The 68,598-nt window shown below is 54.6% G+C and overlaps 3 protein-coding genes across 5 annotated transcripts in view; all 3 read left to right on the forward strand.

Annotated features, from left to right (window-relative positions):
- Positions 1–23,605: 23,605 nt before the first annotated feature.
- Positions 23,606–49,772, forward strand: SCN4A (sodium voltage-gated channel alpha subunit 4). Its single transcript, XM_039235960.1, has 24 exons — positions 23,606–23,878; positions 23,965–24,083; positions 24,221–24,310; positions 24,595–24,723; positions 25,197–25,288; positions 27,116–27,430; positions 28,250–28,313; positions 28,556–28,697; positions 29,490–29,699; positions 30,314–30,467; positions 32,306–32,544; positions 34,276–34,449; positions 35,210–35,566; positions 40,134–40,622; positions 42,247–42,379; positions 42,851–43,005; positions 43,531–43,704; positions 43,829–43,951; positions 45,262–45,540; positions 45,813–45,866; positions 46,136–46,273; positions 46,776–46,880; positions 47,505–47,775; positions 48,547–49,772. The coding sequence occupies exons 1-24, from the start codon at positions 23,606–23,608 to the stop codon at positions 49,770–49,772; spliced, it is 5,505 nt and encodes a 1,834-aa protein (XP_039091891.1).
- A 2,591-nt stretch (positions 49,773–52,363) lies between these two features.
- On the forward strand, positions 52,364–59,508 carry CD79B (CD79b molecule). 3 transcript variants are annotated; one of them, XM_039235890.1, is made up of 8 exons: positions 52,364–52,572; positions 52,725–52,850; positions 56,186–56,301; positions 56,963–57,010; positions 57,833–58,135; positions 58,366–58,484; positions 58,756–58,797; positions 58,909–59,508. In XM_039235890.1, the coding sequence occupies exons 3-8, from the start codon at positions 56,235–56,237 to the stop codon at positions 59,005–59,007; spliced, it is 678 nt and encodes a 225-aa protein (XP_039091821.1). In that variant the 5' UTR covers positions 52,364–52,572; positions 52,725–52,850; positions 56,186–56,234; the 3' UTR covers positions 59,008–59,508. The 3 variants fall into 3 exon arrangements, with proteins under 3 accessions (XP_039091821.1, XP_039091820.1, XP_039091822.1); XM_039235889.1 differs by lacking the exon at positions 52,725–52,850; XM_039235891.1 differs by lacking the exon at positions 52,725–52,850 and having other exon boundaries at positions 56,966–57,010.
- Positions 59,509–67,982: 8,474 nt separating this feature from the next.
- LOC120234210 (somatotropin) overlaps positions 67,983–68,598 on the forward strand; it is a 1,714-nt gene continuing 1,098 nt past the window's right edge. The window contains exons 1-2 of the mRNA XM_039235974.1: positions 67,983–68,027; positions 68,275–68,435. Coding sequence (XP_039091905.1) covers positions 68,015–68,027; positions 68,275–68,435 — 174 coding nt within the window. The 5' untranslated portion in view covers positions 67,983–68,014. The remainder of the gene's footprint in view (positions 68,028–68,274; positions 68,436–68,598) is intronic.

Here is a 68,598-nt window from a genome sequence, read left to right on the forward strand (position 1 = left end):
GACCAGCCCCAGGGGAGTGGGATGGACACAGAGGTGCATCTTTCCATCTGCACCCTCACTGCAGTTAGAGGGGCGAAACCAATCCTTGTGCTTACCATCAGCAAACCTTGACCAAGAAGGTGCCTGTGTGTGCAAGGCGCCCTTCTGGACACTGGAGATACAGTAGTATATTCTTGCTGGTTTCAGCATTGCTGGGAAGTGGAAAATGAAAGCAAAAATGCAAGACTATGTATGGGGCACCTGGGTGGGTCAACTAGTTAAGTGTTTGACTTAATTTCAGCTCAGGTTATGATCTCTTTGTTCGTGGGATCTGCACTGACAGTGTAGAGGCGGCTTAGGATTCTCTCTCTCCTTCTCTCTCTCTGCCCCTCACCACTTGCTCTCTCTCTCTCTTTTCTCTCTCAAAATAAATTAATAAACTTAAAAAAGATACAAGACTGTGCAAAGTCCCCTGTGGGTGAGACATATAAGAAGAGGTCATGGGGCACCTGGGTGGTTCAGTTGGTTAAGCATCTGACTTCGGCTCAGGTCATGATCTCACGGCATGTGGATTTGAGCCCCACATGTGGCTCTGTGCTGAAAGCTCAGAGCCTAGAGCGTGATTCGGATTCTGTGTCTCCCTCTCTCTCTGCCCCTCCCCCCCCCTCTCTCTCTTTCAAAAATAAATAAACATTAAAGAAATTTAAAAAAAAAAGAAGGGTTCATAAAAAGAGATGAACTGATCACCGAAGGAAAGGATTCTGAAGTGAAGCCCTTCAGCCAAGCAGTGTGAGAGAGGGCAGCCCAGGTTGGGGACACAGCCTGAGCCAAGGCACAGGTGTAGAAATAGACAGGGCCTGAAATGATCTGGTGGTCACACTCTCTGGCTGTGGTGGAGGAGCGAGGCAGAGAGAAATTCCAGCAGCCCAGGCAGACACAGGTCATCCTCACAGGCTGTCATGGAATCCAGGCTGAGCCATGTAGCTAAGGGAGAGCCCTCAGTGAGTTTTGAGCAGGAGAGAAATAGGGCAGTGACATGTGTACCAACATGTTTTAGGAAGATTCGTCTTGTTCGTCACATCTTTGATAATGTCCTCCAGACTCAGGAAGAACCAATGTCTGATGGGGATGTATCTTCCCAATGGTATACAATTGGTTCCTGCACTCACCTTCAGTGTTTCCATCTGGGGACATTTTCTGGCCACAAGTGAGGCAGGTCAGAAGTCATCCCAGAGGCAGTCCTGAAGCATCAAGGGATAGCAGTTGATGGTAAATACCCCAGCCTGCTGGCCTCAGTGGGACAATTCTGGGGGATCCTCCACAAAGTTTTCCAATAGTCCCTATGGCTTTATGTCCCCGGTGTCCCAGTGATAACCTGGTCACCAACAGACACACACTTCACTGGCTTTTTTTTCCCTTTCTCTGTCATTTCTCCACTCCCTTACAGTGCTTCCTGGATTCCCCTTCCAAATAAACTACTTGCTCCCAAATCCTTGTCTCAGGCTCTGCTTTTGGGGAAATCCAAACTAAGACACTAGACTCCCACTTTCTCCGTGTCTGCCCCCAGTCTGCTGAAAACTCTGGAAAAAGCAATTCTAGTTGCTCTGTGATAAAATTTGCGTTCAGTGAAGTCAAATGCCATGGAAGAAAAGAGACATGGAAGAAAAGAGACATGGAAGAAAACTCATCTGGGAGTATGACAGTCAATGGATTAAACTAAGGCAAAGCTGGAGGCAGGGAGGCCAGCAGAAGGCCATCATCCCCAGTCCTCTGAAAGAAGCACAGAGCAGGCTCGCGGTGGCCGTGAAAAACAGTCAGGAATTGGTGATTTCAGATAGAAAATCACATGTTAATCACACACGAAACTTGTATTTTGGTTTTTTAAATTTTTTTAATGTTTATTTATTTTTGAGAGACAGAGACAGAGCATGAGAGGGGGAGGGACAGAGAGAGAGAGAGAGGGAGAGAGACACAGAATCTGAAGCAGGCTCCAGGCTCTGAGCCATCAGCACAGAACCCAATGCAGAGTTCTAACTCACGAGCCATGAGATCATGACCTGAGCTGAAGTCGGACACCTGACCGACTGAGCCACCCAGGTGCCCCTTGAAACTGGTATTTTGGAAGACAGGGCTGAGATAAAGCTATCTGGCTTCTGTATTCAAGCAGAGTTCTTTGTCAAAGGAAACGGAAACATTTGCCAGTTGAAGAATGGAAAAACCACACACGCTTATCTGCCAGAGCTATTTTGCTTATAGATGATCTAACATTAGTCCAACAGTGGAGAAGGTGACTTTCCATACTTACCCTGCCTACTACTATCTTCTTTGAGGCATTGAATGCTCCACCTATTTCCTTTTCATTTTGTCTCGGCGAAGACTCTTGTTTGCATCCTTGGCTTTTTGTTTTATGGGTTTTTTTGGGCAGTTTTTTGGTGACACACCGAAATATATACCAAAGTCCTTCCTGTTGCCTTGGTAAATCTGTAGCTAGGAATAAGCCAAACATGGAAAAATGTGTTCATCACAGTGCTATTTAAAAAAAATTTTTTTTATAGTTTATTTTTGAGACAGAGACAGAGCATGAGCAGGGAGGGGCAGAGAGAGAGGGAGACACAGAATCTGAAACAGGCTCCAGGCTCTCAGCTGTCAGCACAGATCCTGATGCGGGTCTCGAACCCACTAACCGTGAGATCGTGACCTCAGCCGAAGTCGGACTCTTAACCGACTGAGGCATCCAGGTGCCCCTCACAGTGTTATTTTTAGTAGTTGAAGATTGAACACATCCAGCATCCTCTAAAGGGAATGGCTATGTAAATGAAGGCAATTCAATCAGAGGAAGAGTGTGTAGTCATTAAAAAAAAAAAAAAATGAGAAATGTGCTCCCTCCTTTTCTCCTCAGATGGAATTGCAGAGAAAAGGGAACTTTTAAGAATTTGAGTAGGGGGGCTGTGTGCCTGGGTGGCTCAGTCAGTTAAGCATCTGACTTCGGCTCAGGTCATGATCTCACAGTTTGTGGGTTTGAGCCCCGCATCAGGCTCTGTGCTTTCAGTGCAGAGCCTGCTTGGGATTCTTTCTCTCTCCCTCTCTCTGTCCCTCCCCCGCTTGCACATGCTCACCCTCTCTGTCTCAAAAATAAATAAGCTTTAAAAAAAAAAAAAAGAATTTGGGTGGAAATGTCAGTATTTCTTTTTGGTACAGATGAGGAAGTGCTAAGCAGAGACAGACAACCCAGCAACAGACCCTTTCCTTGGGTCCCCTTCCTAATGAGGCATGAATTGGAAGGAGCTAGTTACATGACTACTGTGGGGAGAGGCCTCAAAAATACCACAGGAAAGAAATCCCATTTTTCTGCTTAGAGGCTCTGTGCTGTTTCTCCAAATCATAGCTTTCCTTGTGAGATGTGTGTGTGTGGGTGTGGGTGTGTGTGTGTGTGTGCGCGCGCGCGCGTGCTTGACAGTCCCCGGTGGCACTTTGGAGACTTCTAAACATGTAGATGGCAGCAGTGGGATACATTGTGATGGGGACTTGCTTTCAAGGTCAAGGTCCCACCTCACAGGAATAGAGCTGTGGAGTGGAGTCCAGAGTCCTCCCCTCCTCGACTCCCTGGAATTAGGGTGTCTCCAACCACAGGGGAGCCCCTGCCCCTGATTCAGGGAGGGAACTGACTGCTCAGGCAGGGGTGAGGGGCCGGGGGCAGTGGCCAGGACAGGGTATGACAAGGCCAGTGCCTGTGGGTCATGGTGGGATTTTCTCGTTTTTTATTTATTTACTTATTTATTTTATTTATTTACTGAGAAAGAGAGAGGGAGAGCATGAGCAGGGGAGGGGAAGAGAGAGAGAGAATCTCAAGCAGGCTTTGTGCCATCAGCATGGAACCCAACATGGGGCTCAATCCTAAGGCCCTGGGATCGTGACCTGAGCCAAAATCAAGAGTCAGAGGCTCAACCAACTGAGCCACCCCAGTGCCCCAGAGTGGGATTTTTCTGAATGGTGCTTCTAAGAATTCTTTTGTCTGTGGGCACCTGGTACTCAGCCTGAACTAGCCTAAAGAAAAGGGACGCTTTTTGGCTCATGTGATGGGGCAGACAGGGACAGAGCCACTCTGTAGCTTGATCCAGGGGTCAAGAAGTGTCTTCAGGTCCCTCTCTCATGTCCCTTCCCCCTGCCCGCCCCCCCCCCCCCAACATCGTGTGTGCTGTTCTCATTTGTTCATCCTACAGACAGGCACTTCCACTCGGTGGGAAATACTCCTAGGCACCTTCAGACTTCCTCCCATTACCTAGACAAACTTAGAGAATCCAAGGAGAGAGAGTTCATCTTTCTTTTGTATCAATACATATAACTGCCCAGAAGGACTATGATTGGCCCGACTTGTGCCACGTATCCAGCTTTAGGACCAACCACTGTGGCCAGATCTGGGTGACATGGCCCTCTCCATGGCCGGGCTGGGGTGGCCGTCCTGCGATCAGCAGCCACACCAGAATGACCTATTTGGAGTAGGGAAGAGGCAGTCCCCCAAAAGAAGGACTGCTGTTATCAAGAGAGGGAGGCATTCATTTCCCTTGGGCTGTGGGGAAAAGTCATATTTCACATACAGCTTTGGTTTTCCAATCAGCCTTATTCCTAGTCCAAATGACACCTTGTGCAAATCAGAAAAATTAGCCCTGTCCTCTAGACAGTTTGCTACCATCTGCTGGACAATTATCATCTTTTAAATACATGAATCTATAATGATTGCAAACGTGATTGGTGTCCAGAATTGTACAGTCTACAACCCATACAACTGAATACAGCAGTCCTCGCCCTCATATATTACAATTCCCTTCAATTACTTCAATCTCTCATTAAAGACGTTCATACCGGGGCGCCTGGGTGGCTCAGTTGGTTAAGCGTCTGACTTCGGCTCAGGTCATGATCTCACAGTTCATGGGTTCAGGCCCCTCATCGGGCTCTGTGCTGACAGCTAGCTCAGAGCCTGGAGCCTGTTTCAGATTCTGTGTCTCCCTCTCTCTCTGACCCTCCCCTGCTCACGCTGTCTTTCTCTCTCTCTCTCTCAGAAATAAATAAAAAATATTAAAAAAAAAACGTTCATACCCCATAGAGCTCTAGGCAGAGCCCAAAAGGGAGGAGCCATATATGGGAATGACAGCTGCCTGCCCACCACCTCTCCTCCAGTGCGCACGGACAGTGCTACCAAGGGGACAGTAGCCAGCAGCAAAGCAAGCTGGAGCCAGAGCAGGGCCATGAGTGATGTCAGGGACCCCGAGGAACTGTTCTGGGGAACAGTTCTGGGAGGAACAGTTCTGGGAAGGATGGGACAAAACATTTGCTTTTCCTTGGAGTGCTAGAAGAGGGTCCTTATAAAGAAAAGGCAGGGGTGAGCAGACACCTGGATTACATTAGCAATGAAACTACACAGAAAATGTGTGTCAGAAGGGTCAATGAGCAAAACAGGATAAGAACCACGCACAGAGAACACCAACGCTTACACCTGTGGGTTTGGAAGCCACACCTCTGAGGGTGTGAAGTGACTCACCTGGGGTGAGACGCGGGCAGTCCAGGCTCAGCAGGAGCTTCCCAGGCCACAGCCAGGCCTGGCCCGCAGGGAGGGGCCCCACAAGGCTGCGGCTGTGTCCACGGAGAGGCAGAGGCGCTGGGAGGAGAGACGCCATCCGACCTCCAGGACTGAGGGGGACCACTCCTCAGGCCTCCCTGTGCCCCTCACAAAGGCCACACTCTCTCCTAGGCTCGGCTCAGCTGGCGAGCTGGCTACCAGAAAAGATGGTGTCAGGGACGGTTGTGGGAGACTGAGTTGCGGGAAGTAACGTGGAGGCGGGGGGCGGGGGGGGGGTGTCTTTGGAGTTCTCATGTCCGCCTGGGGCAGGCGCTGAGCTGTGAAGTGGGCCATTTCACAACAGCTCCACTAGAGGTCACTGCAGACCCAGAAAGAAGGGGGGAGGGGGACTGAACCAATCTCCTCCTGTCCCCCCACCCCTCCTCCCATCCCCAAGCTCTGAAGGATGAATGCCTAGCCAGTGATGGCGGGAGGGGGCAATGGTGGTGGAGAAATGACCCTTGAGATTGTTGTGTTGTCCAGCCAAGGGCTCTGTGTGTGTGTAGGTGTGTGTGTGTGTGTAAAGGATATGTGTGTGTTTGGGTGTGGGGGATATGTGGTTGTACAGATAGGCATACACTTGATGAAAATCTCGTGACCATAGGTGCACACAGGTGGCCCTGTGAACAGGAGTGTGGACATAGACTCAGACAACAGTACAGATGTAAGTGACACGCATGGAAATGCGCGAATGCATGAGCATGACTGTCGGTATGGGTGTGTGTACACACAGACGGACGCTTGATTAAAGTTTGTGCCCAGGATATGTGGCATTTGTGTTCAGCTGGCTATAGGTGTACAAGTATAGGCACGAACCTGATGTGAGTGTGAGAGTGTCTGCGTGAGCAGCAAGCACGTGTGGGTCGGTGTAACACACAGTGGAAGAGTTTGTGTGGATGTATTAAGGGTGATTTACATGTATGGCTGAGCATGTGTGAGTGTGGCATTTGTGGGGGGGCACGTTCGCAAGTGTGTACGGGGGCGAGTGTGCATGTGCCGCCTGGGCTCCTGGGAGTGAGTGTGAAAGGATACTGGTGCATAGAACGAGCCCCGTAAGCTCGTCCAGGGTGGGAGAGGGCCTGCGTGAGTAAGCTCATACGCGTGCCCCGCTGCGTGTACGCGTGTGCGCATGCGCGTGTGCGAGTGCACACGTGTGAGCGGCGAGTGTGCGGCCGTCCCAGGCTGAGCCTGAGCACACCCGGTGAGGGAAGCGCGGCCCAGGCTCCCACCTGAAGATTGGCCCAGTCCTCAGGTTTCACTCATGACCCTGTGACATCAGCGGCAGCAGCTGTCCCCGCCGCCCGGCCCCCCAGCCAAGTCCCCCAGAGTCCCAGCCCCAGCCCGAGGTGGGCACCGCACTCCAGGCTCAGCTGCAAGCGCTCCGCTCCTGTCCGGCAGTGAGTACCGCACCCCGCCCCAGCCGGCACCCCAAGGGCAGGCCACCCCGAGGAGAGGGCACCCTGGCCCTGTGCCCAGCCTGGCCTTAAGGAAGTCACCACTTCGCTCCGGGCACCGCTGTCCTGCCCACACCGGGCCCTGCTCTGCCCCGGCCTCTGCCTTGACCCTCCGTCCCCCCAACTTGCCTCTCGCAGCCGTCCTCTGCCCTCTGTGCCCCCGGCTGGCTGTCTATGCCTTGAGCAAGGGTCCTTGCCCTGGTCACAAATGGCCCAGTGGCGAAGGCCCGGCTCCGGCCGAGCACAGGGTGACCCCGGCTGAGTTTCTTCAGGAGGGGAGAGCAGAGGAGCCAAAACAGCCGGTTCACGTCACGGCGGCGGCGGCTCCGCCTGTTCACAGCAGCGGCTCGCTCGGGGCTCCGCCGCCGCCGTTCACAGTGGCTTGGAAGGCAGGGCTGTGGGGGGAGGAGAGCGGCGGGAGGCCGGGTGGGGGGGGGTGGCGGCTCCTTTGCTCTGCTGAAACAGGAATCTTCGAGATGCCAGCAGAGGACACATCTCAGGCTGTCCCGCCCAGGCTCTGCCCACCGCCCCGGCCTCTCCGGGCTCCCTCCCTAGACAAGCGAGGAAGGCAGAAAGGCTTCCATGAGGCCACGGCCCTGAGGGGACTCTGGGGGGTTCGGGAGGGGACTCAGGGGCCACGACCAGTGCCAGGGCAGAGCACAGACACCCCCCCTTCCTGCCGGTAGAGCCAGGAACTGGGGACACTGGGAGGAGGGTGGGCAGTGGCCAGTGGAAGAGGCGGGAAGGTCTGAGCAGAGGTAGAAGGTGTTTTGGAGGAGTGTGGTGTTGCTTATCAGAGGGACACATTTGTTCAAAAGATGGTGAGGTCCCCATCCAGAGGGCCCTGAGGGTGAGGTACTTGAGGCTTCCCAAGAAGGCCCTGGTGTGGCACAGAGAGCCTGAGCCCCTTCCCACTCCACCCAGTTAAACACTGTGTCTCGCTGCCCCTCCCCCTGCTTGGGCACAGGGCTAGGTCTTGGTGAGGCCTCATGATGCCCCAGGGTGGGGGGGTGGCCCTCCAGGTGGATACTAAACATGTCCCCCTCCCACCCATACCACTGGCAGCGGGGGCCTGGATGGAAATAAATTCCCCCAGAGCCTGGGAGGGTTAGAAACTACAGGAGCCTTGAAGGCCATTTAGTTTAGCCTCTCTGGATGAATCAGCTTGAAGAAAGTTAGCTAGAGAAGTTTGGGGCCTGTCTGGTTAGCCTGGAGAGGGGAAGGGGCTGACAGAGAGGTGGGGAAGAGCCAGTGGTGGGCATTATTGTCCCTCACCTATGACCAAGGCTGTGACTGCCCCCCAGGGCCCTGAGGTGAGCTAAGCAGATCCCTAGTGGTGGCAGTGACCAGACACAAGTGGGGCAGGGCTGGAGTTGGGCGTAGAGAACATTGGTTCTCCCAGGACCCTCCAGATTCTTCTGGAGCCATCCCCAGTTCCCTGCCCATGGCCTACAGCCTCACTCTGTGTGGCAGTGATGTGGACAGTTGTGGTTATCACATTAGTATTTGGAGCCACATCACATGCGTGGGCGATGCAGGGACCCAGACATAAAACCCAATGGCCCACTTCCATCTGCACCTCAGGCTTCTCTCAGGGGATCGGCTGGGATTTTTAGTGTGGTTTGGGGAAGATAATTCCTGTGCTAGCCTGGCTCTGCTTGTCATATCTGGTTGGGAATCTGCCTGGGGTCGGGGCTCGGGACTCAGGGTCACCTTCCTAGCCGTAGGCTGGCCTCGGTGTCAAGGGCCGCCTGGCTGGCTTCCCTCACCTGGGCCTCCGGGCCCCAACCGCAGGCCCAGGCCAAGGGGGAGCCCTGAGTTTGACCATGAAAGCATAAAACCCCTGGCCAGACGATGGGGATGGTCCTGACAAAGTCCCTGCCTTCAGAGACAACTCTGGCCACCAGAAGAGAGAAAAGTGTAGATATTGGCAGGGAAGGGAGGGGGTGGCCCAGCTGGGGGTGGAGTTCAGAAAAGTGTCCGGGGGACCAGGCATAGCCAGAGAGGAGAAAGGGATTAGATCTTACAGAGAGGGGTAGAAAGGCTCTCTCCAGGTGCCAGGAGAGAGAAGATGCATTGAGTGTAGATGAGAGCAGGTAGGGAGAAGGGAGTGGGTGGAGGAGGTGGGTGTCAACAACCAAGGTACAGGTTATACAAACCTTCAGTTCCTTGACTCCTCTTGCAGGGAAGGTTCAGGCTCAGAGGATCCTCACTTAGCGGAGGCACACAGCTAGTGAGTGGCTGAGTGGCGCTGATGGCTGGGGCAGGGCTGGGTAGGGGGCCGGCCTTGCCCCTGAGACCAGGGGGCGGGGCAGGGGGGTTTCCAGTGAGCAGCACTAGGGCTAGGGCAAGTGGCGGGCCTCCTGCAGGGTCCCCAGCTCTGTAGTGGCAGAGAGAGACAGGCGATAGCTTCTAGTGGCTTCTGGAGGGTGTGTTTATGGGGCTGGGGGAATCCCAGGTTCCCTCCGCCTCCATCACCCCTGCCCCAGGCCTTTCATGTGCTCTGGCCCCCATTCTGCCTCATCAGCAACAGCTATTTTTATTCCCTGCAGTTTTCAGTCAACAGCCATCGTTGGGGGGGGGGGGGATGGGGTGGCAGGAAGAACAGGAGCTTGAGGAGCAGAGGGGGAGGGGGATGGCAGAGGAGCCGCTGGACCCCTTGAAGGGCAGGCTGCCCCTTCCTCTCAGGTCTTGCTTCCCTCTGCCAGGAGCCCTAGCATGAATGGAAAGTGCAAATCCACAATGGTCACCAGAAACCACCCCGTTTTTTAACTGGTTTGTGAAACCAGGTGCCCCTGCCCCCCGCCCCCTGCCCCATCCCCACCAGATAGGTGCTAGAAGGTCATGGTCCAGTTTAGACTTGGGTGGTGATATAGCTTAGTGCTTAAGAGGCAAGGGCTCTTTCGAGAGCCCCAGGGGCCAGGTTTCCAGTCTACTGCACAAATAACCTCTGGCAAGTTACTTATGTTCTCCTTGCCTCAGTTTCCTCATCTGTCCAATGGAGTGATAATAGTAGGGACCGTGGTGAGAATTAAATGAGCTCATGAATGTGAGGTGCCCAGAACAATGCTTGGCAAGCAGTCAGCTCTCCGTAAGTGTTAACTAGTAGTTAATTATCACGGCTGTTACCAGGCTGTGACTCTGAAATCAACGTGCCATCTTGGGGGTGGGGGTGGGGGGGTGGGTAACAGAAGGAGGGGAGGAGCCACAAAAGGTGGAGAAGGTGGGTCTGCCTGGCAGGCAGCAGGACGACCCTATCCAGCTCTGGGCACATAGCTGGGAGGGGTTACATATATTTTTTTCCTAACTGTCTCCCCCAGGTGAGGGAGATCTGTTATAAAATGGACGGCAAGACCCCCTTCCAAGAGGGTTTGCAGTTTATAGATGTGGCCGTGAGGACTGTGAAACCAAAGGCAAGGCAGAATCCCTTTGGCTTACGTTTTAGTAAGATCTGCATGTGACTCTGGCCTTTTTTGAGGCCTGTAAAGTTCTAGATTGGCCCAATTTGGGAGAAGGAACTTTTACCAGGGTAGCTGGTGGGGAAGCAGCCCCGGAGCAGTTTCTGGGGGAGAGCGAAGTTCTCGGAGGTAGTGGCAGGGCCATGCTGGCTGAAGGGGCAGGAACAGTCCACCATCCTTTCTTGTGGGCTTCCGGTTACAGGCCGGGCTTCCATAGGCAGCAAGCAAGGGGGCCATTCTTTCTGATGCTGGTGACCATGATCCCCAGCCCCCAGGGCCTAGAAGGGGGACTGAGTGGGGAGGGCTCAAAGTTCACTGTACGCAGATGGTTAGGGGTTGATAGAGGGAACGGGGAGCCAGGTCGGCTCTGATCAGTTTTGTTTTTTTTTTAATTTTTCAGTGTTTATTTTTGAGAGGGAGACTGAGTGCGAGTGGGGGAGGGGCAGAGAGAGAAGGAGACACAGAACCTGAAACAGGCTCTAGGCTCTCAGCTGTCAGCACAGAGTCCCACGCGGGGCTCGAACCCACGAACCGTGAGATCATGACCTGAGCCGAAGTCGGAGGCTTAACCAACTAATCCACCCAGGCGCCCCTGGCTCTGATTGGTTTTGAACAATCTTCTTGGTGTCTCGGTGGACCCACGGCAGGAAAAAAGCCTGTCAGCCACTATCTGGGAAGGGCGAGGGTGTGGGGCAGAGAGAGAAGAGAACAGAGGCAGGCACCTCCCGGGGTAGACTGTAGGTAGGAACAGGCAGGGCAGGGGAGGCAGCCCTGTGTGCAGGGGGTAGATCTGCCCAAAGGTGGGTGAGGTGGGCCCAGATGATCACAGGAGAGGGTGTGCATGCACAGATTTTAAGGATGCCATCCGTAGAGCCCCGGCGTCCTTAGAAAGAGAGCCGAGCTAGCAGAGGGCAGGAAGCCCCAGGCCAGGCTGGAACTAATCAGCCTCCCCACCCTTTGGAGCAGCTGGGAAATGACTCATGGAAGCAGTGTGTGTGTGTGTGTACAAATGGTGCAGAGGGAGTTAGGGGGTATATGAGGGTCGACTGGTGCAAAAGAAACCCATATCTCGAGGAAGTCTCTTTACCAAGCTGTTGACCTATAGTCCCCATTGCCATAATTCTTTTTTTTTTATAAAATTTTTTTAATGTTTTATTTATTTCTAGGAGAGAGAGAGAGAGAGAGAGACAGTGTGAGCAGGGGAGGGTCAGAGAGAGAGGGAGTCACAGAATCTGAAACAGGCTCCAGGCTCTGAGCTGGCAATCAGCACAGAGCCCGACGTGGGGCTCGAACCCACGAACCGCGAGATCATGACCTAAGCGAAAGTCGGACGCTTAACCGACTAAGCCACCCAGGCGCCCCCCCATCGCCATAATTCTTGACATGAGGCCTGAGTCTAGCCCTGCCAGATGCCCCCCCAGCTGGTGCGTTTTAGGGGCTTGGTCCAAGGACCCCAGCCTGTCCTTTGAAGAAGACAGGCAGGTGAGCGTCAGGCCAGCCCAGTTCCCCTGGGTACTAGCTGGCCCATGGATTTGCATCAGAGAGCTGCATTCAAATCCTGCCTCTGTCACTGCTAGCTGGGACAGTGCCTGGCACTCAGGAAGCACTCACTGAGCATACCCATGACTGCTTTTCCTCAAGTATTCTTAAGCCTCCACCTCACCGGCCTATGCATGTTAGCACACCTGGTGAAGGGCTGAGATTTAGGGTCCAAAGGACCCAACCTCCTTCACTCCTCATAGACTCTTCCCCAAGCTGACTGAGGTTGGAATTCTACATCTTAAGATGAATTCCTTTGATTTAAGGCTCAGTCTTGCGAGGGAAGCCCACTCTTGGCTCTTTGCTTCTAGGGAGAATAGGCGTCCGGGGCCGCCGAAAGATGAGCTGGGAGGGGGTTAGAAGGAAGGGGGCAGAGTTCACAAAACCAAAACATAGTCCATATGAGGATCTATTTCCCATTTGTAGGTTTTTATTTCTTGGGCCCCAAGCCAACCAGAAACAGTGTGGGTGAAGGGAAAGAGTCAGGTTTGAGAGAAAGAGGAGGCAGGTTACGGAAAACGAACCAATGTTTGTTTGTTTGTTTGTTTGTTTGTTTAATTCTTTTAATGTTTTTATTTATTTTGGGAGAGACAGAGAGAGAGAGCATGAGCAGGGGAGGGGCAGAGAGAGAGGGAGATACAAAATCTAAAGCAAGCTCCAGGCTCTAAGCTGTCAGCCCTGAGCCTAACGCAGGGCTCAAACACACAAACCACAAGATCATGACCTGAGCTGAAGTCGTTTGCTTAACCAACTGAGCCACCTAGGCACCCCGAACCAATGTTTTTTGAGAGCCGCTGGGGACTGGCAGAGAATGGATCTGATTGTGGGGGGAAAGGCTGCTGACATATCTTAAACATGAAAAACAACTTAGCATATGATAAGTACAAAATAAATGTGGCCACCACTCTCTTTCTTACCTCTTGCTGAGGGCACATTATAAGGCTGGTTGAATCAGGTGCCAAAAGGAGGAGGCATGTGTTGATCCAGTGAGCCCCACATGGAAGGAGCAGTCATCATTAGCCCACCCCTTGCCTAGGAACACCCCTCATGTGACCCTGATTGTTTCCGGAACTCTCGGGGCTCCTGACTGTCTGGAGGCTTCCGCTCCTGGCTCCAGGCCTCCCTCCAAGACCTCTTGGAACAGCTTTCCTCTCCAGAGTGTTAATCAGGAGGGGAGGGCACCTGGGGTGACTTCCTCCAGGCCCCTGGTCTGCCAACACCTCAGCCCTAAGTGCTGGCAGAGAAACAACATAGCTACCCCTTTCCTTTCCCCACCCCCAGCTGAGAAAAAGCTGTGACTTGAGATTTATAACTAGGGGCCATGGGGACCTATTTTGTGTTCTTGGAGCTGGGCCACAATAGGAATGAAGGAATTTGGGAAGGAGTCCACCCAGATGCCCGGTGCTGCCTTTGGTCAGGATAGAAAAAGTTCAACCTCTTTCAATCTCCCAGAAAGTTCTGAGTCTGAGCCCCCACTGCAGGTGAAGCTTAAGAAAGGGCCTCCACTGGCCACATGCATCTCTGAAATAGTCTTGCTTCCAATCCCCAGAGAAACAAACAGCCTGACCCTGGACTGCAGCTTTGCAGCAGATGAAAAGCATGGTTGGTTGGCAAGAGGCATGGTGACTGGGGCCTGAGCAAGGCCAGCAAGCCACCTGCCATCTCCACTACCACAGGGATGCACTCTAGAGAGAATGGGGAAAGCTGTGAGGGGCAGGTCACGTCTGTTCTCAGGCTGGTATGGCGAGTTTCTCACAGTGGCTTTCACATCTCAGGGTGGTACAGCATGGCTGATGCTTGTTGGAGGATTTCAGGCCAAGACAGTGCAATTAGGTGGGTTTCTGGATGTTTGAAGGACCCTCTTTGAAAGCATAGGTATCCTAGGAGAGAAGATTCTAGAAGCATATGGGGGGGGGGATGGTGGTGGTAGTGTCTATCTTGAGCTGTGTTTGGCCAATAATTTGGGACAGTCAGGATCATAGATACCTAGCTGTGAGTATGTTGAACTGAGAGAAAAGAAATGAAGATCTGATAGGCTTTCACAAAAGACTAGAGGTGAAGAAGTGTAATGAACAAGGGCAACTTGTAGGATGTAAAGTCCTACACTTGGATTTATTTTAACCTTGCATCCTGAAACCATAATTAGTTTCAGCTGGTTTTTTAAATTCTTTTGGATTCTGTACATAGACAACCATGTCATCTCTGAACAAAGACAGTTTTATTTCTTCACTTCCAATCAGCATACCTTTTATTTCCTTTTCTTGTCTTATTGCATTAGCTATGACTTCCAATATATTTTGGAAAGGCATGGTGAGAGGCAACACCCTTCTTATTCCTGATCTTAATGGAGTGTTTCTAGTTTCTGATCATTAAGTACTATGTTAGCTGTAAGGTTTTATTTTTTATGTTTATTTATTTTTGAGAAAGAGAGACAGAGAGAAAGAGAGAGAGCATGAGCAGGGGAGGGACAGAGAGAGAGGGAGACACAGAATCTGAAGCAGGCTCCGGGCTCTAAGCTGTCAGCACAGAGCCCAATGTGAGGCTTGAACTCACAAACTGTAAGATCATGACTTGACCTGAAGTCAGATGCTTAACTGACTGAGCCCCTCAGGCGCCTCAGCTGTAGCTTTTTTGGTAATTGTTCTTTTTTTTTTAATTGTTTATTGTCAGGTTGGTTTCTATGTAACACCCAGTGCTCATCCCCACAAGTGCCTTCCTCTATGTTCTTTATCAGGTTGAGGAAACTCTCCACTATTGCTGAGTTGTTCCATTTTTGTTTTTTTGTTTTTTAAATCATGAATGGGTGTTGGAGTTTGTCAAATTTTTTTCCTATATCTCTTGATATAATTATATGATTTTTCTTCCTTAACCTATTGATGTGATAGATTACATTAACTGCTTTTCTTTTCTTTTTCTTTATGTTTATTTATTTTTGAGAGGAGGGGAGGACAGAGGCTCTGAAGCAGGCTCTGCACTGATAGCAGCGAGCCTGGTGTGGGGCTCAAACTCACGAACTGCGAAATCATGACCTTTACCAAAGTCAGATGCTCAACCGACCAAGCGACCCAGGCGCCCCGACTGATTTTCTAATGTTGAACTTGCTTGCATACTTGGATAAATCCCACTTGGTTGTAGTGTATGCTTCTTTTTATACACTGTTGGATTTGACTTGCTAATATTTTGTTTGGGGTACACCTGGATTTAAAAGAGAAAAACCCGGGGCGCCTAGGTGGCTCAGTCAGTTGGGCCTCCAACTTTGGCTCAGGTCATGATCTCACATTCATGGGTTCAAGCCCTGCATTGGGCTCTGTGCTGACAGCTGAGAGCCTGGAGCCTGCTTTGGATTCTGTGTCTCTCTGTCTCTCTGCCCCTCTCCATCTCGTGCTCTGTCTCTGTCTCAAAAAATAAATAAAACATTAAAAAAATTTTTAAAGAGAAAAACCAATTGCCCAATTTATTGGATGGGGGAAGATCCACTCTGACTACAGCTGATGAGGAAAAGATCAGGAGTGATTGTAAATTCCACCTTGTAAGGAGGCTGCTAAAGAAGTGAATGCCATCTTGGGATGAATGAATATAAAGGGTGTCTAGGCCCGGGAGAAAAGGCCCCTATCTCTCTGTGCTCAGACTATATCTGGAATTGAGTGTTTCACTTTGGCAGCCCCACAGAGAAAGACAATGCTGGGCTGGACCTGCTCCAGAGAAGAGCCGCCTCACCCTCCAGCGTCCTGACTCTCGGCTCCCTGCCTATGGACAGCTGGCCCCAGCCTGGCTCCCGGCTCCTGACCCTTCTTCCCCCACCCTCATCCCTGTCTGCTCACCATCTCCAGGCCCCCAAGATGGCCTGACTTTACTCACCACTTCCGCCCAAACTTCCGTTTCAATGCAGGTTCCGTTGGGGCTTCTCACTTACTAAATGGGCTCTAGCCCTGGAGCTCAGGGACCTGGGTTTTATTCTTGGCATGGCCTCTCATTTATCACTCTCTAAAATTATCTTATTTGCTTCCCTATTTATTATCTGCCTCCTCCCTCCGGAATGCAAGCTCGATGAGGACAGGGAGTTTGCCACTGTTATATTCTGGCTCCTAGAACAGAGCCTGGTGCAGAGCAGATGCTCAAGAAATGTTTGGTGAACAAACAAATTGCATGACCTGGTGTGTGTGGACGGGGGGAGCTGCTTCTCTCTGGGCCTTACGTTCCCCATCTGTAAAATGAGGGAGTTGGATTCCTTGATCTCTTGGGTCCTTGCAACTCCAAGATTCTCAAATTCAGTGGGAAGAGGTTGTGTAGAGCCCCCTGCAGGCCCTCAGCTGCCACATCTCAGGAACAGACTGGGGTGGAGACCAGAGTCTAATCTCTGGCAGGTGGAAGGAAGGTTCAAGCTGTTATGTTGGACCCCTTTACTCCAGGTTGTAGCTGGAAGCGCCACGTGGAGATGTGCCAGCATGACACCCAGCCCATGCTACGGGACTTTGTTGTGCTTGTCCCTGCCAGGAAGTCACCGTGCACACATCCCTGGAAACCTTTCATTCCTCCATTGGTGTCCACTGCAAACAACACAACTTGTCACGTCTATTCTAGACGTATTGAAAGGGTGGACACACTGTCCCTGTGAGGGGTTCTCCAAGGTTGCAGGCTGAAGTCCAGACTCCCAGGCCTGCTGTAGCGAGCCAGCCGCCAAACCCACCTTCCCCAAACCCCTGAATAGATTCTGTGTCCCCACAAAGACTGACACAAATGCATCTCCCTGTGTCCTGCTTCTGTCTTGGCCCTGGCTGCTCCGTCTCCCTGGAGTACCATTCCCATCCAGTCCTCTGTGTTTACAACATAAGCATCCTTTGGGGCCCAGCTGAAAAGCCACACATATTCTTCCCTGACCTGGAAGTAGCCATTCATTCACTTGAACTTCCACAGCACAATGACCTCCCTTCTTTAGGGTAAGCATTGTTTTCTCCTCATGTCATAGTTACGTGTACCCATGTCCCCTTTCTCCTAGCTACCAGGTCTCAGAAAGCAAGATACCCAACTGGTGCATCTTCAAGTCCTGTTCAGGGCTAGCCTAGCTTCTAGCTGATTAACAGTATGGATAGGTGGATGGATGGATAAATAAATGGACAAATGGGTGAAATATATCAGAATCCATCTTATCCCTGGAAAGGTCTGTATCCAAGTTTTCATCCATTCATTCTTTCAGCAAACATGTATTAGTGGCTACTCTGTGCCCAGTCCTGGGACTGGGCATGGTGACCTAGACAGATAGTCCTTGTCCCCTTGGCATTTCAGTCTAGACAAATAAATTAGGCAAGCCACTTGTTTAAGTTATCACCAATTATGACATATGATGTCAAGGAGAATACAGGGGACTGTAGTAGAGAGTAAAGAAGGAGAAAGCCACTTGGAGAAGAGACATTTGAGCCTAGACTGGGGCTGTGGGGATAAGATGGAAGAGCCACATGAAGAGAGAGGAGGGGAGCACAGGGCCAGGTAAAGGCCAAAGGCAAGCACAAGCCCAGTGGTTCAGGAGCTGGAAAGAGGCCAGGGGGACTGGGGCAGGGGGAGCAGGAAGGAATCAGGAGACAGGGTGGAGAGGGAGGCAGGAGCTGGAGCCCCAGGGCCTTGTAGGCCCCCATAAGACATTTAGGTTTGTTCTAAGCACAACAGGAAGTTGTTGGAGAAATTTAAGCAGGAGAAACAACATGATTAGTTCCCTGTTTTTATTTATTTATTTATGTATTTATTTATTTATTTATTTTACAAATAGTTTATTGTCAAGTTGGTTTCCATGTAACACCCAGTGCTCATCCCCACAAGTGCCCTCCTCCATGCCCAGCTCCCCCCTCCCCCCGCCCACACCCATCAGTCCTCAGTTTGTTCTCAGCATTCAAGAGTCTCTCATGGTTTGCCTCTCTCCCTCTCCCCCACTATTTCCCCCCTTCTTCTCCCCTACGGTCCTCCGTTAAGTTCCTCCTAATCCTCCCATACGTGCAAACATATGGTATTTGTCCTTCTCTGCCTGACTTAGTTTCTTGTTTTTAAAAGATCACTAACTGCTGATGGAACAGTTTTCGGGGGAGCAGGGCAAAAGCAGTTATCAGGGAACAGATTATTGTGAGAGATTATTGTGATATCGGTCCATGGGGAAAAGGTGGAAGACGTATATATATTTTTTTAATTTTTTTAATGTTTTATTTATTTCTAGGAGAGAGAGAGAGAGATAGACAGCGTGAGCAGGGGAGGGTCAGAGAGAGAGGGAATCACAGACTGAAACAGGCTCCAGGCTCCGAGCTGGCAGTCAGCACAGAGCCCGACGCGGGGCTCGAACCCACAAACTGCGAGATCATGACCTAAGCGAAAGTCGGAAGCTTAACCGACTAAGCCACCCAGGCGCCCCAAGACATGTATATTTTTGATATGGTATTAGTGGACCTTGGATGGGCTGGATGTAGAAGGTGAAGGAAAAAAAAGAGCATTCAAGGAGGCACCCTGATAGTTGACTGGAGAAACCAGATGGATGGGCGGACGTTTTCTGGGTTGAGGAAGCCTGTGAGATGGAGCAGTTGAAGAAGGCAAATGTTTCATTCCAGATACCATAGGTTGGGATGCCTGTTAGCTATCCACGTAGAGTGGTTCAGTAGGCAGTTGAATATATCAGTCTGGAGTTCAAAGGAGATGTTATGATATTCCTGTAACACTATTTACAGTCCTAAGAATGATGCCATCCAGAACCAGACTGAGCCCTGAGAAACTTTAGAGATTGAAGAGAGGAAGAGGAACAAGCAAAGGAATTGAGAAGAAGTGGCCAGAGAGGTAGGAGGGAACCCATGGATATGCTCTCATGGAGGCTGAGCGAATAGAGGCTTTCCAGAAGGGGGCTGCAGCCAACTAGGTTGAATGCTTCTGCGAGGTTGAGGGAGGTGAAGACAGAAAAGTGTTCAGCAGACTTGGCAGCAGAGAGGGTGCTAGTGACTTGACAAAAGCCATTTCAGTTGAGTGGGGGAAATGCAAGCCAGGTTGGAATGGGTTGGAGAGCAAACAAAAGGTAAGGAAGTAAAGACAGCTGGTGTAGACACTTTCTAAGAAGCTTCTCCATGAAAGGAAACAGGAAAATAGGGCAATAGATGAAGGGGTATGAGGCTGGGAGAGCTTTTGTCACCACTGCCATTATTTTTAAGATGGGAGACCCTGGTCATAGCCAGGAAGAAGTTGGTAGTGGTAGAGAAGATAGCTAGAGAACGTGGTCCTTGGGAAGGCAAGAGGAGTTGGGGCCGAGCCCATGTGGAAGGTCTGGCCTTTGGTGATTCTTCTTCCATTTTAGCTTGATGGCGGAGGCAAGGGGCAGGTCAGGAAGATGGTTTTGTCAGATGGTGTGCGATGCTATGTTCTCATTGAAAGCTAAGGTGAAGCCACCAGCAGAGAGCATCACGAGGAGGAGTGGGCAGTGGGGGATTTGAGGAAAGAAGAGAAGGCATGGAATAGTTTTCTCAAAAAGTGAAAAAGTGAGGGGCGCCTGGGTAAGCAGCTGACTTCGGCTCAGGTCATGATTTCACAGTTCATGAGTTCAAGCCCTTCATCGGGCTCTGTGCTGACAGCTCAGAGCCTGGAAGCTGCTTTGGACTCTGTGTCTCCCTCTTTCGCTGCCCCTCCCCCACCCATGCTCTGTCTCTTTCTGTCTCTCTCAAAAATATATAAATATTTAAAAAAATTTTTTAAAGTGGAGAAGTGAAGTGAGACCACCTGAGAAACCTGCACTCCCCAGGGCAGAATTGAGGGCAAAGGTAGAGTTTGTAACCATGAAGTCACTTGTGAACCCAGCCAGGCCTGGCCTCTGCTCTGGCAACATCCGGCCACCTAGGGGCTGACTGGGAAACAGCACAGCTGGGACAGGGGGCTAGGGTTTCCCCAGATGAGTGGGATGGAAGGAGAGAGAAGGCCTGAGTTGAGGGTATTTTCGAGGAGGGATTAGAAGGATGGCTCTTGTCGTGGAGACTGGCTGTGTAGGGAGGCGATGTCGGAGGTCTCTGGAAGAAAATGCAGAGAGGGCATGAAGGCAGGAAGCCGCCCAAGGATCACAGTGACAAACGCCACTTGTACCTGAGCATGAGCTGAGGAAGGAGGTAGGGTGAGGGGATATCAGAGAAGATGTGGTCTCTGGTCATGATTTAGGTACAGGGTGTGCTTACAGGAGAAAGTGGCAAAGGTGGAGGGTTCCTCTCATTCATTCGTTCATTCATTCACTCACTCACTCATTCATTCACTCATTCAATAACCTTTTTGGTCCACATTAGGCACTTTGGTGGTACAAAGAAGCAATCCATTCAGGCAGGGTACCTAGGGAGGGCTTCCTGGGGGCAATGATTCTCATGTAGGTTGAGTCTAGAAAGACAAATTAAAGTTCTCTGGAGGGTGACAAAAAGAAGAGGTGTCCCAGGAGGCAAGCAGACCATAAACAAAGGCATGGGGATGGGTGTGAAACAGCTTGGCCCATTTGTGAGGACGGAGGTAGCATGGCCAGAGATGGGTGCTTGTGGGGCAGTGGGAGGGGGTGACGTAGGGATTGGGTTGTGACAAGCCTGGGGAGCCTGGTGGAAGGGTGTGGACACACTACTAAGTAGTAAGAAGCTACTAAAGGAGGAGGCAGGCTTGATCAGATTTGTGGTTTTAGAAATGTGGACAGTGGACTGCAGGGGAGCCCAGTGGGAACAGGGAGGCAGGTGGGGGTGTCTGGCCAGAGCAGGTGAGGGGTGATGAGCAGCACTAGCCTGGGGCATGGAGAGCCTCATGGGTGCTGGACCCGAGAATAGAGCAGGTATACCACCAACCAAACTTGTGCCTCAACTGGCCTAGCCAGGGAGGGCACTTCCCCCTCACACAACGAGACATCCAGATGCGAAGCAGCTTCAGGGCTGGTGAAGAGGGCAGGAGTGCAGATTGTGAAGAGAGAGATGAGGAGTCTGTCTGGGGCCGCAGGGATGAGCAGGAGGGGGTGCCAGGCTGGCGGTGCCATCTGGGGGCCTGGAGTCCAAGATTGAGTGCAGGTGAGGGAGGAAAGGTGGGGACCAGGCAGCAGTCTTTAAACAGACCTGTGCCAATGTGCCAGGCACCCAACCTCCAGGCTGTGAGGGGTCTGGTGGGGGAGACAGACACCAACAGACAATCCCACAGGCAGGGCATGAATTACCACTTTTTTTAGAGCTTTGAAGGCTCCGGCTGCACAAAGCTCTGACTTGACCGGTCTGGGGCCATCAGGGAAGTGGAAAAAGAGGCGGCAAAGCCATTATGACCATGGAAAGGAAGTGGGCGGCGGCTACTGGCCCCCTGGGGCAGGGAAGGATACAATGGGGAGAGGTCTGTGCTGTAAAAAGGAAAATGGGGCTGCAGACCAGGCCCTGGAGAGGCGGCGTTTCCCAGGAGCAGGAAGGAGGAGTTCACAGAGCTGAGGTAGAGAGAGTGACCAGAGGGACAGGCCAGGTGGCAGTGCAAGGTGCCTGAGGGTGACCTGGACGGAGAGCTGAGAAGACACCACTGGGTCTGTCCCCTGGGGGCCTCCAGGGCCTCCAGTGAGCGTAGTTTCCACGAATGCTGGGATGGGGCCAGACCGTCTCTGGTTCTCTCTTGTCCCGCTTGGGCCCCCGTGAAGGACAGAGTAGACAGCATCAGGCCAGAGGATGGTTGCCAGGCGCCGCCTGTGAACTGGGAGGGAGCCCAGCAGCCGTGGGGTCTCTCTCCAGGGCCATCTGGTAGGTCAGTGTCTCCTGTGTGGGCGTGTCTGTGGGGCGGTGGAGGGCTGAAGGCGGGAAGGTGTGTGGCCAATGGTAGGGCATGACTCGGGGGGGGGGGGGGGGGGGGGGGGGGGGGGGGGGGGGGGGGGGTATGGGTGTGCGTGTGTGCTCACACACGCACTCCCATGCACATGATGGGGCCGATGAGCAGCTGAGGGACAGGGTCAGCAGGGATGAGCAGAGTCATCCCCGTGGAAACACGACTCCTCGGGTGATGGTAGGGAGCAGCTGGGCAGCCAGGCACGGGGGCGTGGCCGGCTCTGCCCAATGGCTCTGGCCTCTCCCTGGGCCACCCTCCCCACCTGTTGACCAAGTCCAAGGAAGTGCCGCCGGCCAGAACAGGGGCACCACACTGGCATCTGCGCCCTCTGAAAAGGGGCTGCCCTCCAGTGTGGCACTGGGTGTCTCTGGTGGGGTCTGTCCAAACCCTTTTGGTGGAAAGGTGGCTCTGGGGTGTCTATCTGTGCAGACCTTGCATGGTTTGTGTGACCAGACTGCAGAGGTCTCCCTGTGCCTACCTTTGGATGAGGGTCATTCCCCAGGGCCTTTTGGATAAGTGGCCTACTACCTCCCTTCCACAGGGACTGGGCTCAGGAGGGCTGGGCAGGAGTGGGGCTGGCTGGAGAGGCCAAAGGACACTGCACACAGTTTCCACAGGCCTCTAAAGCTCCGGATGGGTGCCCCTGTATCCACCCGGTCCATACAGGGACCACCAGCCAAAAACAGCCGCTGGGAGCTCTAGCCCTGCCCCCACCATTGAAACTGTCCTTGACTTTGTCCCCGTGACCTTTCCTTTGTGTCCTCCTCTTCCACGTTAGTATCTGCAGGCTCTCCTGACATGACCCCACACACAGACTTAAATATTCCTGTTCCAGTCCCCTGCTTGCCCGTGGGTTAGATCCCACACGTTCCATGGGAGGGGGCTGGTGGAGCCCACTGCGGAGCCGGGATCCCTTCCTGCCTCCCTCTCCCAGCCCGACATGATGCTCCCCCAGACCTCAGGACAGCGTAGTCCATACCCTACATCTTTCTTTCCCCTTCCCTCCAGGCCAGGAATGGCAAACACAGGCAGATTCACTACATTCTCCTTTCTGGTGCCCTGGCAGACATCACTAATCAATCACAGCAGTCTTTTTGCACCAAGTCTGGCGGCAAGCTCGATGGTATCTGCCCGCATCTCCAGGCAGCCAATAGCAGCTGATCCAGGTCAGCCCTCAAGATGAAATTCATTTGCCATTCCTGCTTTAGGCTGCTCCCAACTAGGCCCTTCATCTTGGTGCATCCTCTGGGCCCACCTGCACATTCACATCTGACTCCTTTCTACCTCCCTGCAGGATACAGGTCATTCTTAAGCATGGCCAGCTGTTGTTCTCTCTGTTCCCATAGGCTGAAGCCACCCAATTCCAGAGCGTGGACCCAGGAGGTGGTTGAGGGCACTGGGGCATTGGCCCCAAGTCCTCAAGACTGAAGAGGTTGGTCTGCTGTCTGTCCTGAAGGCAGCCAACCCCCTGTTGGGGAGAGTGCAGGGCAGGGCTGGGGGTGATGTGCTTACGTCCAGCACCTGTGCAGCAGCAGCACCCAAGCCTTACAGGCACATCTCCCAGTCCGGACAAGGCTTGCACGCCGACCTCTCCAGCCTGGCCCCCAGGGCAGGCAGGAGGTGAGTAGTGGACGGCAGGCCCAGGGCGGGGTAGCCGCCCAGTGCCCGGGGGGTGGGGGCTGCACGCAGCAGCTTTCCCAGATACCTGCCACCCTCCTGGCTGCTGAGCCCAGGATGCGAGGATGGCCAGCACATCTCTGCCCACTCTGGTGCCTCTGGGCCCTGAGAGCCTGCGCCCCTTCACCCGGGAGTCCCTGGCAGCCATAGAACGCCGGGCAGCGGAGGAAGAGGCCCGGCAGCAGCGGAACAAGCAGATGGAGATTGAGGATCCTGAAAGGAAGCCACGCAGTGACCTGGAGGCTGGCAAAAACCTGCCTCTTATTTATGGGGACCCCCCACCAGAGGTCATCGGCATCCCCCTGGAGGACCTGGACCCCTACTACAGCGACAAAAAGGTCTGGGCCTAGGAAGGTTCTCTCTACCGTCTGTCCATCTGTCTGTCTGCCTGTCCATAGAGCTCACAGCTCTCTCTCTGCCTCAGACCTTCATCGTGCTTAACAAGGGCAAGGCCATCTTCCGCTTCTCCGCTACGCCCGCTCTCTACATGCTGAGCCCCTTCAGCATCGTCAGACGCTGTGCCATCAAGGTGCTCATTCACTCATATCCTGCCCAAGTGGAGCGAGTGCCAGGGCAGGGAGGGGTTGGGGGAAGGCCAAGCCAGGTGCTGTGGGTGAGGGGGCCCTCCGTCCACCTGCTCTCCCCACCTGTTCCCTCACTTTCCTTGACCCTCCCCCAACGCTGTTCAGCATGTTCATCATGATCACCATCCTGACCAACTGTGTATTCATGACCATGAGCGACCCGCCTTCCTGGTCCAAGCATGTGGAGTAAGTCTCCCCCTCCTCAGAGCACCCCCTGCGCACACCAACCCCAGGCTTGGGACACAGCCCACCCCAAGGGGCTGTACTTTGGAGGATACTGCTCTTGTCTTCCAGGAAGACACACACAGTAACTGTCACCCCCATCAACACTGTAAGCCCTCCAGGATGGTGCACACTGTCACTCTGACCAATATCCTCAACCCCTTGGGTGGCGTATTTCATTTTTGTGACCTCCCTCCTGGGAGATCCATCATTGCCACACCTGGCCCTGGCTGCCCTCTCCCTGCCAGGTACACATTCACAGGGATCTATACCTTTGAGTCCCTCATCAAGATGCTGGCCCGAGGTTTCTGCATTGACGACTTCACATTCCTCCGGGACCCCTGGAACTGGCTGGACTTCAGTGTCATCATGATGGCGTGAGCGGGGCCCAGAGGGCGTCCAGAGGCTGAGGAGGGTGAGGGGTGGGGGCCAGGCTTCAAAGAGGGCAGCTGAGTGGGCTGACCCTCTGGGAGGGGTGAACCATGGGGGTCACGGACAAGTGTGTAGTGAGCTGTCCAATTCCAGGAGCTGCTATTTCTGGGATCTGGCTTGGAGGTGCTCCCAGTGCATGTGCAAACACACGTGGCAGCTGTGGACCCCAGTCCCACAGACCCTAGCCTAGACAGCTAGGCTACCGTTGCCCAGCAAAGCTCCTACACTGTCTTTCCCAACTCTTGGGCCCCAATAGGAACCTTGAGGTGTCTGACCTGGCCATTCCCCCAAACCCTTTGGTAACCCAACCACAAAGATTCCTTGGGAATCCTCATTCTGGGTCTGGAGAAGCTGTGATTTCTACCCTAACACCCACTCCTTACTCTGACACAGCCTTCACCTCATCCCCCCTGCCCAGGTACCTGACAGAGTTTGTGGACTTGGGCAATATCTCAGCCCTGAGAACCTTCCGGGTGCTGCGGGCCCTGAAAACCATCACGGTCATCCCAGGTACTGGGGAGGTGTGGGGACCCCCTGCCTGGGCCAACGGGCTTCCCCCTATGCCCAGGCCTGGATCCTGACACTCAGCTCCAGGAGGCTGACCCAGGGTCATAAAACTCTCACACCAAAACCTGGACACAGAGTGGGGACCCCCACTGCCAGGGAAGAGAAGGGGCTGGAGGCTGGAGGATGGGCGCTTGAGAGGAAGCCCAGCACAGACTCTGAGCCAGACTGTCTGAGCTCAATTCTCCCCTCCACCACTAGCTAAGTTGGACTTTAGGCAAGTGGTTTCACCTGTCCATGCCTCAGTTTCCTCCTCTGTAAAATATGAATAATAATGGTACCACTCATTGTGTTGCATTAAACAGGCATGGTGTGTGTGTTAAATAAAATAAGCAGGTGGGAAAGAGCAGAGAGAGACAAAGGGAACCAGTGATGGAGAGTCCCAGCCCCGAGGGCTCGCTAAGGAACATGCCACATGCCCACTGGCAACGAGACCAGGTCAATTCCAAAATGATGCATCAAGAGGCATGAAACAAATAGATTCCAGATCATTCAGACCCTCAGAAAAGCACGTGGAGAAACTGGACAAGGTTCACTGAAGGAGAGAAAGATGGCCTGAAAAGAGATGGAGAACAGACCCTGGGAGGGGGATTAGGTCTGAAAGCTGGAAAGTACTGTAGTTCTCCCCCAATCCAACACCCTCAAACCGTGGCTGAGGAAAGTGAGACCCTGAGAGACCCTCGGAGGGAAGTGCTTTCCAAAGGCCATACTGCTCACTGGCCACCGAGTGAAGCCCCCATACCTGTCCTCGATGCCACACCCACCTCCACCATCCTCAGAGCTCCGAGGGTTTTGCTAAGAGGGCTGTTGAGAACCTGTTTTCCACATCAGGTTAAGAAAAGGAAACGAACTAATATGGAAGTGAGGGACACACTGATTAGGCCCAAATAAGTTATGGCCTTTCCGTAAATATGGGACTCTGTCCCTGGAATTCTGTAAGACGTTTTATGCCTTTGTCCAAAGGGGCAGGTTGCAATAATATCTCCAACTCAGTCTAGAGCTTCTCAGAGTGAACTCTGCTGTTCCTTGGATGTTAATGGGCATTATAACGAAAGGGGTTCTGGGACACCTGTGTGGCTCAGTCGGTTAAGAGTCTGACTTCAGCTCAGGTCATGATCTCACAGGTCGTGAGTTCGAGCCCCACATCGTGCTCTCTACTCTCAGTACTCTCCACTTCTTCAGGTTCTCTGTCTCTTCTCTCTGCCCCTTCCCCACTCACTCTTGGTCACTCTCAAAAATAAACATTTAAAAAAATGAAAGAAGAAAAGGGGTTCTATTGTCAAGTTAAGGAAACATGGTATTAAAGTTTTTGCTTGTTTCTGTAGGACTTGTCAGAGCCTTTTATAGGATAACTTACAGTGACTCTCCAAGAGCAGAATCTAGAGCTGAGCCCTTCCCAAACATGATTGAACCCCTTCTTTTAAGGGCACAGCGTGGGAGATCAGGGTTATGTAGAACACACTTTGAGAGTGTTGACCTGGTGACATAAGGAACTCCACCGTGTGCCTGTATGTTGCTCTATGAGTCAGGCAGTAGCCTGGAAAGTCCTTATATAAAGTGCATTCTTCTGGTGGCTGAGGCTCTACAGCCAAAGATTCCATATCAAGGCTGTGATCGGAGAAGGGTGGGGCTAATTTGGGAAGCCTTCAAGGAAGTGGTGCTCCTACTGCGTCAAGCCTTGAAGGAGAGATGCAGTAGGCAGAGGCTTGAGGGGATCGGGGAGTGATTATCACCCCACCCACCCCCTACTCTTACCCTCCTCCCTGTGGTCAGGGCTGAAGACAATTGTGGGGGCCCTGATCCAGTCGGTGAAAAAGCTGTCGGATGTGATGATCCTCACTGTCTTCTGCCTGAGTGTGTTTGCCCTGGTGGGGCTGCAGCTCTTCATGGGAAACCTGCGGCACAAGTGCGTGCGATGGCCCCCACCCTTCAACGACACCAATGCCACGTGGTACAGCAATGATACGTGGTATGGTAATGACACATGGTATGGTAATGAGACGTGGATTGGCAATGATACGTGGGACGGCCACGAGAGCTGGGCCAGCAATTATACCTTTGACTGGGATGCCTACATCAATGATGAAGGTAAGAATGCACGGCCAGGAAGCCAGTGGGATCTGTCCCAGTCCTTAGGGTAGCCTCTTGTGAGATAAGCCGCAGTGGAGACCTGAGCCTAAATCCGTCACTTGCCAGCTTGAGTATCTGCTGACAAGTCACTCAGTTTCCCTAACCCTCAGAACCCTCACCTATAAAATTGAGACAGCAATACCTTTCTCTAAGGGTGAGCGTGACAATAAATGCCCAACTGCTTTGAAAATCCTAAAGCTTTTGCTATGAAAGCAACAGCCCATAGTCCTTCTTCCCTAACCTGAACATTCCTTGTTTTCCTCCATAACTACGTGCTGGCCCCCTGGCAGGGCCACCACCAGACACCCACACACTGGCCTATTCACTTCCCATACTTCACCGGCACACACACACTAGCCACACAGTCTCACCAGCTCAACTTAGTCCACATAATGCCTTCTAGCAAATTAGAGAAAGGTACCCCTTCTTCATTCTGCCCCCCACCGACCTGCTCACCCCTCAGCCAGGGGTCCTGCGCAGGTACGTGGTAGCCCCAGGCACGCACACTGCGGGTGCGATCCTGCCCCCTCTCTGTGCCCCTGCTGCATTCCGACTGCCCAACCACCACAGCAGGCACTGAGCTGACTCTGCTTGGGGCCGAGCGCCCTGTAGTACATCTCCCCAGAGACCTTAAAGGAGGGGGAAGGGCATCCAGAGAGCATCCATTTGGTATATGTGGTCCACACAGCTGTGTCCGCAGGTGTGTCATGGGTGCATGTGTCCACCATGTGTCCACCGTGGGTGACATGTTTCCTTTGTGGCCTCTGACTCCCAAAGGCAACTTCTATTTCCTGGAGGGTTCCAATGATGCCCTGCTTTGTGGGAACAGCAGTGATGCTGGGTGAGTGATACTGGGGGTGGGAAAAGCTGTCCCAGGGGTGTTGGAAGATAGGAGCTGATTAGAGACAAGAATGTGGGGGTGGATGGGAATGTAAGGAAAACTCATGGATGTGGATAAAACACTTCCCTGTTTGGGAGACACAGATAGAACTATAGGATTTTTTTCTCCCTTGGGCTCCCCTACCTGTCCCCCAGCTGGTATTCTCTTCCCTCCCTAAAGCCAGCACCCCATTTTATCCCCAGGCACTGCCCGGAGGGTTACGAGTGTATGAAGGCTGGGCGGAACCCCAACTATGGCTACACCAGCTATGACACCTTCAGCTGGGCCTTCCTGGCTCTCTTCCGCCTCATGACACAGGATTATTGGGAGAACCTCTTCCAGCTGGTACAACTGCCACTACCCTGCCTCTCAGCTCTACAGCCACCTCTCCCATCCCTACAGTCTTCTTGGCAAGACCCATAGCAAGGCCACCTCCTCCATGAGACACCCCCCCCCGCCCTCAGTGCCCCTACACACAGGTCTGGAGTCCCTCTGACACTGGGGACCCACCCACATCTGATCCACAGCCTTTTCTTCCTTTACCGGTTTTGCCTTAAGTACTGAGATCTGGGCCTGGCACAGACCCCCAGGCCTCACAGGAAGCAGTAGGGCAGCTTAGAAATTCAACTATGTCCTTACACAATTATTTAGCTTCTACTGTTTGCATGGCAGGCAGGTTGAGTCTAGAGCAACAATGCCTTCTGGTCACTGATACTGTTTTTAACACTGATGATATTAATGATGATAATAATGGCAACCACTGTTTTTGGAGCTCTTATTAGATGCCAGGCACTGTAGCATCTGTAGGATTCAAGATGACCCCAAAGCTCATGTTCACCATTTTTGAAATCCTGGCTCTCTGATCTCAAGATGTCTATCTCAGGTCCTCAGGGATCTCTGAGCCAGGAGACCAGGAAAGTCTGGATCCCAAGTATATAATTTTGAAGCTCCCAGAATGTGGCTTAGCCTGCCAAACATGACCATACCCCGCTTCAAGGTCCTCAAATCGCCAGTCTCTGTGAGGGACCCTCCCTATTTACCTATCTAGGCAATGGGTATGTGGAGAGGGGTAATGGGTAAAAGCCGGCAGGGTGCCATGTGACGCCTCCTCTCCATCTCCCCCCACCTCCCTCCCAGACCCTTCGAGCAGCTGGCAAGACCTACATGATCTTCTTCGTGGTCATCATTTTCCTGGGCTCCTTCTACCTCATCAATCTGATCCTCGCAGTGGTGGCCATGGCGTATGCAGAGCAGAACGAGGCCACCCTGGCTGAGGATAAGGAGAAAGAAGAAGAGTTTCAGCAGATGCTGGAGAAATTCAAAAGGCAGCAAGAGGAGCTGGAGAAGGTCTGGACTCAGGGAGAGGAGGCCGAGGATCCAGGGCTCTCCCTGCCCCTCAGCCTGGGTTCAACTGGGCAGGCTGAGCGTGAGGGAGCAGCATGGGGTAGAGGCTGCAAGGCAGGGCGAGAGCAAGGCCCCAGACTGGGGGGTTTGGTGGGATGGGAGGCATCTAGGCAGTGGAAAGAGTACTTTGTAGCTTTGTGCCTATTTCCCCATAAACAACAAGGGATCTGGAGTAGTTAAACCTAAAGTAGTCTTCCAGCTCAAATATCTATGGTTTTGTGATTCTTTCGGGACAGGAAATGGGTCCATGCTGAGGGAGAGGTGGGTTCTGATGAGGCCCCAGGGAGGAGCTGCCCATTTCCTTACCATCTCATGAAGTATAGGGTTAGTCAAGGCTTCAGAGAATGGGATAAAGGAGATAAAGGTCTTCAGTCACTTTGGCCCCTACCTTGTCAGCCTCACTACCACTGAGGTTGCCCCCCAACCTGCACCAGGCTCAGTGCAGCATACGGAGAGGGGCCCCCATCCAGCACTTGGAAAGAAACCCTGAGAGTCAGTCAGTCCATCCACAAGGCTCAGAAATGGACTCCATGCTCACCACCCTTGCTGACCCGCAGGCCAAGGCTGCTCAGGCTCTGGAAGGCGGAGAGGCAGATGGGGACCCAGCCCACGGTAAAGACTGCAATGGCAGCCTGGACACGTCGCCAGGAGAGAAGGGGCGCCCAAGGCAGAGCTGCAGTGCAGACAGCGGTATCTCTGATGCTATGGAAGGTGAGTGCTCAACACCCCGATAGGCATCCCGTTCTGCCTGTCGTGCCCATTAGGCCACTCAGGCTTCTGGTTGGGGGGGTGCAAATGGGGACCTGGCTGGGCCCAGCATTGGGAGGACAGTACTTAATAACGGTGTGGAAGAAATGGCTGTGATAAATATAGTCCTGGCTTGGCTTGACCCAGTTGTGACTGCAAGGCCAGGCTGCTGTGGGAACTGGGGCTTTCCAGGAGAGCCCGGGGGCTGCCAAGGCAATGAGGAATAACAGAGTAATAATACTAACTAAGAAGGCCCAGTGTTCTGCTCACTGGAAATCCTGCTCCTCAGTGTCTTCTGGGTGAAAGTTAAAGGTCAAAGACCAAACTCTGCCCAGGTAGAGTCACAGATTCTCCGTACTAAATCCCTATACTGCCCTATAAGTCTCAGGGAGAGAACAGGATAAGGTAACAAGGGTAGGGTGGATAGACACAAACATGGATGGATGGATGGATGGATAGGTGGGTGGGCAGATGGATGGATGGACGAATAGATGTATGGATGGGCTGAAAGATCAATGAATGGGAAGAGACATAAGCGTATGGATAGATGAGAGGAAAGGGTGGAGGGAGGGGAAAAAAGGAGGGAGTGAAGAGAAGGGAAGCAGGAAGCAAGAGAAGGAAGAATAAAGGAAATCTGACATAGAAGAGATCTGGTCCCCTTCCTAGGTCCCTCTCCCCTTCCTTATGCCAAGAAGGACTTGGAGGGCCAAGGACTTTGCAGACCTCTGGAGGGCACCGTCTCACCTGATCTTGTGTGACAGGCATCCAGGCATCTGTGCTCTGTCAGAGAATGCCCCAGGGGATGCTCAGTGTCACTGACTGAGGAAGTCACTCAACACTGCCTTTGCTGGGATGCTTATGAAAAGTTTTGGATGTCAGAAACTGTTTGAGGCACCTGCCCTAGCACCCAGCTTGACTAGAATCTGCAGCCTTTGAGAGGTCCAATTTGCTAATTCCCTGGGGTGTCCCAATCATGCGCTCAAACCCAGGCCCCCATAGGACTGCCCCCCCCCTCCAGTCCCCCTTCCTCATCTACAAGATGGTGAGCATTAATAGTATTGTCTCATAAACTTCTGGTGGTAATGAAGTGAGATCATGCCTAGGCTGAGGACACCCATAGGCAGCAGAGGCCTTGAAGGCCAGGAGGAAGGGCAGCTTTATCCATGGGCCTGACGGCGTTCTAGTGCTAATGTGGCAAAAACAGGCAGTGATTCCAGAAAGCCACTCTGGTGGGAAAGGGCAGACTGTCTGGAGTCAGCTTTACTGGGAATGGGAAAGAGAGCCCTCAGGGGGAACCTTGGTCTGCCCCTGAGTGGCCCTGGCCAGCAGCAGGTGGAATGGGACCCAATCCCCTGCAGTGGGCTCCAGCCACTCCCCAGGGACCCTCGCTCCCAGCTAGAGATCAGGTGTCTCCCCTGCCAGGATCGCAGCGCTGGACCCCAGGCAGGGAGTAAGAGTCACTGAGGGGCAGGCTTTGTGGGGTACAGCAGCTGCAGGTGGAGGGTTAAGAGAAGGGGCTTCAGATAAGGCTGGCTGAAGGGGTGGAGTTTTGAGGGTCAGAGGAAATGGGCGGGACTTTGGGGGCGGGACATTGAGGGGTTGGGCCGTGCGGGAGGGACCTACAGGGGCCGGCCTTGAGGGTGACTGGCTGCTGAGAGGGGCTTGAAGTAGCCTGGCTGAAGGGTATGGGTTGGAGATGTGGAGTTCAGGGGGCAGGCCTAGAAGGTGGGACCTAAGATATAGGTCTGGGAAGGAGGACATGGCGGGGATCCTCATCAGATGTGTTTCTACCCCTTTCCCAGAGCTGGAAGAGGCCCACCAGAAGTGCCCACCGTGGTGGTACAAGTGTTCCCACAAAGTGCTCATATGGAACTGCTGCACCCCATGGGTGAAGTTCAAGCGCATCATCCACCTGATCGTCATGGACCCCTTTGTGGACCTGGGCATCACCATCTGTATCGTGCTCAACACCCTCTTCATGGCCATGGAGCATTACCCCATGACAGAGGAGTTTGACAATGTGCTCACCGTGGGCAACCTGGTAGGGAGAGGTGTCTCTCCCATGCAGGACAGAAGAGAGGCCACAGGGACCTCTGGGGCCAGCTGGGCCGTGTGGAAATACAGGGCACTATTGGGAGGCCTCCCTGGGTCATTTCCCCAGCATATGGGGGGCATGAGTTGATGTACAAGGCAGGTATAGGGGATGATCCATGGGATGTGGAATTTGGATTCTAGGGTATTCGGAGGCAGAGAAAGTAGGGATGAAGTGCTGGACATTTTAAGATCAAGACTCAGGGAAATCTGGGGTCTAGGCCGTGCCCTGGAGGCAGAGGTGGGGAACTAGGGGCAGGGGTGACAGATCTCCACTTTGAGAGGTTGTTGTGGGCCTAAGAGGGACCAAGGGACCTGAACATGGGGGTGTGAGCCATGGGCACCCAGGCCCATAAGGCCCCAGGGCATAGTACCCCAACCCTAGCCCCCTGCTCACTACCATTTCTCCAGCATGGCCAGGCCAGCTCCCCTCCGGCCTTTCCTGCCCTGCTATTGTTGACACACACTGATCCGCCCGCTTATCCCTGCCCATTAGGAGCATTATCACCTCGTTTCCAGCCTTGGTGGAGCCTGACAAAGGGAAAAAGCCGCTTCATCCTCCAGCCCTGCCCCGCCCTTCCCAATTCCCTTAGAAATTTTTCCAGATGGCAAATGGGCAAGATGTTCTCCCCACCCTGAGGGTGAGGAGAGTTCAGGGAGAATAAGATTTGGGGGCCTGCAGCAGTGGGAGCGGCATGGGCATCGGACCCTGGACTCCCCAGCCTGTGCGAGGCGGGCACTTCTATCCCATGGAGATGCCTACGGCAACCATGCCAGGCTGGGCTGGAGGGGCAAGAGTGTGCCCTGGACTCACCGTGCAGCTGCTGGGGTGTGCGTGATGGACCTCGCCCGCTGCCTGCCCACCCCTTGCCTACACCCCGCTGCCGTCTGGGCACCTGCTATGGCCAGGGACAGCTACTGGGCGGGGCTCAGCATGTGCCCAGGCAGGCTGTGGACCGAGGCAGCTGGTGCCTGGCAGGAGGGGCCCATGCCCAGGGCGCTTTCAGAGGCTAGGTGGCCTGGGCACCCCTATGCCAGGTATGCGGGGTGCAGCTGCGGTCTTCTCGTGGATCCCTGGCATTGCCTTCTTTTGGCCCCTACCATAGACTTCTGAGCCCACCGAGATTTGCTGAGTTCTGAGACCCCTGCCAGTCAGGGCAGAGAAGGTAGGGTGTAGAGACAGGAAGACTGAACTAAGCACCCCAACACCTGGGTTTGAGATCTGACTCATTCCCAGATGGGTGGCGTGAGCAAGCACTTGCCGTTTCTCTCTCTGAGCCTCAATGTTCTAATCTCTGGGACAAGTGACAGTCACTCCCAACTACATAGGGATCGGCATACGAGTGAGGTCATGATGTGAACCACAGAGTGCTCTGTGAGTGCTCAATATTATGATGGGAGTGAGGGCCCAGGAAGTTAAGTGGCTGGCCCACGGTCACAAAGCCAGAAGCGGGTGGGTTCGGGTCTCTCTCTGCTCTGTGGTGCCGCGTTTCCACGCTTCACTCACGCCAGCACGTGTGTGGGTGGTGGGTCCTGCTGCCTGCGCCCACTCAGGGCTCTGAACACCCCCCCCCAACTCAGGCCCCATGGGCTCCGCCAGGCGGTGGAAGTCACGGGGGGAGACTCCCAGGGCCCTGGGCTCCCTGAGGCTCTGTGACGCAGGCGGCACCCCACCCCACAGGTTTTCACAGGCATCTTCACGGCAGAGATGGTACTGAAGCTCATCGCCCTGGACCCCTACGAGTACTTCCAGCAGGGCTGGAACATCTTCGACAGTATCATCGTCACCCTCAGCCTAGTGGAGCTGGGCCTGGCCAACGTGCAGGGACTGTCCGTGCTCCGCTCCTTCCGCCTGGTGCGTGAGGCCCCGGGGCCGAGCTAAGGAAGGGTGGGGTGGGGGGTGCCAGGAGGGTAGGAGGAGAGAGCCCCAAGAAGCTGCTTGTGCTTCTCAGAACCCTAGGAACCTGTCTTACTGGAAACGGGGAGAAAGAGAGCGCCCCCCTCATCACAAATGGCTGCTGGGGGCCAAAATGACAGCCTCTGGGCTTGACCCTTTAGTGACCTTGGTTGACAGTGGAGCAGGGGCCATATTGCAGACCTGAAGCCTGGGACTCAGGAAGCATCAGTAGGGGAATCAGAAGTCCAATTTAGTATCAAGTCCACTACCCTGTAGGAGCACTGCTGCATTTTTTTTTAACTTCATTATGGGGCCTTTTGTTCACCCATGAACGTATAGAGTATAATGAACCTCTGTGTACCTATCACCTACTCCAACCTTCTGTCGTTCTTGTTCCTTCTGCCCCCACTTTGTGTGTGGGGGTGGGGTGGGGTGGGGGGGAGAGTATGTGAAAGCAACTCCTGACACAATGTCACTTGTAAATACTTCAGTCTGTATCTTTAAGAGATAAGGACTCTCTTTTGAACACATAAAGAGGATGAGGCGGTCGGATAGGAGTATTCCTATTTAATAGAGAGGCAGACTGAGGCCTCAGATCACTCATGCGGTGGGGGTTTGAGTTGTCCGGGAGAGCTCTTTCTCCTAAAGGTGGGGCTCCCTCGGGTTGGGCCGGGGGTCCCTGGGCCTCATTGTCCCCTGTTCTCCCCCTGCCCGGCAGCTGCGTGTCTTCAAGCTGGCCAAGTCGTGGCCGACGCTAAACATGCTCATCAAGATCATCGGCAACTCGGTGGGCGCGCTGGGCAACCTGACGCTGGTGCTGGCCATCATCGTGTTCATCTTCGCCGTCGTGGGCATGCAGCTGTTCGGCAAGAGCTACAAGGAGTGTGTGTGCAAGATCGCCGCCGACTGCAACCTGCCCCGCTGGCACATGCACGACTTCTTCCACTCCTTCCTCATCGTCTTCCGCATCCTCTGCGGAGAGTGGATCGAGACCATGTGGGACTGCATGGAGGTGGCAGGCCAGGCCATGTGCCTCACCGTCTTCCTCATGGTCATGGTCATCGGCAACCTAGTGGTGAGTTAGGCCCGCTGGGTGGCTCCTCCGCCCCCACCTGGGAAACCCAAGCATGTCCCTTCCCTTTCTTTCTTTTTTTTTTTTTTTAATTTATTTTTGAGAGCGAGAGAGAGAGAGAGAGAGAAAACAGGGGAAAGGCAGAGAGAGAAGGAAAGAAAATCCCAAGCAGGCTCTGCACTGGTAGCACAAAGCCTCACATGGGGCTCTAACTCATGAACCATGAGATCATGGCCTGAGCCGAAATCAAGAGTCAGAGTCTTAACACACACACACACACACACACACACACACACACACACACACACACACGTGCTTTATTTCCTTTAAATCGGGCTGTCCTTCAATGGCCTTTTCCCCATGTGGTCGCCCTGTATGAAATCACTAATGTTTGATTGTATCGTACCTCTCCCACCCAAGAAGACAATTTTATATGGTTTAACCCAGTGGCTCTCCAACTTTAACCTGCTTAAGAATCACCTGGGAGTTTCTTAAAACCCAGATGCCTGGTCCCTCTCCTGCAGAGTCTGATTCAGCAGCTCAGGGCCAGGGCCTGGGAATCTGCATTTCTAACAAATGTGGCTGCTGCTGGTGCAGAGACCACACCATGAATAGTACTGTTGAAACGTAGTGTTTGGGGACAAAGTAACCTGATAACTAGAGTCAGACCCACGCTCCACTCCCTTGTCATCTGTGTGACCTTGAACAAGTTACTGCTCTCTGATCAGCTGGGTTCTCTGACTTCCCATGGAAGAAAAATGGTGAGCACCTCACGGGGTGGCTGAGAGGCTTGGCTGTGACAGAGTGCGGCAAGGGGTCACGTAGGGTCTTCTGGGCCTCCTGTCCTTCTCCCACGAGCTCACCCCTCTCTGTTCCTGGAATCAGGCCCCGGGAGCGGGGAGAATCCAGGGATGGCATAAACTGCCCCCATCCTGCCACTTTCTGTGGCTCAGGGCTGGGCCTGTGGGGCCGGTGCAGGGGAGGGGCTGCAGGAAGCCATGAGGAACGAGGGTGCAGGCCGTGAGCGGCGTTTCTGTGGTAGGGCCCGGGGAGGCCTGTCTCCTCTTCCGGACACCCATGACTCCTCCACTGGTCGGGGTGGGTGGTGTTCCTGCCGGGACTGCTGTGCCCGGCTGCCCCCTGCAGTGGCTGACACTGCCCTGGGCAACCGGGGTGGGAAGACGCAAGTCCCCACGTTCCACAAAGTCCTGAGGAATCCTTGGGCTGCTGGCTCAGCGCTTCTCAGATATCGCTGAGCTCTGGCTGGGGGCAGGGGTGGACCGGTGGGGAGGGATGTCACCTCCACTGGGGAAGAGACCACGGGACGAGGTCCTGAGCCCCCAGGAACAGCGAGGGAGGAGAACCCAGGCTGGCTGCCGAGGGCTTGCAGAGACAGAAGATGCCCCATCAGAACCTTGAGGCAGGATTGGGGGAGGCGGGTAGCTGGGTCTGAACAGAAGTTTGCGAAGATAAATTTAAGAACAAAGGGGTGACCAAAAGGGTCTGCTGTGGGTTTCTTTCTGAATGTGTATAAACTCAAAAACATTTCAGGCCCCTGCTTTGCCACTTACTGACTGGGAGACCCTGAGCAAGTTATTTAACCTCTCTCTGGCCTCAGTTTTTCTCATCTGGAAAATGGGGACGATGGTGGTGATGACCTATTTCACAGGGTGGTCTGAGTGCTCAGCAAAGCACATGGTCTACAAGGCCAGGGGAGTCCAAGCATTACAGGCCTCTGGGGGAAGGGGAAGTGGTGGTTTAGGTACCCACCGTTGGTGTTACACCACCAAGTATGGGGCTCCTGCCATGTGCCGGTCCCTGCACAAAGGGCTTTACATGCATTATCCCTAATGCTCTCCACAACCCTGGGAGGTAGGTAACGTTGGCGCTGTGCTCCGAGGAGGCACTGCCCGGAACCACACAGCTAGCATGAAACTGAGCCCAGACTGGAACCTGGGTCTGTGTCACGCCAACAACAACATCAATAATAGCAGCAGTGGTAAGAATGACAGTGTCAACACCAGCAGTAACAACGGTGACAACTGACCTCTATTTACATTTGTCCAGCATTCTGAGTATTTTCTGCATCCTTCTCTCTTAATGCTCACCACCGCCCGATGGGGATATGCTGTTTTATCTCTGTTGTGTAGACAGGGAAGCAAAGGCTCAGGGAGGTGAGCTAGGAAGCTGCACAGGGTTTGAACCCAAGCAGTGTGGCTCCAGAGTCTGAAACCACTGAACTGCACTGCCTCTGCGTGCATGTCACTCCACCCCCCCCCACACACACATACATGCATACATGCCACTGATAGCCTTTTCCAGCCCAGCTCTGTGGCTCTCTCACTGTGCTCAGAGGGAGTGGAGAAGCCCAGGGAGGCGACACTGTCAGCTCCTTGGGCACTGTCCCCGCCCACTGCCCGCCCCAGCCTCGTGGGAGCTGATGTCTGCCAGAGGGCACTGAGGCATCCTGCCAGAGAGGGTGGGGACCCATGGCCCCTGCATCATGGCACTTGAGCACTTCCTCTGGTTTACTGTGAAGAAGAGGAAATGACCGAGGTCATAGGTAACGCACCCCTCAGAGCCCCTGGGGGAAACAGGGTGTCCATCCCCCCTTCCCTCCAGCCCTCCTCCCCACGCCTTGCCCGAGGCAGCTATTTCTGTCCCGGGCAGGAGCCGTGTGCAAACCCTGCTGACCCAGAGAGCAGCTAATTCCCATCTCAGATGTGTTTCTGGCAACTGGATGCTTCCCCCCGACAAAGGGAAAGAAAGACCAATATATTTTGGGTGGGGGCAAAAGCAGAAAAGTCTCTAGGGAGCATAGAGATGGGGAGCAATCCCTCCAACATGTTCTCCCCAAGAGAGAATACACACACACACACACGCACACACACACACACACACACACACACACACACTTTAAACATATTATATACTAACTTGATTTTTAAGGCAATGATAAAAAGATCTTGGAGGACCCAGTGAAAGCCAGGCAGTGAGAGACACATAGCGAAGTTGGTCAAGGTTGGTAGATGGACATGGACCGACTCCCCTACTCCTTCATGTCCGCTCACACACCAAGCCCTGTCCCAAGGCTCCCAGTAAGACCCAGCCCTGACACTCAGCTGTTCCCTGGGCGCGGAGGGATAGAGCAGTGGATGGTAGGGCCACCATACCGCACAACTTCTGAGGTTATCATCGACACTGTAGCCTAAACGAGTGATGTCTTCTAAAGATGTGCAATGGCTGGAAGCCTGGGGCTAGTCTTGATTATGTTGTACATCATAGGGAAAGTCACTCCACCACTCTGGGACTCCATCTCCTTATTCATAAAGTGCTGAGCTGGCCTCACAGTTAATCATAATCTTCCATGTACCTTGTACCTTCTGTCATTTCACACATAACAGCCAACATGTTTTGAGTGCCTACTGTGTGCTCTACTTGTACTGATCTTTTAATCCTCACAACAATCCTGGGAGATAGGCACTGGAATCATCCCCATTATACACATGAGGAAACTGAGGCATGGAGCAGTGATATGATTTGCCTCAGGACACATAGCTAGTAAACTGGGGTTGAAGACCAAGCAGCATGATTTCAAAGCCTGTGCAACCCAGCCTCTACGGCCATGCAAACCCACTGCATTGTATTTTTCTGATTAAATGTCTGTCTCTACTAGGTTGGAGCACCATGACACCACAGTGGGAGAGGCTCAGCACATGCCTGTCCCTGGAAAATAAAGCTGGAGACCCGAGGGGTAGACCAGTAGTCTCTTAAAGCTTTCAGTAGGAATATGGGAAGAAAACCGGGTGGAGCGGGGAATCCCAAGGAAACAGAAGGGGTTGAATAGCATTAGGTCAAATGCCCTTTCCAGAGCAATAGAGTACAGGTGTCTGAGCACCAGGGACCACAGGCTCTATTCACAGACAGGAAAAAGAAGGCTCAACAGATTCAGGATCCCAGTAAGTCCTGGAAACTCGAAGACATGAGCTCTGTTTGTTCTGCATTCCCCAGCAGTGGAGTCGGAGGGCAGGGTCTTGGAAAGAGTCCCTGCCACCCAGCGGGCGTCCCCAAACCCTGCCTCTACCATGGTCTTACAGAATCCTATCATGTGCCTAAGCCTCAGTTTCCTTATCTTCAAAGTGGGGTGATAGGAACATTCCTCACTTCCCCAAGCAGCTATGAGAGTCGCATTAGGTGATACTCTTATTTTATTTTTAATTTTTTAATGTTTTATTTATTTCTGAGAGAGAGAGAGAGAGAGTGTGTGTGAGCAGGGGAGGGTCAGAGAGAGAGGGAGACACAGAATCCAAAACAGGCTCCAGGCTCTGAGCTAGCTGTCAGCACAGAGCCTGATGCGGGGCTTGAACCCACGAACTGTGAGATCATGACCTGAGCGAAGTCAGACACTTAACAAACTGAGCCACCCAGGCGCCCCTAGGTGATACTCTTTTAAATGCCCAACAAGTGGTGGGTCTGATCCGGTGGCCTGCGGCCCCTCACGCTGGCTGGAGGTGGCATCCTCATGGGCCCAGAGGCTGAGCTAAGCCTGCTCCCAACCTCCACCCCCCAGGTCCTGAACCTCTTCTTAGCGCTGCTGTTGAGCTCCTTCAGCGCCGACAGCCTGGCAGCCTCGGATGAGGATGGCGAGATGAACAATCTGCAGATTGCCATTGGGCGCATCAAGTGGGGCATCGGCTTTGCCAAAGCCTTTCTCCTGGGGCTGCTGCACGGCAAGATCCTGAGCCCCAAGGAGATCATGCTCAGCCTCGGGGAGCCTGGGGAGGCCGGGGAGGCCGAGGAGGCTGGGGAGAATGCCCCAGAGGATGAGAAGAAGGAGCCGCCACCCGATGAGGGGGTCAAGGACCTGAAGAAGGACAATCACATCCTGAACCACATGGACCTGGTAGACGGCTCTCCCCCCAGCATTGAGCTGGACCACCTCAACTTCATCAACAACCCCTACCTGACCATTCACGTGCCCATTGCCTCCGAGGAGTCTGACCTCGAGATGCCAACGGAGGAGGACACTGACACTTTCTCAGAGCCTGAGGATGGCAAGGTTAGACCATCACAGGGCCCGGCTTGACGGGGTCAGGGGTCAGATAGACATGGCTTCAAGCTCTGTGTGACCTTGGACAAGTCACAAATCCTCTCTGAGCCTCAGTTTCTCCATCTGTAAAATGAGGGTGATGGCACCTACTCAGACCATTAGGTGAGATACTGTGTAGAAAGCACACAGTACGCTCTCTGTGCTGGGTGATGCTGTTACTGCTGTTGATTCGGATGGGCCCTGCCCTTCCCTAGTGTCCCTTCGCTGGCCAACGCCACCTGGGCCCCGTCTCACCAGCAGGTGGTGCTCTCGGACAGGATGTTCTTACCTGTGGCACCTTAGCTTCAGGGCTGGGATTCCAGAGGCCTCTCTCAATCCCCCTCTGGGCTTGAAGTCCTTGCTATTATCGTGTGTTTCTGTTTAGTCCCCAGTGGGGCTAGTCGCAACCTCCAGGGTGGGCCAAAGTACTGGGTCTGGGCTGGGGACTCTGAGGAGTAGAGGGGGTTGCGGGCCAACCAGATTGGGTACAAGGAGAGCAGAGAGCTGGGCACAGTCTCAGCAGGAGCCCTGACCCACCCACCCAGGAGATGCCCCCTCCTCCTGCCCCTGCCCTGCAGGGGTGACAGAGGGACTGGTGGCCACCCCCCAGACACTCAGGCTGAGGCTAGGGCCTTGCCTGGTTCCCCCCGGGGAGCTGGCTCCGAGCCCCCTAGCCCATCCTCCCACTCTGGCAGGGGAAGGGCTAGCACATCAGCTAGGGCAGGGCCCCCTGCCCACCCCACGCTATCGGCCTTGGGCCTGGCTGGGTACTGGAGCCTGAAAGAACTTTGCCCTAAAAGCTCTTGACTCCTTATTCCCCCTAAATATGTGGCACGCTTACTTACCAGGGGGCCGTATGCCTGCCAAGCTATAAATACCCAGGGAAATGTGGCACCGACCTCGGTATGAGGAGCGGGGGTGGGGTAGGGCTGGAGTGCTTAGAGGGCCAAGGCTCTGGCGACTCTGAGGGGCACAAGCGTGGCTCCAAGGGGTATTGTGGGACAGGCAGGACAAATGGCTCAGTGCATGAACTAATGTCTGCCTCAGTTTCCCTTTCTGTCAACTGGGCACAAGGACCTCTGTAATTTTCTGGTCACCATTCTGGATCCAGAGCTGCCCCCTAAGCTGCCTGCAGGGGCCTCACTTCCAGCCATGAGGGGGTCCCCTTGAGGAGGGAGCTTAGGGGCAGGAGCATGGCCTGGCCCCTTTCTTGCTCCCTCAAAAGTCCCTTCAGGCCACTTACTCCTCTGCTATCCCACCCCATGCCTCCTAGGACCCCCCAGCCTGCTTGTCTCCAGCCTCCTCCCTTACCTGAGGCTCTCCCCTGCCTCCGTGTGCCCTCATCATCTCTTCCCAGGCCGCAGCCCTGCCCTGCTCCACATCTAAGTGCCACTGTCCCTGTGGTTCTTCTGCAAGGGCCACAGTGCTGGCTTCATAATCCAGGGTTGGGTGAATGAATTAATGAATGAGTGATGAATGAATGAGTAGATCTGCTCCACCCCCTTTCTCTTCTCCCTCCTGGTCTCCCATCCTGACCTCCTCTGTGCACCTGGTGGGAGGACCCAGGGGTCATGTGACCCTGTGGCCCCTGCAGAAGCCACCGCAGCCCCTCGATGGGAACTCCTCCGTCTGCAGCACCGCCGACTATAAGCCCCCCGAGGAAGACCCCGAGGAGCAGGCTGAAGAGAACCCCGAAGGGGAGCAGCCCGAGGAATGCTTCACAGAGGGTGAGGGCAAGCCCATGTGCATGCACCCCCACCTCACCCCCAGCTGTCCCCACCAGGGACAGTGCATGCCAGGGCCTAGGGGTGGCGGGCAACAACCCTGGCCCGGCTGCAGCCAATTGCCCCCTCAAGGACATCTCAGGATCCTGTGCATCACGGAAGGCATGCAGAGCCTTTCCCCGCACCCGATGCCGCCCTCCTCTGACACACCCTCGAGGGAATGCAACCCCAGGGAGGGGTGTCAGAGCCTGGGACCCCCCCCAGCCCCTGAGCCCCTGAAGTGCATGCAGCCCCTGAGGACTACCGTGCAGGGTCCCCACAGGGCCTGGCCGGGGCAGCGTGAAGGCTGCTTGGGAGAGGCGGGGAAGATGAGGCCGGCTGCGTCTGGGAAGGTGCTGGGAACACGCTGACTGTGCGTCCAGAGGCTGCCCCCAGTCCTGTGACGTGGCGCCCTCGCCCCCTTCCCTCCCCCAGCCTGTGTGCAACGCTGCCCCTTCCTCTACGTGGACATCTCTCAGGGCCGCGGGAAGATGTGGTGGACCCTCCGCAGGGCCTGCTTCAAGATTGTAGAGCATAACTGGTTCGAGACCTTCATTGTCTTCATGATCCTGCTCAGCAGCGGGGCCTTGGTAGGCACCACCCTGGGGACGGCCATGGGCAGAGGACCTCCCGGGGCACCCCCTTTCCACGCCGTGGGAGGGACGAGGCCTGGGCAATCTGGACCCCAGAGACTCCTAAAGCGACTTACCTGTGGTTGTGGGATATGAGGTAGAATGTGTTAATTTTCTTAAAGCGATAGATGAGTCCAGCTCTGGTGCACCCCCAGTGACAGGTGCCAACCAGGGCAGAGGCAGGAAGGCCCTGGGAGTGTTGAGGTGGGGGGAGGAGGCCAGGGTCGAAGATGTGTCACTGCTAAGGCCCCGAGCAGATGACTGAGTGTCGCCCCTGAGGAAGGGCAGCTGAGGGGATCCTCCCCAGGGGGGACCTCATTTGCCCCCACTGTGGGCCCAGGGAGTCTGGGAGAAGCCAACAGCCTTCCCCTGGCCTGGTCCCCAGTGCTTTTGGGAGGCAGAAGCATTGGGCAGGGTGGGAGGCGTGATTGCTTCCCCAGCCCCCCGGGCCCTGGCCACCCCTGGCTGTGCTGGCACCCCCAGGCCTTTGAGGACATCTATATCGAGCAGCGGCGGGTCATCCGCACCATCTTGGAGTACGCGGACAAGATTTTCACCTACATCTTCATCCTGGAAATGCTACTCAAGTGGGTGGCCTACGGCTTCAAGGTGTACTTCACCAATGCCTGGTGCTGGCTCGACTTCCTCATTGTGGATGTGAGTCTGCCCCCCATCCTCCAGCCCCGCGGCCAGATCCAGAAGCATCCTTGTGGCCAAGAACCTTAGGGAGCCCTGGCTCTGAGGCCCTGCACCCCCTGACTACCTCACCCTCCCTTTGCAGGTCTCCATCATCAGCCTGGTGGCCAACTGGCTGGGCTACTCGGAGCTGGGACCCATCAAATCCTTGAGGACGCTGAGAGCTCTGCGTCCCCTGAGGGCGCTGTCCCGATTTGAGGGCATGAGGGTGGGTGCTGAGGAGGACACTGAATAGGCTAGGGATTGGGGGAGCAGCCAGTGCAGGGCAAGGTGCAGGGGGCGCAGGAAGGAGAGGCTATGGACTCTAGACCCCCACTGAAGCCAGATTTGAGGGCCCCCAGACATCCTCCCACAGCACCCAAGTGCCCCTCTGCAGCTCATCTCTGCTACCACTGGGGGGCAGCAGAGGCTGCATCAGCTCTCAGGAGGGGCCAGGAGGGCACCCAGGCCAGAGAGAGGAAGGAAAGCAGGTCTGGGGGTGTACAGGTGTCCCTCCCCAGCCTCAGACTGGGGTCTGCCTGGGCTCTGAGACCTGGGTGAGCTGGCAGGTACTTGCCTCTGGGCTCTGAGCCTGCCTGTCCTTCCCTCAGGCCCTTGAGGATAGAAGTGACAGTAAATACAGGGTTTGGCCAAGACAAATGGGATTTCCCCAGCCAAGAGAGGTCTGTTGGGAATAAAACCCACTCAGAGGGACAAACTCCTGTGAAGCAGCTGGTCGCAGGCCAGCAGTGTGCTCAAGCCTGAGTGGCTCCCTCCTGTTCATGCAAGGGGCTGGCCAGTGCTGGACATCCCCCCCACCCCCAGACTCCTGCCAAAAACCAGGGACTCTTTCCTACCGAGGGGAAATGACCTGCCCATGGCCATGTAGCCAAGAATAGAGCTACCCAAGGCAACACCAGGTTTGTGCCACCTAGTCTGTCTGTCTGGAGGTCATAAAGAGCTTCTCCTTAAAAGAGGCCAGTTCTCAGATTTAGCCCAGCCTGACATGGTGAGGTTGGTCTGTGTGGCCAGGGCTGGGGAGTGGGGCACAAGGCTCCAGTCTCTGTCTCCCCCTGCTTTGAAGACCCTGGTGGCTTCTTCTCTGTGTCTGTGTCTCTCATGTTGTGAGCAGATGAGCAGGGGGCCGGGTCACGGGGTCTGAGTTTCCTATGGGGGCCGAGGAAGGACTGTTTGTCTCCTGCCTAGTGACCCGTGGCCAGGCTGCTTCCAGAGAAGCCTAGTGCCCCGATTCTGGGCTGATGGCTCCAGCCAAGCAGAGAGCCCTCTTCAACCACTAGGCCAGCAGCACCCCTAGCCCTACTCTTCAGTTCCCCATCACCTACACCCACCCCCAACATACAGCCCAGCAGACTTCTCCCCCAGGCCTGGCTCAGATCGACCCTCCTCTAGGAAACCATCCCTAAATAACAATGCCCAGCCTTGTCTGGTCCCCTTGTTAGTGTAGGTGGAGAGCCCTGTCCCAAAGGAGCTTGGGTAAAGATCTGGCATTGACCCCTTCCCCCTCCCCCGGCCCCCCAGGTGGTGGTGAATGCCCTCTTGGGAGCCATCCCTTCCATCATGAATGTGCTGCTTGTCTGCCTCATCTTCTGGCTCATCTTCAGCATCATGGGCGTCAACTTGTTTGCCGGCAAGTTCTACTACTGCATCAACACCACCACCTCTGAGAGGTTCGACATCACCGAAGTCAACAATAAGTCTGAGTGTGAAAGCCTGATGCACACGGGCCAGGTCCGCTGGCTCAATGTCAAGGTCAACTATGACAACGTGGGTCTAGGCTACCTCTCCCTCCTGCAGGTGGTGAGTGTAACCTGCTGCCCTTGCACGAAACTGGCATGGAGGTGCTCCTAAATTCTCATTGTACCCAAGCCCACTGCTCCTTGGGCAGGAGGGAGGCCACCCACCTGCTTCTGGTGCTATGGGACCCTGACATAATCTAAACCACTCTGATCTCTATTTAATGCCTGCCCTGTGGGGCTCTGGGGAGGACCAGGCTGGGATGAGGAGGGAGACTCATGGATGGTGGAAACAGGAAGCAGCCCTTCCCCTCACACCCAACCACACTCTCTCAGGCCACCTTCAAGGGTTGGATGGACATCATGTATGCAGCTGTGGACTCTCGGGAGGTGAGTAGGGCTTACTGAGATGTGGCTGGTGAGCAAGCCAGGGGAGAGGACTCAGGCCAGACACATACAATGGCACATTCTGCCCATCTCTGCCTCCATGCTGCCTCCTCAGGAGCCCCCAAAGTCAGCAGCCTGGGGGTTGGGTGTGGAAGGGTCCACCTCTGGGCCCCAGCCCCCTCCAGCCCAGAGTGAGATGGGGAGCAAGGGACAGCCAACATGTCCCCCCAAACCTCCCCATTCCATCCCATCCTGTCCTGTGGACTCTGCAGAAGGAGGAACAGCCAGAGTATGAGGTGAACATCTACATGTACCTCTATTTTGTCATCTTCATCATCTTCGGCTCCTTCTTCACCCTCAACCTTTTTATCGGCGTCATCATCGACAACTTCAACCAGCAGAAGAAGAAGATGAGTATCCATCCCGGCCATCCGGGGCTCCATCCTCCCCCCCTCCACTCACCCGTCCCTTCATATATTCACACATGCCATCTCACACTTGCTGTGCTGTCACTGGCCGCGTGATTGAGGCAGCAAGCTTGGGTTCACATCCTACCTGGCAACTTTGAACAAGTGATTTGACCCTTAAGAACCGTATTTAAAAATGAGGTTGATGCTACCTGCCTGGCCGGGTCATTCAGAGGACCCGACACAATACTAAGGGAGAGCATCTGGCCCAAAACAAGCTATGAGGCAGCGCTGACCCTCTCCCCTCTGTGTGTCACCTCCCTCCCCTCCCTCCCTTGTCCAGACTCCTCAGTCCCCCTTCCCCTTCTTCCCTCAGCCCCCATCTCTGGCCCCTCCAGGTCCCCCTGCTGGTGTGGGGGCTGCTTTAAGGGTGGTGCCTGAGGTAGGGAGGTCCTGGAGGCAGAGAGGAGGGACCTCCAACCTTACTGGCCCCATCCCATTATACTTTGGAGGGAAAGACATCTTCATGACGGAGGAGCAGAAGAAATACTATAATGCCATGAAGAAGCTTGGCTCCAAGAAGCCTCAGAAGCCAATTCCCCGGCCCCAGGTACCGGCCGTCTGACCCCCTTCTCCTCCAGCCGCTATGAACCTCCTGCCCGAGGGGGCTGATGAGGGCAAAATGCAGGCTGCACTCTGCCCACCAGGCTGTGTCGCTGGTGTGAGGCTGGGTCTCCCTGCAGGGAAGCTGGGGTCACCAGCTGGGAGGAATGTGCCTCTTTGTAACTGCACACAGGCACCACGTGCTGGAATAGCAGCTGCCTGATAAACTCCAGTCATTGCTTTACCCCTCACCTGGCCCTGCACAGCCCCCCAGTGTCCACCCACCCCTTCAGCTGGTGGCCTCAGGGGCAAGGGCCCCTAGAAGTGGGAGGAAGAGGACACTCCTGAGTGAGCAATGACTGTGGGAGAAGGATGAGAGGTTGCTGGGGGGCCTTTATGGGAAGAACGGTCCTAGAGTGAGGAAGATGCCCACAGACCCCACAGAATGGCCTGCTCTGAGAGGCCCCTCCCTGCCCTGGCCAACTCTACCACAAGCCCTGACACACACACTCTCTCTCTGTTGTGTCATCTTGTGTCTCCCACCTGTCCACATCCTTTGTGGGTCCTTACCACTGCCCCCCAACACCCACCCGCGTGCACCCCTGCACTCCTACCCCTACTCATGCTGCAGAACAAGATCCAGGGCATGGTGTACGACTTCGTGACCAAGCAGGCGTTTGACATCACGATCATGATCCTTATCTGCCTCAACATGGTCACCATGATGGTGGAGACTGACGACCAGAGCCAGCTCAAGGTGGACATCCTGTACAACATCAATATGGTCTTCATCATCATCTTCACTGGGGAGTGTGTGCTCAAGATGCTCGCCCTGCGCCAGTACTACTTCACCGTTGGCTGGAACATCTTCGACTTTGTGGTTGTCATCCTGTCCATTGTGGGTGAGCGGGGCCAGGCTGGGTTGAGTCATTCAGGAAGACCGGGTGCTCCCGTTCTTGTGTACAGACACCTGCTCATGCACCTGGAAGGCTCACACGCACATTTACACTTACACATGTGCATATGCACCTGGCATTCACAAAGGCACACAGGGTGGGCTCACAGGCAGCCTGTCACCTGCACACACGCAAATACACATCTAGAAACAGTTACCTGACCAGTAGATGCACTCAGATGCCCACGTGCTAAGTGGAAGACGTAAGACGGTGCCAGTATCCGTACACACAGGAGAAGTGCACAGACGTGTGTGCAATGATGATAGCAGCTAGCTACCATTTATTGATCATTTACTGTTTGCCCGACACTGTGCTATCCCAGGAGGCAGGTACTGTTACCACCTCTGTTTTACAGATGAGGACACTGAATCACAAACAAGTTAAATGTCATGCCCAGAGTCACACAGAGAGCTGTCCTCCCTCTCTGTCTCATCTATGGCAACTGCACATACCCTTGGGAGTCAGCCGTACTCTCACCCCATCACCTTGGGCATATCCCACGCCTGTCCAGCAGGGTCAGGGCAGAGAGATAGCTCCTGGCCCCAGGACCCTGGAAGAGCCCAGCCTAATGGGTCAGGCCATTCGGGCTGTGCTTTTACTGCTCCCTTCTGAGGAAGAGCACAGCAGGCTAGGCCCCCTTGAGCCCTGCATGCCTCCCACTCTCTAACCCAGCCTCCTACCCCAAGGGCAGTGGTCCTCACCACTTCCTCCCTGCAGGACTCGCGCTCTCCGATCTGATCCAGAAATACTTCGTGTCACCCACACTGTTCCGAGTGATCCGCCTGGCACGGATTGGGCGTGTCCTGCGGCTGATCCGCGGGGCCAAGGGCATCCGGACTCTGCTCTTTGCCCTCATGATGTCCCTGCCTGCCCTCTTCAACATCGGCCTCCTCCTCTTCCTGGTCATGTTTATCTACTCCATCTTTGGCATGTCCAACTTTGCCTATGTCAAGAAGGAGTCAGGCATCGATGACATGTTCAACTTCGAGACCTTTGGCAACAGCATCATCTGCCTCTTCGAGATCACCACATCAGCTGGCTGGGATGGGCTCCTCAACCCCATCCTCAACAGTGGGCCCCCTGACTGTGACCCTACACTTGAAAACCCAGGCACCAGCGTCAAGGGTGACTGTGGCAACCCCTCCATTGGCATCTGCTTCTTCTGCAGCTACATCATCATCTCCTTCCTCATCGTGGTCAACATGTACATTGCCATCATCCTGGAGAACTTCAATGTGGCCACCGAGGAGAGCAGTGAGCCCCTTGGTGAGGATGACTTTGAGATGTTCTACGAAACGTGGGAGAAGTTTGACCCCGACGCCACGCAGTTCATTGCCTACAGCCGCCTCTCTGACTTTGTGGACACCCTCCAGGAGCCACTGAGAATTGCCAAGCCCAACAAGATCAAGCTCATCACGCTGGACCTGCCCATGGTGCCAGGGGACAAGATCCACTGCCTGGACATCCTCTTTGCCCTCACCAAGGAAGTCCTAGGGGACTCTGGGGAAATGGATGCCCTCAAGGAGACCATGGAGGAGAAGTTCATGGCAGCCAACCCCTCCAAGGTCTCCTATGAGCCCATCACCACCACCCTCAAAAGGAAGCATGAGGAGGTGTGTGCCATCAAGATCCAGAGGGCCTACCGCCGGCACCTGCTCCAGCGCACCGTGAAGCAGGCATCCTACATGTACCGCCACAGCCAGGATGGCAGTGGGGATGGGGGCCCCGAGAAGGAGGGCCTGATTGCCAACACCATGAGCAAGATGTATGGCCACGAGAGCGGGAACAGCAGCGTGCAGAGCGTGGGTGAGGAAAAGGGCCCAACAGGGGACTCTGGACCTGCCATAGGGCTCATGCCCATCAGCCCCTCCGACGCTGCCCTCCCTCCTTCCCCATCCCCAGGGCAGACAGTGCGCCCAGGGGTCAAAGAGTCTCTTGTCTAGGCCGCAGTGAGGTGGCCAGCTGAGCCTGGCACAGCCCCAAAGCTCCCTCGTGGTGCCTGCTCACTGAGGGAGCGGGTCTTTGAGTCTGCGACTGATAGGCTCTCTGTTGGGGACAGGATTTGGCCATGCTGGGGCTGACACCCAGGCCATGGAAAATGGGAATTGCACTCAGAGGCTCCACACTGGGCCTGAGGCCCCGGCTTCCATGATTTCTCGTTTCAAGTTGTCCTCACCTCCTCATGGGCCCTGCTGCCTCTCCTTATGGGGGAGGTCAGAATGCCCCAATCTCTGCCCCCGACGTGGGGGAGGAGCCAGCCTATGATGGAGGGGTTAGCTGCCCTCCTGCCACCAGAGTCTTAAGGGCTACAGGCCTCTCCCCAGGAAGTGGCTCAGGCCCCCCCAAGACCCCTCCTGGATAAAGGTATATTTTAAAGATTTTATTTTTAAGTAATCGCTACACCTCACATGGGGCTCGAACTCACAACTCCGAGATCAAGAGTCGCAGGCTCCGCTGACTGAGCCAGCCAGGCACCCCCTGGATAAAGATGTCTTAACCTCAGTGAGAGCTGACACCTGACCTCAGGGGCCTACCAGCCCGTCCCCCGACCGGCACACAGCTTCATCCCTCAAGCTCATGGATTCCCTGGAGAAGGGAAATGTCACTGGTCCAGAAATGTCTCCCCAGTCTGACTGGCCCCTGGATCCTGATGCGTCCGGCTGGGGTTGCGGCCCCTGAAACCATTTCCCGCTTTGTCCGTTGTGCAGGCCTCTGGCTCCCCTGGCTGGCCCCTAGGGGAAGAGCGGACAGAGGATTCCACTTGAGAATTGTTTTTTTTCTAGGAAGCATGGCTGGCTGGGACGGGTTGGGTGCGCCGCATCACTGCACTGGAGGCTTTCTTGGCCTGGACCTTGGGCGGGGCAGGGACCCTGGAGCTGAGGAGGTAGATTTCTGTTCCCTACCTCCCTTCCTCACTCCTCCGTTAGTGCCATGGGGCTCTTTGTAGCCTCCCCAAGCCCTGAGACCCCCTCATCCCCACCACATCTGTCTCGTTTCCTCCTCATCCTCCTTTCCCTGCTCCTCAAAGTGGTCCTTGCGCCCGTGTTAGAGAGTTCAACACTGGCACCTGCAAAGCTCGCCTGGCTCAGGCCCAACCTTCCAACTTCCCACTGCCTGGAAAGCCAGGCAGCATTTTTGTTGGCACCACTGGTCCGGGCGCGGCGGAGCCAGCCAGGTGGCTGCTGGCTCCCGGAGCTCAGAGGAGGCAGGGAGACCCCCTGTGCAGGCGTCACTGGATTTATTCACTTCTGTGTGTGCCTTGTGTCTGCCTCACGCCTGTGTGTACAGCTGTGTGTGTGCGTTCAAGTACGTGAAGTGCTATGTCCTGTCTCTGCAAGTGTGTACCGTGTCAGGTGCCCCTGTAAGAGTCTGACTGTGCGTGCATGTGTGTCTCCTGTGCAGGCCTGTCAGTATGGTGTGCTTGTACTGTATGTGGATGAGTGTGAACATGTGTGGGCAGGTTTGCACGTTGAGTCCCTATTGACCTTCAGTTCCTCTTCTCTTTCTTCTTGTTTCTTTTGAACAGTTTGGTTAAAACTCAGGAAACAGCAAAACCTCCAAAACAGTGTGTTTTGTGTGTATGTGTGTGTGTGTGTGTGTGCGTGTGTGTGTTGCCCGCGCCCGTGCACTCACAAGGTCCTGTGGCTATGGCCTTCCTTCTGTCTGCCCCGCTCGCTGGCCTCCTTGCTACCGGCTTCTCCCTTCTTCCTAATCTCTTTATCACACCCACTGCCCCAGCCCTGCTCCGTGTCCACTGCTCCGTGTCCATTGCCTGTGGAAGGAGCCCTCCCCCCCTTCCATCTTCCTGCTGTAGTTCCCTCTCTTCCCTCATAACGTGCGTCCTAGAGAGGGCAGCCTCCTCCCTGACCAGCACCCTGCCCCCGACCCCTCCCTCCTCAGGCCCCAAACGAGGGTGGCCCCGAGAGCCTCAGCATCCACTGGCCTGGACACTCGCCACTGGACTGCATCCAGATTGCAGAGCCTCCTCTGCCCGCGGCCCCCTCCCCTGCACGCCCACACCCACTGCCGCTCCGGGTGGGAACAGGCCCACGCCGGGCTGGCAGGCAGGCTCCTTTGTACAGTTCTTACAATAAACCTCCCCCTGGTGCCTCTCACGTGCAGGCTGCTTCCTTCTGCACCTCCGCGTGTGGACACCGACAGGGTCTGAGGGCTGGCGGGGATTGGAGCCAAATGAGGAAGACTCGGGGAGCCTCAGGGTGGGGAGAGGGCGAGAGAAGGTGATCTTTCTTGCCCCCCTCCAAAAGGAGGCTTGGACTCTGAAAATTAAGAAAGGGGAACCTCACTAAAATGGAGTCGGGAGGTTCAGCAGGGGAAGCGCTCAGGTTCCACCACTCATCATCAATTGAGAACCAAGAGGAAGAGATGACCTTGCAGGTGGTCGCCAATTTACCATCCCAGCGCCTGAGAAGAAAGGCTTTCCTCCTGCCCGGCAACAGCGCAGCCAATGAGAGACAGTCACAGCTCAGCCAATGAGAAGCCACCATGCTTCCAGCTCCCACGCCAACAGACTGTTTATCAAAGCCTTCCCAATGTCCCCCTTTCCTCCGTAAAGGAGCGGGTCCTCTCCTTTGTGGCCATGCCCACGGTTTTGCCTCCCTTGCATGGTTGGCATTGCAATTTTCTGCCACTCTGGAATCAACCTCTCTTTTGCTCCTGAAATACCTGGCAGTTTTATTTTGAAAGTTACAACTGCAACCTCTTAGCTGGAGTCCAAGAGGCCAGGTGAGATCATGGGACTTGCCCCTCCACCCCTAACAGACAGCTCCACACTCTCTCCCCCCACCCGTGATGGTGCCCAGGAAATGGCACTGGGACCCAGTGGTGCCAGTCCCTCCTTTCTGAGCCCTTCACTTCTCTGCACCCTGCCCCCCCAGAGGCCCTGAGATGCCTGAGGGAGGCATGGTGTGACCCCTCCCTCTCTTCAGAGACACTACCCCCGCCAAAGACCCTGCCTTTGAACCCTGACCTCAGAGAGCCCAGGGTCCTCTGGACCTGTGACAGTGAGTAGTATGATGTAGTGAGCTAAATCCACAATCCTGGTGGGTGAAATATAATTTTATATATAACTTTGTTTTCTACAACTTGATTTCTGACTCTCAGGGCTGTATTTGTTCAAACTAGTAAACAGTCCTTCACAAGATTCCTGCACCCCCTTTTGCTGGGCCCTGAGGTTTACATGGCATCACAGGCCCCCCTAACACCCCTCAGCCACCTTCTGAGGTCCCATCCCACCTTGCTGTTCTCTTTGCGGGGAGGGGTCCAGCATCCCTGCAGTGTTCTGAGCCCCCCACCAGGGTGCTGACCTCCCTCCCTGGGGTGGGAGTGGGCCTCCTCACTGTAAATTTCTGCAAACCGCGCCTGGGGCTCTCTCTGTCTCCAAGGACAGGAGAGCTTGCGCAGTGCCCTGGCCCACCCTCCCCTGAGCCTTGAATAGTGGAGGAAAAGAGGCAAAATACTGGATGAAAAACATAAGCTAACATTTCAGAATCATCCAGTTGGGAGAGCCAGTTATCAGGGCTACTCACCACCTTCCTGAGGGTAAGCTGTGCTCCCAGATTCCTCACCAAACACTCATATACTGGATTCCCTTCCATGCTTATGACTGCCCTGAAGTGGAGAACAGATTGTTAACGATTACTTCTGCTTTACACAAATGAGGGAACCATGAGGGGTTAAGCATGGGTGTTGCGTAACTGGGGTGCTGTTGGCACGTGGAGCAAGGAATCTGCTTTGTGAGACACCGTCCTCCCCACTGCAGGGAATTCAGCACCCCTGGTCCCTGAAGGCCAGTGGTGCCCATTGGTCATTGTGACCGCTGAAATGGTCCCAGTGCCTTTCCAAATGCTCCCTGGGGAGGGGGGGGAGGGGGAGGGGACAGGAGCGCTCCTTGTTGAGAAGCACCAGGAAACGTGGGGTGGCTTTCTACCTGGTACACTGCGGGGCCCAAAATCAAACCTCCTTAGCCAGCAGGCTTCCTCCACAAAACAGCCAGCCGAACAGAGCCAGGAAGGGTGGATTGAGGGGAGGGGCAGAAGTCTGAACCCCTCCTTCCAAACTGAGGTTGTGTCCTCTCCCACCCTTCCCGGGGTTGCTGGGGGCTCCCTGACGTCCTCAAACTCTTAAGCCCCTCATCCCCTCTCCGTGCACCCCATCTCCTGTCTTGATGCTGCCTTCCTGGAAAGGTGAGGTGGGGCTGCCAGATGTTGGGGTGTGCTGCCCAGGGAAGCCGGGGGCAGAGGCAGGAGTGGGCTTATAAGGCCTCCTGTTCCCGGAAAGAAAAGACGTCACAAGCCCCAGACAGAACTCTGTACTGTTGTCACCAGAGAGGGAACAGCACAGCCCCAACAGTGACAAATAACCCTGAAGGTGCAGGGGGGAGGGCAGGGATGGGGGAGTGCTCCTGAAAACGGATCCCTGCCCGGCATGAATGGGAATGAAGTCCAAAGGACACATCTGCATCCCTGCCCACGCAGAGACGTGGGTGAGTAGACGTGTTTGGAAGATGCCAACTGCCCCCAACCTCCGTTGCCCCTGTAGACACCCTGGGCCCCAGGACCAGCTCCTGAGCAGATGCCCGCACCACACAGCCCAGGCAACACACCCGTGTGAGCATACACCTGTGCGCGCACACAGGTGTGTGCCCTAAGCCTTCCCCCGTTAGCTTCCCAACTTTGGGGGGACACTAGCTCCAAAGCTAACCAAGGCCTCTATCACGAGGAGGTACTTTTACTAAATGAAGAGACCCCTGGATCTCCCCCCTCCCCTGCCATTCTTTTGGACAGTCTCCAACCACCCCCACCAGCACAAGGGGACTGTGGTCCCCATGCTGACCTCAGATGATGTTTATATTCCTGGGCTGTTTGTTCTGTGAACTGAACATCTGACACCTTTTCAGAGAAATGTTTTTTTTTTTCATTTGGAACATCTGGGAACAGCAAGAACATCTGGGCCTGCCAGGAACGAGCTGTTCCTCAGATGAAAACTTAACTCTCCTATTCCCATTTGCTGTAGCTCTGGTCCTGACTGGCACCCCTTGGGGGTAGCCCCTACTAGGGGCCTGTGCCCCCCAGGACTAAGGGGGCACCACCCAGACCCCTGCCTTTCTCATTGCCGTCTCTGGCACGGGCGGCAGGTCCACATCTCTCTAAACCCAAACGGACTCACCAGAAACACAGGCTGTTGAAAAATGGAAAGTGGGGAGAAGGAGATGCAGGCAGAGGGCACATAGAACTCAGCGTCTTTCTTCCTCTCCTGGGGGTGGGGAGCAGAGAAGGAGTGAGGGGACGGGAGAGAAAAAGGAGGAGACATAAAACTCAGACTGGACTCAGCTGCAGGGGCTGAGGTATGCAAGTCTGCTATGTGTGGCTGTGCAGGTTGTGCACTGCATGAGGACAGCCCTGGCCCCCAAGGGGCAAAAGTTGTGTATGGCCCAGGGATTGGGGCACAAAATTGAACTTCATTCCAGAACACTATGGTTCCGTCCACCACTCTACTGACTGGAAAGATAAAGCCAGAGAGCCTTTTAGTCAGAACCTGAAGGCTCCCCAGCACTAGCCTCCTGCCCCCCTCCCAAGACCCCGCGAGCCATGGACAAATCCCTGGTAGTCCCTTGATTAGCTGAGTGGTAGGTTTTCTCTAAGCCGTCTCTACCTACCTAAGTCCATCCCCTTTGTGAGAGCAAATTCTCTCACCAGGTGAGGGAGGGAGGCCTCTTGCCAGGGTCTGGGGTGGCTGCCACACCTGGCTCTTGCTCAAGAGTCTCTATGGCTCCCTTCCTCCACAGGCTCAAATCCACATCAACCCCCAGCATGGCTGCCTGCACTCCAGCCAAGAGCCTGCACTCGGGGCCTCTCCAGGTGCCGGGCCTGGCCCATAGCTGCCCCCCACACCCCTGCACCATCCTTCCTTGGTGCCTCTCTTCCTGCAGAGCACAGGCCGGTCTAGAGCCGAGGAGCCGTGCTCACACTCACCCACAGGACCCATGTGTACTCAGCTAAGTGCCTGGGAATCTGAACTGTGCAATATCAGGCCAGGGGACCCCAGAACATGACCATCAGCGGGGCAGGGACAAGGGCAGGGATGCACAAGCTACCCTCAGAAGACTGAGAGGCCCCTGCCTCCCAGGGTCCCCCCCCACCCCACCATGATGGACCCCAGCTGTGATGCCCTTTGAGCCTTAGCAGCACAGCTGACTAGAGAGCCCGCCCTCCCCCAGGGTCCCCGGAGAGCTGGTGCCTCCCCTGGGTCCCAATTTGCATGGCAGGAAGGGGCCTGGTGGGGAAGAGGCGGGGAGGGGACCGGCTGCAGCCCAGGCAGTTACACGTTTTCCCCCCAGGAGCCTCTGTCCTCGGCACCAGCTTGGGGTCAGAGACGGAGTGGTAACCATGGCCGGGCCGGTGCTATCTCCCGTGCCCAGCAACTGGCTGACGGTGTTGCTGCTGCTGCTGTCAGGTACGGCACCCCCGAAATGAGGCCTGTGGTTTCACTCTCTGTCATGGGCTGTTTGCTTGTTTCCACTGCTCTGTGTCCTCTCTCCGACCTCCCCCTTCTGTCTCTCACACTTTCGGCCTCTCGTCTCCCTCTGACTGCCCTGGGGCCTCGGTCTGTGGGTATCACCTATGCTGAGGGGCTCAGAGGGTATGTGGCCCCAGCTCCTCCTGTTTGGAGGGCATCAGGCCGAGCTGGGTATGAGGTGAGGGGTTGGTGTCTATGACATGGTTCACCACCCAGTCCCCTGAGGGCATTGTGTGGTGGTGACACAGGAGAGAGGCTACCCCCAGCCAGACCCTGGGACGTGCATGTTCCAGAAATGGTCCCCTGGCCTGAAAGACAGCACAGCCATCCAGCTCTGACTTCCCTCCTGGCCTCACCCAGCGTGCCTGCTCAAGGCTGTCGGTCAGGTCAAAGGCAGAAGGAGGAGGGAGAGGTGGATTTCTGGGGACCTCGCTTCATTCCAGTCTCTCCAGAGCGCTGCTAGGGTGGGCTGAGGGGTCTTGAAGCTGATGTCCTGAGAGGAGGAAGTGGGTCAAGGAATGCTGGGGGCCCCAGGGGTGGGGCAGCCACTTTCCAGTGGAGAGCCCTGACCCAGCCCCGCCTACTTCCTCCCACCCAGCAGGTGTGCAAGCAGCCAAAACAGAAGACCTGTACCGGGATCCCAAAGGTCAGCCACTTCCCCTGCCCCTTCTGGGGGCGAGTATGTCTGTCCAGTGCTGGTCACTGTCCCAGGGCCTGTGCTGTGTCTGCCCCTTGTGCCCTGCAGTTCCCCAGCCCGGACACCCATCTCTAGGATACCTTAGGGTCTCCATCTCAGAGGCCTGAGGGCCCCTCCAGCACCCCTCCTGCCAGCTGTCACCCTCATTAGACATAAGCGTTCCAGTCCCAGAGACTAAGGGGTGTGGCTAAACCCAGGCTGGAAGTGGGGAAGCCAGAAGGAATTCCACTGGGGACTCAGGCTGGGTCTGTCTAGTGGGGGAGTCAGACTCAGCCCGTGAAGGAGCCTCTAACTCTAGGGTCTCTGACAAGCCATAGGGCCTCAGGGGTTCCTAGGGGCCGCTTACGGGGAATGAGGCAGGGGGGAGGCTTCTTGGAGTCGGTATGTGGGGGAGAAAGAAGACTTAGGAATAAAAAAGAAGGGAGAGCACCAGGCCAGGTGGGGGGCTGTCCTACGGGCCCCTGGACCCCAGCAGGAAAGGCCTAGATCAGGCTGCTGTATAGGCATGGAAAGGAATTGGGAGGTTCCAGAGTCCTTCTAAAGGAAAATCAAATGTTGGGGCACGGGGGTCGGGGGTAGAGGTACAATCAGGAAGGGGTGGGCCCCGGTGGTTTGGCCTGTGGCTACTCCCATGGCTCGGCTCCTTCACACCTCTGCCTCATGACCGTACTATACCCAAAAGCAAGGACAGACAAGGGTAGGGGCCCGTGGTTGGGCTGGCAGTTAGGAAGCTGCAGAGCGGGATTTTGATCCTGGCCTTGGTGCCCACAGGAAGCTCTTGTTCCCGGATCTGGCAGAACCCACGTTTCATAGGCCGGAAAAGGGGCGCCATAGTGGAAATGAGGTGCTACGCAAAGGACTCGGGAATGGTGACCTGGCTCCGGAAGCGGGAGATGGACTTGGAGCCCAAGCCGCTGCTGGAAGACACCCGCATCCTCCAGAGCCAGAACGGCTCCATCGCCACGCTTACCATCCAAGGCATCCAGTTCCAGGACAATGGCATCTACTTCTGCCAGCAGAAGTGCCTGAAGATGTCCCTCAGCATCGGCTGTGGCACTGAGCTGCGAGTCATGGGTGTGTTTGGGGCTTGCCCTCCAGCCAGGGAGGGAGAAAGGGCACTGGGGCCGTGGAGCGTCATGGAGCCATCCTCACCCTGCCCTATCCCAGCCTGCCGCCAGCGGGGAGCCACACTGGGAAGGCGGCCGTGGCCATAGAACACCCGGGAGAGGTGCTGAGGAGGCCCTGAGGAGTGCAGGCCCAAAGAGGGAGCCCCAGCCTCACCACCCCCTGCCACCTCCCCGCAGGATTCAGCACCATAGCACAGTTGAAGAGGAGGAACACTCTGAAAGATGGTATCATCATGATCCAGACCCTGCTCATCATCCTCTTCATCATCGTGCCCATCTTCCTGCTGTTGGACAAGGTGACCATGGGGGCAGGGAGGTGGCCATGGGGCAGGCCAGACATGGGCAGGGTCTCCGTCTCCCCAGCCCCATAGCCTGCCCATTGACACCTATTCAATCTCTCCTTCATTCACTCCATTGTTCTGGCAGAGGGCACCTCACTCCCTCACCCCTCGCCCCTCACCCCCAGCCTCTCACCCCAGGCCAGTCTCCCCGGCCCTCCATACCCTGGCCCAGCAGTGGATGGGGTGGGCAAGCTAACACTCTGCTCTCCATCCCTCACCCCACCAGGATGACAGCAAGCCTGGAATGGATGAAGACCACACCTACGAGGTAAGGAACAGGTGGACCCCGCAGCGCTGAGGGCTGTGGGGTGGTTGGTGGCACCGTCCACTGGCGTGGTCAGAGAGTAGCCAAGGCCTGAGCACCATTCCATGTCTCCAGGGCCTGAACATTGACCAGACGGCCACCTATGAGGACATAGTGACTCTACGGACAGGAGAGGTGAAGTGGTCAGTGGGGGAGCACCCAGGCCAAGAGTGAGGGGCCGGCCCTCCCCATGCCTCTGGGCTCAGCCATCTGGGCCTTCGTGGACTGCTTCAGAGCCACCGCCAGCTCCCAGCTCATCTCTTCCCTGGACCTTGGTCAGCCTCCAAAGCTGGCCCACCGGATCTGCCCGCCCCTCCAGCCCCTGGTCTCCAGCTCTTACCAAAGAGACCAGAGTAGAAGGGGCACAGGGTTGTGACTTGGAGTGGGGAGTTCTCTGGGGAGAGACTGGACCCAGCCTTCTGGGGGTGCTATGTGGGGATCCACCCCACGTTCAGGACGAGGAAGACAGAGGCTTATCCAAAACCTGCAAATGGACTCAGAGCAGACCAGCTTCCTGCAGAGCCTGGGAGAGGTGGTGGCCCATCGCGCTTGGGCCCACAGATGGGCCATGGAGAGCCACCTGCCTCTCCCACTCTTTCCCCCCCTCTCCGCTCCAGGGGGCTCCTAGCCTTGATCCCATTCTCCTATGGAATAAACAGTGTGTCGAGAAACCCACACACAGGCTTGTGACATCTATGGGTGTGGGGTGGGTGAGAGTCTGTCTGGGCACAAATGTTTGGGCCCCCGTGGGCCCGTGGGGTGCAGGAGAGGATGACTGCCATAGGGCTTACGGACCTCTCCTGTGCTCACGGGCTTCTCTCTGAAGGCCTGGCTGGGATCTGTGGTCACACCTTCTGTCTTCCCCGAGCTGGGCCCAGACTGGAGAAAAGCTAACAGCCCTTCCTGAAGGGCATGCCCTCCTGCATTCTCTTTAGCCCATAAGCAGTGTGTGCTCTGTAGGGCAGGGGTCTCAGCCCTGGGGGAGCTTTCCCTCACCCACCCATGCCAATCCTGCTGCCCTTTAATGCCCTCCAACTACAAGAAGCCCTTCCAAATACCCCCAGGCCCTGCCCAAGCCCTGTTACTGCTTTCTGCTGCCCATGCTGGCCTTGTTCTCTAGATAAATTAATCCTACCAAGCGTGGAAATTTTGTTTTTAAGTTTGACCCAGAGCCACGCAAGAGAGAGATTCCTAAAGAGGGAGGCTTTGCGGGAGTCCTTCATCAGATGACTCCCTCAGCCTTTCCCAGCACCACATCAGAGGTTCCCTAGGGCCCCAAGCTCCCCACAAAATGATCCCTAGGGCCCTACGAATTAGGCCCCTGGCCTTCCAGCTGTAGGAGTGACTGGGAACAGCTCCCAGCTAGGAGCTTAGGTGCAGTTAACCTCTGTGTGCGAAGCCAGGCCTCGCTCCACTTCCTGTTGATCGTGGGGAGACCCTGAAACACCTCTTTGCCACTCATGTTCTGGCTTCAGGCCGTAGAAATCCCTGCCCCCATGGCACTGCCAGTTTAACTGGAGAACCAAGCCCAGCATGTGGGAACCAAGAAGGGCAGCCATCAATTTTTACCAGCCTCCCCCTGGAACTGAGCAGAGAGCTAAGGTACCTGCCCCTGCGGTTTCCAACAGTCAGTTTGTGCATTGCTCAGTGGTGCTCACTCAAAGCCATGCTGGACAGGCCAGGTAGGGCCGGCTCCCTCCCTGGTCTCTGGGCTGCCTGAGGAAACTGGTTTGTTTTGGCATCTGCCGCCACTGAGCCAGAGCCCTTCCTCTCCTGCTACTTTGCATAGGGGCGCTAATTCTGTCCTTCTACCTCCACGAGGGACCCTGGCAGCCGGGCTGGGGGTGGGAGGGAGTCTTCACTTCTCCCCCAAGCAGGGTCTCCCCCAGCCCGGGGCTGCCCTGAGTCTAGGGAGGCACTGGCTTTACCAAAAGACTAATAGTTCTGAATAACTGAGTTTCCCTAATGCTTGGCAGTACTGTTGGCAGAGAATTATTTGAGCCGCAAGCCCTGCCTCCTTCTCCAGACATCCCTAAAGCCCTCATGGTTATGATGAAGACCTCCCTGCTCTGTTTTTCTGTCTTAGGGGCTTATGCTATGGGTATCGTCACATCTATCTCATGGGTCCCTGGCCCTCAGAACTGACTGAGAAAGTGGAGGTGAAGCTGGATGATCCCAGTGGGGATGATAAAAATCCTGGGTCTCAGTTGCTTCATCTGTAGAATGGGAATCATCAAAACTTGTCTGAGGGAAGTAAGTTGAACCAGATGCTGTTTTTGTTTTCTTTTTTAACAAAACTATGCTATATAGTAAAATTGACTATGTTTTCTTTCAGGGTACAGTTTGATGAATTTTAGCACATGTGCAGATTTGTGTAACCCCACCACCATAATCAGGATACAGAACATGAACCAAAATCTTTTATTGAGTTCCCAAAATACATAATGAGCACCTCTAAAATGCCAATAAGACTATATTGAACACCTCCATATGCATGTATGTAATCTTGCCTAAGCCCCAGCATAAGCCTGGAAGGAGGCAGCATTATTCCCATTTGATAAATGAGCAAATCAAGGCCCAGGGAGATCACAATAGACCAAAATCACAGAGAGACTTTCTGACTCCAAACCCAGCATTCTTTCCGCTGTATCACAGCTGCCTCCGTCCAAGGACTTTGCAGCACTGAGACACTGAGGAGGAAGTAAAGAAGGAGGAGAGCCAGGAAAGAGGGATCCTGGGACAACTCTGGCCATCTTTAAATATTTCCCATTGTTCACAAGTCCCAACACCCTGAAGGATCCACTCCCTTCCCAGCCGGGCTGGAGATCACACTGTTGGGCCATCCTTCCAGGGGCCCAGCTCTGGGCAGCTCCTCCAGGCCTCCCCCTCCCCGGAATATAGCCCCGAGGTGCCCCGGTGGGCACATGCGCCACTGCCCACTGGGGGAATCCAGCCCGGTCCCTCGGGGCTCTGGTGTAAGCATAGGCTGGTTCCTTCTTCGCTCTAGCTTGACTTCCGGCCCCTTCGATGCAGGTGCTGCTAGGCCTGGGGTGCTCTGACTCAAGGGTTTGGGTGTTTTTCCAGCAGAATCAGAGATAAGAGAAAAACAAAACAAAATGTGAAAAGCTGCCACTGTTTGAGTGTCACTGGAAGGTAGTGTTTGTCCCTTAGCAGGTGTCTAGCGAAGGGCCTCAAAGGCTATCTTGGCACACGGGGCTTGGGGTTCCCCGATTCTGTCCTCTAGTGTTCTGCTCTTTAGATGACCCCAGTGGCTGGATTCAGAGCCCCGCCCTGTGGAATTTCCAGGTGTGACTGGCTCTCCACAGTGCTCCTTCCGAATCTGCTGGGGACTCAGCTGCCAACAAAAACAAAACAGCAACAGGGGCGCCTGGGTGGCTCAGTGGGTTAAGCGTCTGACTTCGGCTCAGGTCAAGATCTCATGGCTCGCTGGTTCAAGCCCTGCATCAGGCTTTGCACTGACAGCTCAGAGCCTGGAGCCTGCTTTAGATTCTGGGTCTCCCTCTCTCTCTGCCCCTCTCCCTCTTTGTACTCTGTCTGTCTGTCTGTCTCTCTCTCTCAAAAATAAACATTAAAAATTAAAGAAAAAAAAAAACAGCAACAAACCTTCTACTTGGGATACCTCAGCTGTTCTTCCAACTCCAAAGCCTTTACCTGGAAACGTAGGTGACTCCACAGAGAACAAAAATTGGCTCGCATTAAATCCAGAAAATAGAGTGCAGCTTGTTAAAAACACATTTGGAAGGATCCCCTAGTGCATTTCTCAAATTAAAAAAAAAAAAGACCTCTTTCTCTCCGACCTCATACCACTTTCTTGCATGGCAAAAGCAGGGGGTGGGGGGCGGTGGGGGGCGGTCCCGCTTAGGGCTGAGGCTCTGCAGGTCATGAGTCCGTGTAGAATATTTGTGTGTACTCGTGATCAGCATCTGCATACTGCCTTGTCTATTTTTTTTTCATTTAAATTTTTTCATGGATGTAGTGCCATGTGTTGCAAGATCTTGTACTTTTTATTTATATTTTTGGCACTTGTTATTTGAATTCATTCTATGAGAAGGACATTGAGATACAACATGCCTACCTTACCATTTCTGGGTGGGTGGGGGTTTCGGTTCTTTCCTTGACATTGTCTTGCATTTACATTCATTCAAATCCACCTGGCACATGCTTGTTGAGTTCCTGGGTCTGGGACTGTGCCCCCTCTCATTTCCCCCCTCTCCCTGGGCTATTTTCTTGCCTCTATGTCTTAGCTATTTCTTTCATGGCCGTTTTCACAAGATGAAATTTCCTTATATATTTTTACCATTACGTATTTACTTGTTTGCTATTGTGCACTGTAAGCTCCAGCCGAGAAAGGATTGTGTCTTTTATTCATCTGGGTATGCCCATCTGCCTGGTACAATATCTGGCATACAGAAAGAGCAACTACTTCTAGAACCAGTTAATGCATGAAGAAGAGTAGGAGTGAATGAATGAGTGGATGAAAAGCATGAATCCAGCCTCAAAGGGTTTGCAGTCCCATGAGGGAACTAAGATGCCCACAAATAAGCACAGAATAAGGTAAAAAGAATAGAGTGATTTCCAGTGAAGGGCACCAGTCAGAAAAGCACCCCAGACTTCCCACAGCTGCTGGACACAGCCGGGTACCTACCGCTTCTTTTTCAATGGGACTGTCTCCCTGGGGAATAGTCCCCAAAGTGGAAATGACTTAAGAGGTCCAGTTGTATAGGCTGTTATGCACTTCTAGATGGTTCAGAGATCCTCAACCAGTGTAAACAACTGGGCTACTTATCAACCCGCAGGAGTGTCTACCGCTATCTTACCCCCCACCCCCAAGCCCTCCAAGGCCCTTCCTCCATGCATGGGCCCTCTGGCAAACCCAAGGGTCCAATGAGATAAAGGAAGTGAAAACATGATGTACACTGAAACGTGCAATACACATGTGAAGGATGATGTGATTTGGTTCATTAAATCGGGCTACATTGGGTTGTTTTTTTCTGCCGCTTTTCTTGGTGTCTGTGGACCTCATTCTGGGGTGAAGTTCCTTCCGTTCAATTCCCCCCAGTTTCACTGATCATCTTCTGAATGGGGACTTGACCTTACTCTGCTAACTTTGTGCTGAGGAAAGTCTGTCCATGCCCAGAAGCCCCACTGTCTCTCCCTGCTGAGGGTTCCAAAGAGTTCCATGCGGTGAGAAGATGGGGGCCTTGGGCAGCTGTCACTTAAAGCCGAGAGACTGTGGGCAGACCACTCTGTCTCTTTGAGTCTGAGTGTGTCCTCATATGTAATGGGCCTTCCGCTCCAATCAGCCAGTACAGAGCCTGGCACATGGTGGACACTCAGAAATATTGATCCCTTCCCCTCCTCCCCTGACGAAGCCTTCAGGATGAATCCCCATATAGTATTCTCTAGGGACCTTGGCCCAATGCTGAATGATCGACACGGTGCTCAGACTCATGCTGGAAGCAAAGGGGAGGTGGCGTATGTCCAGGGGCCATCCCAGCCTCCGGCCTCAAGGAAGGCAGCACAGAGTTAGCGGTGGGAAATGTGGACCTCAAGTGACCAGAGTGGGGGAAATGGATAAAACGCCCACAGTCCCTCTGAGACTATCCCTACAGCCAGGGTAAGTAAGACCCCCCAAAAGTTGGCCTCACACCCCACGGATTGAACCTCAGAGGCGCTCCTGAAGCCTAAAAGAGGCCACTTTCAAATCAAGAGCAGAACAGGTATGGAAAACTCCAGATTTCAAATCTAGAAATAGGAAGGGCTTCCAAACACACTGAATTTTATAGATTCCGAGATAAGGGACAATTCATCTTGAGCCATTTTTGACTGACTCCAGAGATGTTAATCACAGCCTCTTCCTGACGGCCACCATGCAGAGGCAGTGGTGGGACAGTCTCTGAACCTGAAGAAGCCAGGGGATTCACCCCGTGGTGCCCCCAGGAAAGGGTGGGTGACTCCCCAGCCCTGGAGGGAAAATACTAAGTCTATCTCCATAGCCTTCAGTGCTTGCCTCTTGGGTTCAGAGACTGCCACCATGGCAAATCTTTCTGTAAAGGTGTATCCCCAGGGACTCCCAGAGTCCTATGAACCAACCTAGTTCTGGGGTCAAAGGAAGTGGGTTTGGTGAGAGGAGACACTCCCTGGATCTGGCTAGTCCCATCTGTTCTCAGCAGTACCCTGCCTATGGCGAGCCTCAGCTGCATCTCACCTGTGCCCACCTTATGTGGTTCTAAAGCAGTCCCCAACTTGGGCTCCTGTACCCTCACTCCTAGAGGAGGTCCGAGGCTTCACCTATGGTCCACAGTTCACATACAGGTCCCATTAGCTAGAAACTGGTCAAGAAAAGTTCCACATCAGTCCCCCTCCACAGGGTGGAAAGGGGGGGGGAGGCAGAAAGCTGTGTGGAGCTCAGAGAGCTTCCTCCATTTCCCTCCTGGCCCCTCCTCTTTGGTAGAGCTGCAAGGAAAAGATGAAAGACTTTCCCATGCTCCCTCTCTTCTTTAGGCCTGTATCTTTTTTTTTTTTGAGAGAGAGAGAGAGAGAATGAGTTGGGGATAGGCAAGGGGCGGGGGCAGAGGATCTGAAGCAAGCTCTGTGCTGACAGCAGAGAGCCCAATGTGGGGCTTGAACTCTAGAATCCTGAGATCATGACCTGAGCTGAAGTCGGACACTTAACGCTTAAAGGACTGAGCCACCCAGGTGCCCCAGGCCTATATCTTCAATAACAGCCCACTCTGATCTTCCCATTGTCCTGCCTGGAGAACAGCGCCATGGGTTCTAGTGCCTTCCTAGTAGATAATGAATCAGGGCATGGCTGGGCAATGGCTCCAGAACGATGGGAGAAAAGAAAGCTGTATCCTAAAAATGGGAGCCGGCAAGAAGTAAGCACATTCTGCGAGGGTGTGACTTTTCAATGTTGGTTGCCAGTACCATAACCAACGGCCTCTAGAAGGATTTCCTCATTCACTTGTTTATTTTCCCACAGGGCAAGTGCTAAATGTTCTTAGACTCAAGGAGTGGAAGGTTTAAAGGGAGGGTAATGTGTTCTTTCCCCGCTCTTAGCCCCTGGGGGCGATCTGATGCTGGTGACTCGTGGATGCTGCAATGACCCCAACCCTGGGCACCAGGAGGCTGGAGGGCAGCAGTCCTACCTAGCCCTCCCAGCCCTAGCCTCGCGCTTCCACTTGGTCTCCAACATGCACCCCGTGTCTCTGGGCCAGTCTCACCTGGGAAATGAGAGGCAACAATCTGCCTCTTAGGGAAAGGACAAAATGAGGCAGAGGGACCCTTGGGATTAGGGACAGGATCCCTGGGTTCAGAGGGGTTTAGAAGATTAAAATAACTGAGTGGCCTACCCAGTCTGCTCTGGAGAAAGGGTTTGGGATGATGCAACATGGGGAGAGCAAGGTTTTGGAGGTCAGCATTGGCTGAGGCAGCTTGTGCAAGAAAGCCTTGGTCAGCTCCTCTGTAAAATGGGGTGATAATGGTCATGAGGGTCAAACGTGACAATGCACAGGCATCTTGTTGCACCCTTATGAGTTCTATACGAATATTAAAAGAGAAGAAAGGGGCGCCTGGATGGCTCAGTCGGTTAAGCATCTGACTTTTTTTTTTTAATGTTTTATTTATTTCTAGGAGAGAGAGAGAGAGAGACAGCATGAGCAGGGGAGGGTCAGAGAGAGAGGGAGTCACAGACTCTGAAATAAGCTCCAGGCTCTGAGCTAGCAGTCAGCACAGAGCCCGACGCGGGGCTCAAACCCACAAACCACGAGATCATGACCCAAGAGAAAGTCGGACGCTTAACCGACTAAGCCACCCAGGCGCCCCTAAGCATCTGACTTTTGATTTCTGCTTGTCACGATCTCACGGTTCATGAGTTGGAGCCCCGCATCAGGCTGTGTGCTGACAGCATGGAGCCTGCTTGGGATTCTCGCTCTGCCTCTCTCTCTTTCTCAAAATAAGTAAATAAGCATTTAATTTTTTTTAAGTAGAAGAAAGACTGGAAAGAGATCATCTTTCGGGGTGCTGTGCCCAGATTTCCTGTGCTGGGAATAAGACCCAAGCCCACAAGGGCTCTTCTGATCTTTTTTTTTTTTTAATGTTTTATTTATTTCTGAGGTAGAGAGAGAGGCTGTGTGAACAGGGGAGGGTCAGAGAGAGAGGGAGACACAGAATCTGAAGCAGGCTCCAGGCTCTGAGCTAGCTGTCAGCACAGAGCCTGATGCAGGGCTCGAACCCACAAACCATGAGATCATGACCTGAGCTGAAGTTGGACGCTTAACCGACTGAGCCCCCCAGGCGCCCTGGGCCCTTCTGATCTTGAGACCCTCTGCCGGTGACTGGGCTGCGGGGGGGGGGGGGGGGGGGGGGGGGGGGGGAAGGGGGATTACTTGTGTCTGGCGTCTGGTCCTGGGACTTCTGCTTTTTGGTTGGCATCTCTGTCGCAGGTTCAAGGAGCAGGATGATGCCTCCAGTTTTGGTTCTCTGCCCCCGGCCACATGGGAGAGCCCCCACAGCAGAGAAACAGGATGGCGTGGGGCCACGGCCAGCACCAGCTGCTTTGGGCTGGACCAGGTGATCAGATGGTGGCGAAGGTGGGAATCTGGGACTGAATTGTGCCCCAAAACCTCAGAATCCATGGTGTCTCCCTTTCCCCAGACACCCATTCTGTCCGGTGGATGGAGAGGAGCCACGCAGGGAGGAAGAATAGGAATAGAGAATGAGGGAAGGTAGCACAGCCCTCACGGCACATCCAGTCTGACGTAGCCCCCTTTTGGGGACCGGGGTGGGTCCTCCTCACCTGAGTGGACAGTCCCACGATGGTACCCTGCCTTCAGGCTGCTCCCTTCGGATGTTCTCTCAAGCTGGGACCGTGTGTGCCCAACCCTCGGGGCTGGTGACAGCGGACAGGGGAAGATGGCAGGGAAAGCCTGGGGGACATGACCCCAAGAAGAGTGGGAACAGGACGAGGCTGTAAATTATCCATTAGCACAGGCAGGCCAGTGGCCTGATGCATAAATGTATAGAGAAAATAAGTGGGGGTGGAGGGGGAGAGAGAAGGGACCAGGGTATAAAAAGGGCCCGCAAGGGACTGATTCCAGGATCCCAGCACCCAGCTCCCTAAACCGCTCAGGGCCCTGTGAACAGCTCACCCCGGGCTATGATGGCTGCAGGTAAGTGCCCCTAAAATCCCTTTGGGTTCAGTGTGTACTGAGGGGCAAGTCGGTGGCCCTGCAGATGGATGGGGACACTGACCCTGGGCTTTGGGGCTGCTGAGTGTGAGCAGAGACACCTATGCCCAGACATTTGGCCACGTTTTAAATGTTCTCAGTCCCTGGGAGGAGGGGAAGGGTTGGCAGGAACGGAGGCCTCTTGCTGTCTGGGCCCCCGCCTCGCCCTCCGGGTCCCTCTCTGTTGTAGGCCCTCGGAACTCTGTGCTCCTGGCATTCGCCCTGCTCTGCCTGCCCTGGCCCCAGGAGGTGGGCGCCTTCCCAGCCATGCCCTTGTCCAGCCTGTTTGCCAATGCCGTGCTCCGGGCCCAGCACCTGCACCAACTGGCTGCGGACACCTACAAAGAGTTTGTAAGCTCCCCAGGAATGGGCGCTGGGGGTGGGGGGATGGGGGGGCAGGAAGGGGTGAATTTCGCCCCTGGGACATAATGGGAGGCAACTGAGGAGTTCAAGATTATTTCGTCCAAGTGAAGAGGCTGTCAGCTGAGCACAAACTGAGGGAGCTTCCGAATAA

The sequence above is a fragment of the Hyaena hyaena genome, unplaced genomic scaffold, assembly GCF_003009895.1.
Source record: "Hyaena hyaena isolate Hyena2069 unplaced genomic scaffold, ASM300989v1 scaffold_104, whole genome shotgun sequence".
Taxonomy (NCBI): Eukaryota; Metazoa; Chordata; class Mammalia; order Carnivora; family Hyaenidae; genus Hyaena; species Hyaena hyaena.

Excerpts from the sequence above, each read along its gene's own strand:
- SCN4A (XM_039235960.1), top strand. The coding sequence starts at position 23,606 with ATGGCCAGCACATCTCTGCCCACTCTGGTGCCTCTGGGCCCTGAGAGC. Across the intron at positions 29,700-30,313 it reads AGCAAGAGGAGCTGGAGAAG|GCCAAGGCTGCTCAGGCTCT; the intron begins GTCTGGACTCAG and ends GCTGACCCGCAG. Across the intron at positions 32,545-34,275 it reads TGCTCACCGTGGGCAACCTG|GTTTTCACAGGCATCTTCAC; the intron begins GTAGGGAGAGGT and ends CCCACCCCACAG.
- CD79B (XM_039235890.1), top strand. The coding sequence starts at position 56,235 with ATGGCCGGGCCGGTGCTATCTCCCGTGCCCAGCAACTGGCTGACGGTG. Across the intron at positions 57,011-57,832 it reads CCTGTACCGGGATCCCAAAG|GAAGCTCTTGTTCCCGGATC; the intron begins GTCAGCCACTTC and ends TGGTGCCCACAG. Across the intron at positions 58,485-58,755 it reads TCTTCCTGCTGTTGGACAAG|GATGACAGCAAGCCTGGAAT; the intron begins GTGACCATGGGG and ends TCACCCCACCAG.